This window comes from Arachis hypogaea, chromosome 7, assembly GCF_003086295.3.
Source record: "Arachis hypogaea cultivar Tifrunner chromosome 7, arahy.Tifrunner.gnm2.J5K5, whole genome shotgun sequence".
Classification (NCBI taxonomy): Eukaryota; Viridiplantae; Streptophyta; class Magnoliopsida; order Fabales; family Fabaceae; genus Arachis; species Arachis hypogaea.
In genome coordinates this window covers 30,553,163-30,625,251 of record NC_092042.1, presented here as the reverse complement: position 1 = coordinate 30,625,251, position 72,089 = coordinate 30,553,163, and the positions used below count along the sequence as shown (strand labels likewise).

The following is a 72,089-nucleotide window of genomic DNA, read 5'->3' as shown; positions in this document are numbered from 1 at the left end:
CAACTTTTATATAATAAGAATAGATAGATAGTGTTTTGTTTTAGAAAATTATATTAACTAATATCTACATATTCCTACACTTCATCAAATCTTGAAAATTGTAACATCTTGCATGAAATCGCGGGAAAAACTCGAGAATAATATCAAGCACCATGAAAATATACAACTTTCGTTGGATACTTTTTAGAAGGGTAACAGGATTAAGAGCACATTTTTGTAGTAAGAAATAAATAGTTAACAAGAAATCTGTAACGTTAGAGGTAATTCCATGTAGATATCAGGAAAACTCGAAAAATTCGAAGGCAATTTTGGAGTTTAACTCCCCTAGTAAACATACCGGTATTCATAAGAACAAAACACTTTCCCATATAAAAACACTTCCACGGAAGAGTCCAAAACCAACTGCTCAATCATTAAATTCTGAATATTCCTTAACCCAAAAAGGAAAAATCCAAATATTCCCTGTTGAGCCATCAATCACAATGATAAGAAAAAAATAACACGATTATTGGAAACCATCGTTTAAGCAAAATTCGTGAATAGTAAATAGTACTATGACAAACATCAATGTAATCTTAGATAAGATACACATCAATGCAGAGGTAAATAATTCCAAGTACAATAACCCAGAGACCAAAACAAGAATAGATAACAAAACCTAAAAAACTAAGAAAACAGTTTTTTAATGGGTAGGAACTCAACTAAGACCATAACATGTAATAGCAGGAAAATTTTAAAGCTTGTCCTCGTACTCAGAGAGGGGAGTCATTTGCTCCTTCAGACCTTTCCTCTTACGGATATCCATAACAAGCTGTGAAGCTTGTGATCCGGACTCCAATGGATCTGAAGACATCATGTCCCAGTGATCAAAGACACATTGTGGGAAAGCTTGACCGGAAGTTGCGGCTCTCAAGGTGCTGGAGAATCCGAAGGACTCGATGACAGGGAGGTAGGCCTTGATGTTGTAGAGGGGAGTTCCCGGCCTCTGCATTTCCTCAAACACATGTCCACGCTTCTGGTTCAGGACACTGTAAATACCACCAAGGGCCTGCTCAGGAGCTTGGATTTCGACCAGGTAGACAGGCTCGAGAAGTCTGGGCTTTGCTGTCAACTGGGAAGCATAGAAGACTCTCCTGGCAGTAGGGATAATCTGACCACCACCTCTGTGGATAGCATCAGCATGAAGGACAACATCACAGACTTCAAAGCAGATGGCTCTCATGTTTTCTTCAGCAAGAGCACCTTCCTTTGATGCCCATTGGAAACCGGCAACCACAGAGTCCTTGATTTCATTCAAGTATTGGACTCCCTTACACATATCAACAACCATGTTGGGTCCAGTGGTCTCAGGGCCAAAACACCAGATTTTCTTGGCAAGATCCTTGTCCCAACCATACTCTTCAGACAAGATCTTGGAACGGACTTTGGGGTCATCCCTCGGTCCAATCTTGCCATCATCAATGGCCTCTGCAAGACCATCCTCCATTGGCCTAGCTTCCATGTAGAGACGGTTGTGCTTGTTGGGTGACTTGCTCATCACAGTGCGGCATGACCTCTCGAGAACAGTCTCACGGAAAGACACAACAGGGTCAGATTTGATAATCTCAGCTCCTCCCATGAAATCTTCTTGCAAGTCCTTCAAGCAAATTTCCAAATGAAGCTCCCCTGCACCAGCAACAATGTGCTCTCCAGATTCCTCAATAGTACAGAGAACCATAGGATCAGATTTGGCCAACCTCTTGAGACCTTCAACAAGCTTAGGAAGATCAGATGCAACCTTGCACTGAACAGCAACACGGACGACAGGTGAGACAGAAAACTTCATGGCTCGAATGGGGTGGGCATCAACTTCCTTCTCATTTGTCAATGTGGCATTCTTGGTGATAAATTGATCCAACCCAACCATAGCAACTGTGTTACCACAAGGAACATCCTCCACTGTTTCTTGCCTCTTTCCCATCCAAATGACAGTCCTTTGCACACTTTTAACATACAGGTCTTTCTTCTCACCAGGAACATAATTTGGTCCCATAATTCTGACCTTCAGACCAGTGGACACTCTCCCAGAGAAAACACGACCAAAAGCAAAGAACCGACCCTTGTCAGAAGCAGGAATCATCTTAGAGACATAGAGCATAAGTGGACCCTCAGGATCACAGGCTCTAATAGCAGCAGCATATTGATCATCCAGGGGACCCTCATACAAGTTCTCAACACGATACTTTTGGGCCTTAGCTGGAGATGGAAGGTGAAATATCATCATTTCCAAGAGGGCAGTACTTGCTGGAAGCCACGTTTGCATGACACGTTTCATCAATGCTTTACCCATCAAGTCCTTTTCATCAGATTTCATGGTGACTCCTAACTTCTGCAACATAGGCCAGAGCTTATCCTTCTGATCATTCATACAAGTGTTGATAATCTGCTTGATGGGCTCATAACAGAACTGTACAAACCCACGCTTGCATGTGGTAGTACCGGTGTTCTTGCTGGTCCATTTCTTTGTAGCAGGATCAAAGAAGTTTTCACCCCAGAGCCTTTCCATCATCTTTGATTCATCAACACCGAATTTTGAGGCATACATTTTTGCGAAGTTCGTCAAGGTAAAGGCCCAGCCATGCAAACCAGCAGAGAAAGCAACTGTTCCTTTCTCTGGGTACACCTGGCAATCACCAAGCAATGGATCTTCATATGTAGCCATGATCACATTGGCATTCTCAATAACCCTTGAGAATGTCTGGTATGCCTCCTCTCCATCCACCTGGAGCTCTAGGAAGCATCTGTCCATCTTGTTGACAGTCAGAACAGGCCTAATCCTTTCTCCAAGGGCCTGTCGCAGAACAGTTTCGGTTTGCACACAGACACCTTCAATACAATCCACCACCACTAGTGCTCCATCAGTAATACGGAGTGCAGCAGTAACCTCGGATGAGAAATCGACGTGCCCGGGAGAATCAATGAGATTGATGAGATACTCATTTCCTTGGCGCTCTCCCTTGTAATTCTTGAGAGCCTCATCACTCATTTCATAGTAGAGAGAAATACCAGTAGACTTGATTGTAATACCACGCTCAGCTTCATCTGCCCGGGTATCAGTCATGCGGACATCCCCTGCCACTTCTTGTGCAATAATTCCGGCAGCAGCCACCAGAGAATCGGTGAGGGTTGATTTTCCTGCAATTTGTTTGGAAAACTATATATAAGTGTAGTTCATATAAACCAACCATAGAAACTATATAATATAACAAAACAATACAGTACAACTCTTATAAAAAGGAAAAAAAGTAGCAACGGATGTGACAAAAGCATTTGTTGATGTTGCATACACACCAAAAAACACACACAAGGAGTAGTAGAAAAAAACATGTTTTCTCTATCGTATATGCAAGTAAAAATGTTAAAAGTCGCTACATAAAGGCATTTTTGTGTTTGCAACAGTACGTTTTGGTTGAAAAATATATGCCTGATTTTTGTTTAAGAAAACATATTTTTGGTTTAAAAAAACCTAAACAAAGAAAGTGATGTAGTTTATATCACGTAAAAATTAACTTTGAAAAATAAAAAAGAACTTGGACAAATTTCATATATCATGAAAATAACATTTTAAACTTGATCAAACACAAAATACCAATACATATTAAATACGCATAGAGGGGGAACATCATGTAGATGCTGAAAGTGCACCACAGAGGAAGTAAACATAACAAAACAAGCTATCGAAAGAATTCATACCGTGATCGACATGAGCAATCACAGACATATTACGAATGTTGTGTTTGTAGTCCATAATACGACGGAGCTCTTCAGCTGTGAACTTCACCTGCAAATACATAAGCAAATCACAGTTAAGATATTAAGCAAACTCATCCTATAGAGATGAATAAATCGAATGTTAAAACCCATGTTAGTATTCAACTTACCATCTTGACTAGTCTTTATTTCCCACAGAAGAAATCCTTCAGAGCTGAAACACCAAGTCAAAAAATCATTAGCTAAACAGTAAGACATCACAGGCAAAATAAATTAAACGAAAATAAGCAATTTATGGTACACTTAAATATGACTCTGCTGCGGTCTAACAAAACTTAAAACACAGATGAAGGAACTATACGTAGTTTCAAAGATATTTTATGTGAAAAAGAGAATCATCACTTCCAAAGACGCAAGTAAAAATACTTTGTCAAAGGCTACATATCATATACGTATATCCAACCACAATCTATCACTCACAATGAAAAAAGGAAAAAAAAGTACTAACAATCAAAACAGTGAAATTACGATAACAGAAAAAAAAAACAGATCTTAAACTACAGAGAGCTTTTAAGAAATTCATGTAAGAACTGAATCTACAAAGACAATTCAATTTAAAACATAAGAATCGAATCGACACAAATAAACACATTCGGAAGAGGCAGGAAAAAAAAAACAAAATGAATCAGTATGAAAAGATGGAGAAAGTATCGAAGAGTAAGAGAAAAAAAATGGAGAAATTTTGTAGGGAACGAACCTGAAAGAGTGAAAGCAAAAATTGAGAGGAGAAGAAGAAGAAGTAGAAGACAATAGAGAGCGGCGGCCAAGGGTTACGGCTTGGCCTCTCTCTAAATTGCGTTGAGAACGAGAGAATAGTGTGAAGTGAGGTGTGTGAGGAGGCTATAATGTCTACCAAGAAAACGCAATCCACTACTTTTGGGCCTTGGGCTTTTTATTTTATTGGGCTTTTCTTTTGATCTGTCGATTCTTAATTTTTATTAGGACTACACTTTTATGCACAAATTACAAATATTTAGAACACTAATAAATTTAAGGGAAAAGACAGATAGGTCCTGACTTTTCAAACTTTTGACAAATACATCTCTGACAAAATTTAAATAAAAAAAGTTTCTGACTTTAACAAACGGAGGACAATTTAGTCCTTCCGTCTATTTGCCTCTCATACACCTAACGGAATGGCTGACGTGGCTGAAACGGTGTACAGGTGTCCGTTACGGTGCCACGTTGGAAGGGGAAAAAAGTTCGAAGGACAAATAAGTCCTTGACGTCATTTTACAAATAAAGTTCGAAGGATAAATAGGTCCTTGAGAATTTTTTTTTTCATTATACTTCTATTATGCTTCTATTATGAGAATTTAGTTTATAAAATTAGGCTAATTTTTTTTGTATGGAAAAAATTGGTGTTTTTGTTGAAAATGGAAGAATGTGATGTAATTATAGATGGGTGGATTTTTTTGTGGGAAGTCAATACGTGGGAGGCGTGGTGCAACACGTGGGGTCGTGGTGAACACGTGGCATCATTCTGACCAACACGTGGGGGGCGTGTTGAACACGTGGCAGCCAACTCGTGGGGGCGTGTTGAATAATTTTCACAATATTGTAATACACTTCAAATGTCAATATTCAACCAAAACACCAATTTTCTTTCCATATTAAAAATAATTTCTGATAAAATTATGCTTGTATTTTGAAATCTAGTTAACTTGTTTTATTCTACAATTTAAATTATTTGTATTAAAATTATAGAAATTGGGTTTGTTATGTTTCTACTCTTTTTCTTAAATTGCATTAGTTTAGTTTTAGCGCATTTGTGTATTATATTAGAATTTGTTAAATTGTATTAGTTCAGTTTTCATCATACCAGTGGCATTAGTTAGCATCAGTTCATTTATGCATCAAGTTAGCATTAGTTCATTTGTGCATCATTTATGTATTAAGTTAGCATTAGTACATTTGTGTATTATATTAGAACTAGTATTTTTATGCATAATAACATTACGAGAATATTTTTTTTAAATTATAGTTCACTTTGTTCTAACAGTATATAATTATGCATGACACAAAAGATTTATAAAATCAAACTACTTTTACAAAAAAGTCGTAAGTTGACAAAAGTTTCTGACTAAGAAGACCAAGATATCTGCAGATAAAAAATTAAATAATAAGATTTTTAGTTATTATTTTTATATGAAAAAGTCTAATTTTTTATTAGTAATTAATTTTAACATTCGTTATCTAAAATTTAAAATAATTTAATGTGTATAATTTTACATTTAAAATATTTTAATTGTAAAAAAATATCGAATGACATATTTTGATTTGTCAAATTACTAATATAAAATATAATTATATATAGAGTAAAAATAGTAGAGAGAAATATAAAAATGGAGAGAGGTAGATGAGAGAATTTAGGAAATGAGTTTATTAATTTTGAAAAAAAAAATTTTCAAAGACCTATTTGTCCTTCGAACTTTATTTGTAAAATAACGTCAAGGACTTATTTGTCCTTCGAACTTTTTTTCCCTTCCAACGTGGCACCGTAACGGACACCTGGACACCGTTTCAGCCACGTCAGCCAGTTTTGTTAGGTGCATGAGAGGCAAATAGACGGAAGGACTAAATTGTCCTCCATTTGTTAAAGTCAGGGACTTTTTTGTATTTAAATTTTGTCAGGAATGTATTTGTCAAAAGTTTAAAAAGTCAGAAACCTATTTGTCTTTTTCCCATAAATTTATGCATAAAAATACGAAACTATCTTTATACCCATAAATGATGAATTTTCGCCGATAAAATTATCCAAATACGTAATTACTCCATTTAACCTAACTTGCTCTGCCCCATCTTTAATCCTCCACTCACCAACACCATTATCCCTATTCCAATCCTCAACCTTTTATCATCACCACCACTAAATCTTCTTTCATCCAACTCTCATCCCATTTAACACTACTCACACGGCTGTTATTTGTCATTACCATTACCACCACCACTGCTTCCTTCTCTTTATTGCCACCATCACTAATTCTCTCTAAAAAAAATTTTTGCGAGTTGGATTATTTGTAGGATTGTACATAAAATAATCAAATTATAATCGGTTAAAAAATCATATCACATTTAATTAACCAATTTAATAAAATAATTTTAAAAATTATATCCATATTATTAAAAAATGGTTAATTAAAACTAAATTTTAAAATCCAATTTTTAACTAATTAATCAAAATCAAAACTAAATTTTATGCAATTTTTGTGATCAAATTGGTTAACCAATTTTTTTTATAAAAATCTATCTATTCTATCTATCTATCGATTTATTCTATTATATAAAAATTAAATTTCTGCATTTAATGATAGAGCTGACGTAACATACTTCTAAGAGTATTTCCCAATTTATTTATTTTAACTCGTTAAATATAAATTATTACGATAAACTAATTATATCAACTAATTGATTTGATTAGATATTTACATATTGTATAATTTATTATAATTTATACCAACTTGATTTAGTAGTATTTTCTAATTTATTTATTTAATATTCTATTAGTATTTTTAATTATTTCTTTTAATTTATTAAACTAAATTTATTGTGTGTACTAATTAATTAATTTGATTAATTTATTTATCAATAAAATAATAAATCTATGAATAAAATAAGCAATTGAGATATTTTCAACTAATAATCAAATCAAATTAAATCATATATATTGAGTTAAATTCAAATAGGTGAATTAAGGACTAAATTAAAATAAGATAATATCTTACTTATTCAAGTTGAGTGCAATAAATACAAATTAATTTTGTTAGATAATTATAGTTGTCTGGTCTACTATATATAGATGGCCACACAAAATTATAAAAATTGTAATTTGTATCGCTCTTGCTATTTCAACACTTCTTTTCTTCTTCTTTGTTTCTTTATGTATAATTTTTTTTATGTATAAATGTATCCAAAATAAAAAAAGTACGTATGAGTATGTTTGAATAAAATAGGTTCTCGAGATTTTTTCACTAATAATTAAATCAAATCAAATAATATATATTGAGCTAAATTTAAATCATGTGAATTAAGGACCAAACTAAAATAGGATGATTTTTTACTTATTCAAATTAAATGCAATAAATAAAATTAATTTTGGTAGACAATCATGGTCTTATGGTCTTCTTTAAATAGATAACCACACAAAATTATAAAAATCATCATTTTTATCACTTTTGCTATTTTAACTTTTTTTATTTATAAATGTACTCAAAATGAGAAGGTATGGATGAGTATTTCATTAAGTGTTTGTTTGATAATATTATAGTCTGAAGATGGCTCAATTTAGGCATTCTACCACTGTCGATGGAAGTTGAACCTGTAATAATTCAGGATGACCATGATATTTTTTATTATAGTATTACATAGAAAAATATTTTTTAAAATGAATATATCCATTATAATTAATTTTCTTTGCCAATTTGTTATCTTTGACCTAACAAACAATATTCATATTGAATATATTATTTTCATCAGAAGCCATACATAATTGATTGATAATTCTATATATAAAAATACTCATGTGGTAACTAAATACCATATTGTTATTTCGCTAAAGTTAATTCTCCTATGATTATGTGAATGTATAGCACTATCAGATGAAAATTGATTGGATTACATTTATTTCCAACGAGATAGGTGATCTTTTAGGCCTAATCACGGTCAGAGTTGAGAAAGATTTGAAAGATGCTAATAATACAAATACTTTTTTTTTAATATCCAATAATAAATATATAAATTAAAATTAATATTATTTCGTACAAAATCATAAAATGTATAGCATATGGTGCACGAAATTGTGATCTCAATGGCGCCAACAACTTGGTACGTACAATTGTAATATCACTCTTTTTCACAACTTCGCACAACTAACTAGCAAGTGCACTGGGTCGTCCAAGTAATAAACCTTACGTGAGTAAGGGTCGATCCCACGGAGATTGTTTGTATGAAGCAAGCTATGATCATCTTGTAAATCTCAGTCAGGCAGATTCTAATGGTTATAATGGTTTTCGAATATAAAAATAAATAAAGCATAAAATAGAGATAGATATTACTTATGTAATTCATTGGTGGAAATTCCAGATAAGCGCATGAAGATACTATGTTCCTTCTGAATCTCTACTTTCTTACTGCTTTCATCCAACCATTCTTTCCACTTTCCATGGCAAGCTGTATGTAGGGCGTCACCGTTGTCAATGGCTACTTCCCATCCTCTCAGTGAAAATGGTCCAAATGCGTTGTCACAGCAAGGCTAATCATCTGTCGGTTCTCGATCATGTCGGAATAGGATCCATTGATCCTTTTGCATCTGTCACTACGCCCAACACTCGTGAGTTTGAAGCTCGTCACAGTCATCCTATCTCAAATCCTACTCAGAATACCACAGACAAGGTTTAGACTTTCCGGATCTTAGAAATGGCCGTCAATAATTCTAGCTTATACCACGAAGACTCTGATCTCACGGAATGGGAGGCTCGGTTGTCAGGCGAGGCAACCATGCGTCGTGGGTCAGGAATCCAAGAGATACACACTCTAGCTTTCACAGGTAGAACGGAAGTGTTTGTCAGGCACGCGTTCATAAGTGAGAATAGTGATGAGTGTCACGGATCATCACATTCATTAGGTTGAAGTGCAAATGAATATCTTAGAATAAGAATAAGCGTGAATTGAATAGAAGACAGTAGTACATTGCATTAATACTTGAGGAACAGTAGAGCTCCACACCTTAATCTATGGTGTGTAGAAACTCCACCGTTGAAAATACATAAGAACAAGGTCTAGGAATGGCCAAATGGCCAGCCTCCCCAAATGGCATATGAAATTGAAAAATAGGGAAAAAGACCCGGTCAAAGACCTCTAGTACAATAGTAAAAAGTTCTATTTATACTAAACTAGTTACTATGGTTTACAGAAATAAGTCTAAGTGCTGAAATCCACTTCCGGGGCCCACTTTGGTGTGTGCTTGGGCTGAACTTGAGCTTTACACATGCAGCGGCTTCTCTTGGGGTTAAATGCTAAGTTGTAACGTGTTTTTGGTGTTTAACTCTGATTTGTGACGTGTTTCTGGCGTTTTACTCCAGAATGCAGCATGGAACTGGCGTTGAACGCCAGTTTGCATCGTCTAAACTCGAATAAAGGATGGACTATTATATAATGCTGGAAAGCCCTGGATGTTTACTTTCCAACGCAATTGAGAGTGCGCCATTTAGAGTTCTGTAGCTCCAGAAAATCCATCTCAAGTGTAGGGAGATCAAAATCCAACAACATCAGCAGTCCTTTTTCAGCCTCCTATCAGATTTTTGCTCAGATCCCTCAATTTCAGCCAAAAAACACTTGAAATCACAGAAAAACACACAAACTCATAGTAAAGTCCAGAAATATGAATTTTGCATAAAAACTAATAAAAACATCCTTAAAAGTAGCTAGATCCTACTAAAAACTACCTAAAAACAATGCCAAAAAGCGTATAAATTATCTGCTTATCACAACACCAAACTTAAATTGTTGCTTGCCCCCAAGTAACTGAAAATCAAATAGGATAAAAAGAAGAGAATATATTATAAATCCAAAAATATCAATGAATATTTGTTTTAATTAGATGAGTGGGACTTGTAGCTTTTTTCCTTTTGAACAGTTTTGGCATCTCACTTTTTCCTTTGAAGTTCAGAATGATTGGCATCTATAGGAACTTAGAGTTCAGATAGTGTTATTGATTCTCCTAGTTAAGTATGTTGATTCTTGAACACAGCTACTTTTATGAGTCTTGGCCGTGGCCCTAAGCACTTTGTTTTCTAGTATTACCACCAGATACATAAATGCCACAGACACCTGACTGGGTGAACCTTTTCAGATTGTGACTCATCTTTGCTAAAGTCCCCAGTCAGAGGTGTCTAGAGCTCTTAAGCACACTCTTTTTGCTTTGGATCATGACTTTAACCACTCAGTCTCAAGCTTTTCACTTGGACCTGCATGCCACAAGCACATGGTTAGGGACAGCTTGATTTAGCCGCTTAGGCCTAGATTTTATTTCCATGGGCCCTCCTATCCATTGATGCTCAAAGTCTTAGATCCTTTTTATCCTTGCCTTTTGGTTTTAAGGACTATTGGCTTTTTCTGCTTGCTTTTTCTTTTTCTTTCTCTCTTTTTTTTACAAGCTTCTTTTTCACTGCTTTTTCTTGCTTCAAGAATCAAGTTTATGATTTTTCAGATCATCAATAACATTTCTCTTTTTCATCATTCTTTCAAGAGCCAATAATTTTAACATTCATAAACAACAAGATAAAAAATATGCACTATTTAAGCATTCATTCAGAAAACAAAAAGTATTGTCACCATATCAATATAATTAAACTAATTTCAAGGATGAATTCGAAACTCATGTACTTCTTATTCTTTTGTATTAGAAACATTTTTCATTTAAGAAAGGTGAAGGATTCATGGAATTATTCATAGCCTTAAGACATAGACACTAGACACTAATGATCATGTAATAAAGACACAAACATAGACAAACATGAAGTTCAAAAACCGAAAAACAGAGAGATAAGAACAAGGAAGTTAAGGAATGAGTCCACCTTAGTGATGGCGGCGCCTTCTTCTTGAAGGACCAATGGTGTTCTTGAGCTCCTCTATGTCTCTTTCTTGCCTTTGTTGCTCCTCCCTCATAGCTCTTTGATCTTCTCTAATCTCATTGAGAATGATGGAGTGCTCTTGGTGTTCCACCCTTAATTAGTTCATGTCATGACTCAATCCTTCTAGAGAAGTGTTGAGTTGTTCCCAATAGTTATTTTGAGGAAAATGCATCCCTTGAGGCATCTCAGGGATTTCTTAATGATGAGCTTCCTCATGCGTCTCTTGAGATCCATGAATGGGCTCTCTTGTTTGATCCATCTTCTTCTTAGTGATGGGCTTGTCCCCTTCAAAGAGGATGTCTCCTTCTATGACAACTCCAGCTAAGTTGCATAGATGGCAAATGAGATGAGGAAAAGCTAGCCTTGCCAAAGTGGAGGGCTTTTCAGCTACTTTATAAAGTTCTAGAGGGATGACTTCATGAACTTCTACTTCCTCTCCAATCATGATGCTATGGATATTGATGACCCGATCCACAGTTACTTCCGATTGGTTGCTAGTGGGGATGATGGAGCGTTGGATGAACTCCAACCATCCTCTAGCCACAGGCTTAAGGTCCAGTCTTCTCAATTGAACCGGCTTGCCTTTTGAGACTCTTTTCCATTGAGCTCCTTCCACACATATGTCCATGAGGACTTGGTTCAACCTTTGATCAAAGTTGACCCTTCTAGTGTAAGGGCGTGCATCTTCTTGCATCATAGGCAAGTTGAACGCCAACCTTATGTTCTCTGGACTGAAATCTAAGCATTTCCACCGAACCATTGTAAGCCAATTCTTTGTGTTTGGGTTCATGCTTTGATCATGGTTCCTAGTGATCCATGCGTTTACATAGAACTCTTGAACCATTAAGATTCTGACTTGTTGAATGGGATTGGAGAGAACTTCCCATCTTCTTCTTCTAATCTCTTGTCGGATCTCCGGATATTCGCCCTTTTTGAGCTTAAAAGGGACTTCAGGGATCACCTTTTTCTTGGCCACAACTTCATAGAAGTGGTCTTGATGGACTTTTGAGATGAATCTCTCCATCTCCCATGACTCAGAGGTGGAAGCAATTGCCTTCCCTTTCCTCTTTCTTGAGGTTTTTCTGGCCTTAGGTGCCATCAATGGTTATGGAAAAACAAAAAAGCTATGCTTTTACCACACCAAACTTAGAATGTTGCTTGCCCTCAAGCAAAAGAAGAAAGAATAGAAGAAGAAGAATAAGAAGATATAGAGGAGAGGGAGAGAGGTGTGGGTTTCGGCCAAGGGGAGAAGAGAGGGTAGTGTTGTGTGAAAATGAAGAAGGATGGAGGGGTTTATATAGTGGAGGGAGAGGGGTTTGAGTTCGGTCATTTAGGGTGGGTTTGGGTGGGAAAGAGATTTTGAATTTGAAGGTAGGTGGGGTGTATGGGGAAGAGCGGATGGATGAGAGTGGTGAAGGGGTAATTGGGAAGAGAGATCGAGGTGATTGGTGAAGGATAAGTGGGGAAGAGTGTTGTTGGATTGTGTGAAGAAGAGAGAAGGTGAGTTGAGATAGGTGGGAATCCTGTGGGGTCCTGATGAGCGGATAATTTATACGCTTTTTGGCATTGTTTTCATATAGTTTTTAGTAAGTTTAAGCTACTTTTAGGGATGTTTTCATTAGTTTTTATGATAAATTCACATTTCTGGACTTTACTATGAGTTTGTGTGTTTTTCTGTGATTTCAGGTAAATTCTGACTGAAATTGAGGGATTTGAGCAAAACTCTGAAGAAGGTTGACAAAAGGACTGCTGATGCTGTTGGAATCTGACCTCCCTGCACTCGAAATGGATTTTCTGGAGCTACAGAACTCCAATTGGCGCGTTCTCAACGGCGTTGGAAAGTAGACATCCAGGGCTTTCCAGCAATATATAATAGTCCATATTTTATTCGAAGAATGACGACGTAACTTGGCGTTAAACGCCAAGTACACGCTGCTGTCTGGAGTTAAACGCCAGAAAAACGTCATTATCCGGAGTTGAACGCCCAAAACACGTCATAACTCAGAGTTCAACGCCAAGATATGCCTTAGCTCGTGGAATGATCAAGCTCAGCCCAAGCATACACCAAGTGGGCCCCGGAAGTGGATTTATGCATCAATTACTTACTCATGTAAACCCTAGTAGCTAGTCTAGTATATATAGGACATTTATCTATTGTATTAGACATCTTTTGACCACTTTAAGTCTTTCATTATTCGGTCACTTGATCATGGAGAGGGCTGGCCATTCGGCCATGCCTGAACTCTTTGCTTATGTATTTTCAACGGTAGAGTTTCTGCACACCATAGATTAAGGGTGTGGAGCTCTGCTGTACCTCAAGTATTAATGAAATTCTATCTTCTTTTATTCAAATCTCTCTTATTCTTATTCCAAGATATTCATTCGTACCCAAGAACATGATGAATGTGATGAGTCAGATTACCCTCATTATCATTCTCAATTATGAACACGCGTGATTGACAACCACTTACGTTCTACATGCAACAGAGCTTGAATGCGTATCTCTTAGATTCCCCAACAGAATCTTCGTGGTATAAGTTAGATAGTTGGCGGCATTCATCTGGATCCGGAAAGTCCAACCTTGTCTGTGGTGTTCCGAGTAGGATTCCGATCATGAATGACCGTGACGTGCTTCAAACTTTAACCTGCTGGGCGTTGGTGACAGACGCAAAAGAGGGATTCTATTCCAGTAGGAGCGGGAACCAACCGGTGATTAGCCGTACTGTGACAGAGTGCGTTAGCATAGTTTTCACTGCGAGGATGGGATGTAGCCATCAGCCATGGGTGATGCCTCCAGACTGGTTAGCTGTGCGAGTGACAGCCGCACAGGTTATTTCCCCGTGAGGAATGAAAGTAGCCACAGTTGATGGTGAACCCCTATACAAAGCTTGCCATGGAAAGGAGTAAGAAGGATTGAGTAGAAGGAGTAGGAGAGCAGGCGTCCAAGAGCTCTACAGCATCTCCATCCGCTTATCTGAAATTCCCACCAATGAATCTGCATAAGTGTTCTATCCCTTTTATTATTTATTTCTTTTTATTATTCCTATCCTCAAACCCATAAATAATGTTTAATTTGCCTGACTGAGATTTACAAGGTGACCATAGCTTGCTTCATACCAACAATCTCTGTGGATTCGACCCTTACTCACGTAAGGTTTATTACTTGGACGACCCAGTACACTTGCTGGTTAGTTGAACGGAGTTGTGAATTCAACCAGTGCCATAATAAAGCTTTCATTCAAAATCCAAAGAACGTAGATCACAATTTCGTCCACCAAGTTTTTGGCGCCGTTGCCGGGGATTGTTCGAGTATGGACAATTGACGGTTCATCTTGTTTCTCAGATTAGGTAATTTTCTTTTCAAATATCTTTTTCAAAAATTTTTCTTTTATTTTTCGTTTCTTTTTTTTCCAAAAATGTTTTTCGAAAAAATTAATAAAAATACAAAAAATTAGAAAATCATAAAAATCAAAAATATTTTGTGTTTCTTGTTTGAGTATTGTGTTAATTTTTAAGTTTGGTGTCAATTGCATGCTTTAAAAATTTTTCTTGCATTTTTTCGAAAATCTCATGCATTCATAGTGTTCTTCATGATCTTCAAGTTGTTCTTGACAAGTCTTCTTGTTTGATCTTGATGATTTCTTGTTTGGTGTCTTTAGTTGTTTTTCTTGTGCACTTTTGCATTCATATTTTCCATGCATTAAAAATTTCTAAGTTTGGTGTCTTGCATGTTTTCTTTGCATCAAAAATTTTTCAAAAATATGTTCTTGATGTTCATCATGATCTTCAAAGTGTTCTTGGTGTTCATCTTGACATTCATAGCATTCATGCATGCATCTTGTGTGTTGATCCAAAATTTTCATGTTTTGGGTCATTTTTGTGTTTTTCATTCAAAATTTGATTTCAAAAATATCTTTTCCTTATTTTCCTCCAAAATTTCGAAATTTTGGGTTGACTTGGTCAAAAATTTTTAAAATTAGTTGTTTCTTACAAGTCAAGTCAAAATTTCAATTTTAAAAATCTTATCTTTTCAAAAATCTTTTTCGAAAATCATATCTTTTTCATTTTTTTTATAATTTTCGAAAATTTCAAAAATTATTTTTCAAAATATTTTCAAAATCTTTTTCTTATCTTTTTATCTAATTTTCGAAAATTAACTAACAATTAATGTGATTGGTTCAAAAATTTTAAGTTTGTTACTTTCTTGTTAAGAAAGGTTCAATCTTTAAGTTCTAGAATCTTATCTTGTAGTTTCTTGTTAGTTAAGTAATTTTTAAAATTAAATCTTTTTCAAAATATCTTTTTCAAATATATCTTTTTATCTTTTATCTTATCTTTTTCAAAAATTTTATCTTTTTTCAAAATTTGATTTCAAAATATCTTATCTAACTTCTTATCTTCTTATCTTTTTCAAAATTTGATTTCAAAACTTTTTCAAATCAACTAACTAACTTTTTGTTTGTTTCTTATCTTTTTCAAAACCACCTAACTACTTTTCCCTCTCTTATTTTCGAAAATTCTCCCTCTCTTTTTCAAAAATTCTTTTTAATTGTTTTAAATTTTAATTTTAATTATCTATTAACTTTAATTTTCAAAAATCACTAACTCTTTTTCAAAAATTAATTTCAAATTTCTCTTCTCTTTTCTTCTTTTATTTAATTAATTAATTACTAACACTTCTCTTCACTTCTCTTCATCCAAATCCGAATCCATCCTTCTTCTTTCTTCTACCCCTTTCTTCTTCTACTAACATAAGGGAATCTCTATACTGTGACATAGAGGATTCCTTTTTCCTTTCTTGTTTTCTTCTCTTTCTTATGAGCAGGAACAAGGATAAAGGCACTCTTGTTGAAGCTGATCCAGAACCTGAAAGGACTCTGAAGAGAAAATTAAGAGAAGCTAAATTACAACAATCCAGAGGCAACCTTTTAGAAAATTTCGAACAAGAGGAAGAGATGGCCGAAAATAATAATAATAATGCAAGGAGAATGCTTGGTGACTTCACAAAGCCAACATCCAAGTTTGATGGAAGAAGCATCTCCATTCCTACCATTGGAGCCAATAACTTTGAGCTTAAGCCTCAACTAGTTGCATTAATGCAACAAAACTGCAAGTTTTATGGACTTCCATCTGAAGATCCTTATCAGTTTTTAACTGAATTCTTGCAAGTCTGTGATACTGTAAAGACAAATGGAGTTAATCCTGAAGTCTACAGACTCATGCTTTTCCCTTTTGCTGTAAGAGACAGAGCTAGAATATGGTTAGATTCACAACCTAAGGATAGCCTGGACTCCTGGGATAAGCTGGTTACTGCTTTCTTGGATAAATTCTTTCCTCCTCAAAAGCTGAGCAAGCTGAGAGTGGATGTTCAAACCTTCAAACAAAAGGATGGTGAATCCCTCTATGAAGCTTGGGAAAGATACAAGCAGCTGACCAAGAGATGTCCATCTGACATGTTTTCAGAATGGACCTTATTAGATATATTTTATTATGGTCTCTCTGAATTTTCGAAAATGTCACTGGATCATTCTGCAGGTGGATCTATTCACCTGAAGAAAACGCCTGAAGAGGCTCAAGAACTCATTGACATGGTTGCTAACAACCAGTTCATGTACACCTCTGAGAGGAATTCCGTGAATAATGGGGTCCCTCAGAAGAAAGGAGTTCTTGAAGTTGATGCTCTGAATGCCATATTGGCTCAGAACAAAATGTTGACTCAACAGGTCAACATAATCTCTCAAAATCTGAATGGATTGCAACATGCAGCCAACAGTACTAGAGAGGCAGCTTCTGAAGAAGCTTATGATCCTGAAAACCCTGCCATGGCAGAGGTTAATTATTTGGGTGAACCTTATGGAAACACCTACAACCCATCATGGAGAAATCATCCAAATTTCTCTTGGAAGGATCAACAAAAGCCTCAACAAGGCTTTAATAATGGTGGACGTAATAGGCTAAATAATAGGCCATATCCATCATCTTCTCAGCAACAGACAGAGAATGCTGAACAAAATAATTCTAATTTAGCTAATATAGTCTCTGATCTGTCAAAGGCCACTTTCAGTTTCATGAATGAAACCAGATCCTCCATTAGAAATTTGGAGGCACAAGTAGGCCAGCTGAGTAAGAAAGTTATTGAAACTCCTCCCAGTATTCTCCCAAGTAATACAGAAGAGAATCCAAAAGGAGAATGCAAGGCCATTGACTTAGTCAACATGGCCGAATGCATCAAAGAGGAGAAGGACGAAAATCCCAGTGAGAAAGACCTCCTGGGACGTTCATCAAGCAAGAAGGAGCTTCCTATTAAGGACCCTGAGGAATCTGAGGCTCAAACAGAGACCATAGAGATTCCACTAAATCTCCTTCTGCCATTCATGAGCTCTGACTATTATTCATCCTCTGAAGAGGATGAAGATGTAACTGGTGAGCAAGTTGCTCAATATCTAGGAGCTATCATGAAGCTGAATGCCAAGCTGTTTGGTAATGAGACTTTGGAAAGTAAACCTCCCTTGCTCATTAATGAATTAGAGACTTGGATTCAGGAAACTCTACCTCAAAAGAAACAAGATCCTGGCAAGTTCTTAATACCTTGCACCATTGGCACCATGAGCTTTGAAAAAGCTCTATGTGATCTTGGGTCAGGGATAAATCTGATGCCACTCTCTGTAATGGAGAAGCTAGGAATCATTGAGGTACAACCTGCTTTGTTCTCACTGCAATTGGCAGATAAGTCAGTGAGACAAGCTCATGGGATAGTAGAGGACGTGCTTATAAAAGTTGAAGACTTTTACATCCCTGCTGATTTCCTGATCCTAGATACTAGGAAGGAAGATGATGAATGCATCATCCTAGGAAGACCTTTCCTAGCCACAGCAGAAGCTGTGATAGATGTCAACAGAGGAGAGTTAGTCCTTCAATTGAATGGAGAATACCTTGTGTTTCAAGCACATGGCCATCCCTCTGTGACAAAAGAGAGAAAGCATGAAGAGCTTCTCTCAGTTCAAGGTCAAGAAGAGCCCACACAGTCAAACTCTAAGTTTGGTGTTGTGAAGCCACAACCAAACTCTAAGTTTGGTGTTCAAACCCCATATCCAAACTCTAAGTTTGGTGTTGGGACTAGACAACATTGACTTGATTGCTCTGTGGCTCCATGAGAGCCACTGTCAAGCTATTGACATTAAAGAAGCGCTTGTTGGGAGGCAACCCAATTTTATTTATCTAATTTTATTTTATTTTGTTTCTTTGTTATTTTTGTGTTTAATTAGGTACATGATCATGAGGAGTCACGAAAAAATCAAAAAAATTAAAAACAGAGTCAAAAACAGAAGAAAAAAATTTTTCACCCTGGAGGACGCACGGGCCGGCGTTCAGCGCCCAGAAGATGCATCTGGCCAGCGTTCAGCGCCAGAACAGAGCATCTTCCTGGCGCTGAACGCCCAAAACAAGCAACATCCTGGCGTTTAACGCCAGGATGCGCACGCAGAGGACAATCTGGCGCTGAACGCCAGAAACAAGCTTGAAACTGGCGTTCAACGCCAGAATCAAGCATCACATGGGCGTTTAACGCCCAGAACATGCACCAATGGGCGTTTGAACGCCAGAATGGTGCATGAAGGCAATCTACACGCCTATATGGTGAAGGAATGGTATTTCTTTTCACCTCAGGATCTGTGGACCCCACAGGATCTCCACCTCAGGATCTGTGGACCCCACAGGATCCCCACCTACCTTTTCTTTTTAATCCTATTCACACTCTCCTAATCCAAATCCCATTTTCAATGTCTCCCTTCCCAAAAACCTTCACCAATCACATCAATTCCTCTTCCCAATTACCCCATGCACCATTCACATCAACCTCCTCTTCCCCATAAACCCCACCTACCCCCACTACATTCAAATTCAATTTCCCACCCATTCCCAACCAAATTGGCCGAAACCTAACCCTCCCCCCTCCCTATAAATACCTCTCCTTTCTTCTTCATTTTCACACATCACTACCCATTCTTCTCTCATATAGCCGAACCCACTTCTCTCCCTCTCTTCCAAATTCTCTTCTTCTTCTTCTTCTACTCTTCTTTCCTTTTTGCTCGAGGACGAGCAAATTTTAAGTTTGGTGTGGTAAAAAGCCTAGCTTTTTATTTTTCATTCACCATCAATGGCACCTAAGACCGGAGTTTCCTCAAGAAAAGGAAAAGGGAAGGCAAAAGCTTCCACTTCCGAATCATGGGAAAAGGAGAGATTCATCTCCAAGAGCCACCAAGACCACTTCTATGATGTTGTGGCAAAGAAGAGGGTGATCCCTGAGGTCCCCTTCAAGCTCAAAAAGAATGAGTATCCGGAAATCCGACATGAGATCCAAAGAAGAGGGTGGGAAGTCATAACCAACCCCATTCAACAAGTTGGATTATTGATGGTTCAAGAGTTCTATGCTAATGCATGGATCACAAGGAACCATGATCAAAGTATGAACCCGAATCCAAAGAACTATCTCACAATGGTTCGGGGGAAATACTTAGATTTCAGTCCGGAAAATGTGAGGTTGGCGTTTCATCTAACCATGATGCAAGGTGATGAACGCCCCTACACAAGGAGGGTCAACTTCAACCAAAGGTTGAAACAAGTCCTAATGGACATTTGTGTGGAAGCCGCCCAATGGAGAGTAGACTCCAAAGGCAAACCGGTCCAACTAAGAAGACTGGACCTCAAGCCTGTAGCTAGAGGATGGTTGGAGTTCATCCAAAGATCCATCATCCCTACAAGCAACCGATCCGAAGTTACTGTGGATCGGGCCATCATGATTCATAGCATCATGATTGGAGAGGAAGTAGAGGTTCATGAAGTCATAGCCAATGAACTCTACAAAATAGCTGACAAGCCTTCATACATGGCACGACTAGCCTTCCCCCACCTCATATGCCATTTATGCTACTCAGCCGGAGTTATCATAGATGGAGATGTCTCCATTGAAGAAGACAAGCCCATCACCAAGAAAAGGATGGAGCAAACAAGGGAAGTTCCTCACGGCCCCCAAGGAGAACATGAGGAAGTTCATCAACAAATGCCTCATGAAATGCACTTTCCTCCCAACAACTATTGGGAGCAACTCAGTACCTCCTTAGAAGACTTGAGCCAAAACGTGGAACAACTAAGGGTGGAACACCATGAACACGCCCTCACTCTCCAAGAAATAAGAGAAGATCAAAGAGCTATGAGAGAGGAGCAACAAAGGCAAGGAAGGGACATAGAAGAGTTAAAGAACATCATTGGTCCTTCAAGAAGAAGACGCCACTAAGAGGTGGATTCATTCCTTGTTCTTTATTTTCTTTCTGTTTTCTGTTTTTAAGTATTATGTTTGTCTATGTTTTTGTGTTTCGACTTCATGATCATTAGAGTGTAACCATGCCTTAAAGCTATGAACAAAATCCATTAGTCTTTCACCTCTCTTAAAAGAAAAATGTTTTAATTCAAAAGAACAAGAAGTACATAATTTTCGAAATTATTAGTGAATTTAATTTAATTATATTGATGTGGTGGCAATAATTTTTATTTTCTGAATGAATGAATGAACAGTGCATGTTTTTGATCTTGTTGTTTATGAGTGTTAAAATTGTTGGCTCTTGAAAGAATGATGAACAAGGAGAAATGTTATTGATGATCTGAAAAACCTCATGAAATTGATTCTTAAAGCAAGAAAAAGCAGTGAAAAAAAAAAGTGGCGAAAATCTTAGCAAAGATCCAAGGCTTTGAGCATTAATGGATAGGAGGGCCCAAGGAAATTAAATCCAGGCCTAAGCGGCTAAATCAAGCTGTCCCTATTCATGTGCTTGTGTCATGAAGGTCCAAGTGAAAAGCTTGAGACTGAATGGTTAAAGTCGTGATCCAAAGCTAAAGAGTGTGCTTAAGAGCTCTGGACACCACTAACTGGGGACTTTAGCAAAGCTGAGTCACAATCTGAAAAGGTTCACCCAGTTATGTGTCTGTGGCATTTGTGTATCCGGTGGTAATACTGGAAGACAAAGTGCTTAGGGCCACAGCCAAGACTCATAAAGTAACTGTGTTCAAGAATCAACATGCCTAACTAGGAAAGTCAATAGCACTATCTGAAATTCTAAGTTCCTAGAGAAGCCAATCACTCTAAACTTCAAAGGAAAAAGTGAGATGCCAAAACTGTTCAGAAGCAAAAAGCTACAAGCCCCGCTCATCTAATTAAATTAATATTCATTGATATTTTGGATTTTATAGTATATTCTCTTCTTTTTTATCCTATTTGATTTTCAGTTGCTTGGGGACAAGCAACAATTTAAGTTTGGTGTTGTGATGAGCGGATAATTTATACGCTTTTTGGCATTGTTTTCATATAGTTTTTAGTAAGTTTAAGCTACTTTTAGGGATGTTTTCATTAGTTTTTATGATAAATTCACATTTCTGGACTTTACTATGAGTTTGTGTGTTTTTCTGTGATTTCAGGTAAATTCTGACTGAAATTGAGGGATTTGAGCAAAACTCTGAAGAAGGCTGACAAAAGGACTGCTGATGCTGTTGGAATCTGACCTCCCTGCACTCGAAATAAATTTTATGGAGCTACAGAACTCCAATTGGCGCTCTCTCAACGGCGTTGGAAAGTAGACATCCAGGGCTTTCCAGCAATATATAATAGTCCATACTTTATTCGAAGAATGACGACGTAACTTGGCGTTAAACGCCAAGTACACGCTGCTGTCTGGAGTTAAACGCCAGAAAAACGTCATTATCCGGAGTTGAACGCCCAAAACACGTCATAACTCAGAGTTCAACGCCAAGATATGCCTTAGCTCGTGGAATGATCAAGCTCAGCCCAAGCATACACCAAGTGGGCCCCGGAAGTGGATTTATGCATCAATTACTTACTCATGTAAACCCTAGTAGCTAGTCTAGTATATATAGGACATTTATCTATTGTATTAGACATCTTTTGACCACTTTAAGTCTTTCATTATTCGGTCACTTGATCATGGAGAGGGCTGGCCATTCGGCCATGCCTGAACTCTTTGCTTATGTATTTTCAACGGTAGAGTTTCTGCACACCATAGATTAAGGGTGTGGAGCTCTGCTGTACCTCAAGTATTAATGAAATTCTATCTTCTTTTATTCAAATCTCTCTTATTCTTATTCCAAGATATTCATTCGTACCCAAGAACATGATGAATGTGATGAGTCAGATTACCCTCATTATCATTCTCAATTATGAACGCGCGTGATTGACAACCACTTACGTTCTACATGCAACAGAGCTTGAATGCGTATCTCTTAGATTCCCCAACAGAATCTTCGTGGTATAAGTTAGATAGTTGGCGGCATTCATCTGGATCCGGAAAGTCCAACCTTGTCTGTGGTGTTCCGAGTAGGATCCTGGGAGTCCGGAAAGTCCAACCTTGTCTGTGGTGTTCCGAGTAGGATTCCGATCATGAATGACCGTGACGTGCTTCAAACTTTAACCTGCTGGGCGTTGGTGACAGACGCAAAAGAGGGATTCTATTCCAGTAGGAGCGGGAACCAACCGGTGATTAGCCGTACTGTGACAGAGTGCGTTAGCATAGTTTTCACTGCGAGGATGGGATGTAGCCATCAGCCATGGGTGATGCCTCCAGACTGGTTAGCTGTGCGAGTGACAGCCGCACAGGTTATTTCCCCGTGAGGAATGAAAGTAGCCACAGTTGATGGTGAACCCCTATACAAAGCTTGCCATGGAAAGGAGTAAGAAGGATTGAGTAGAAGGAGTAGGAGAGCAGGCGTCCAAGAGCTCTACAGCATCTCCATCCGCTTATCTGAAATTCCCACCAATGAATCTGCATAAGTGTTCTATCCCTTTTATTATTTATTTCTTTTTATTATTCCTATCCTCAAACCCATAAATAATGTTTAATTTGCCTGACTGAGATTTACAAGGTGACCATAGCTTGCTTCATACCAACAATCTCTGTGGATTCGACCCTTACTCACGTAAGGTTTATTACTTGGACGACCCAGTACACTTGCTGGTTAGTTGAACGGAGTTGTGAATTCAACCAGTGCCATAATAAAGCTTTCATTCAAAATCCAAAGAACGTAGATCACAATTTCGTCCACCAGGTCCACAGATCCTGAGGTGATCCTGTGAGATCCACAGATCCTGAGGTGTCAAAGATTTCTCATCCCTGCATCTTTTAGGCATGTAAACACCCTCTGTATGCAATCATGGCATTTAACTCCAGACTACAGCTTGTTTCTGGAATTAAACGCCCAAATGTAGCCTATTTCTGGTGTTTAACGCCAGCTTGATGCTTGTTTCTGGCGTTAAACGCTAGCTTGGTGCTTGTTTCTGGCGTTAAACGCCAGATAGATGCTTGTTTCTGGCGTTTAAACGCCAGACAGCTCTTCCTTCAGGGTGTGCTTTTTCTTTTGCTATTTTTTATTCTATTTTTAATTTTTGTAATTGTTTTATGACTCCACTTGATCATAAACCTAATAAAACATAAAAGAACAATAGAAATATAGATAAATAAAAATTGGGTTGCCTCACAATAAGCGCTTCTTTAATGTCAATAGCTTGACAGTGAGCTCTCATGGAGCTTCACAGATGTTCAGAGCATTGTTGGGACCTCCCAACACCAAACTTAGAGTTTGAATGTGGGGGTTCTACACCAAACTTAGAGTTTGGTTGTGGCCTCCCAATACCAAACTTAGAGTTTGATTGTGGAGGCTTTGTTTGACTCTGTATTGAGAGAAGCTTTTCATGCTTCCTCTCCATGGTTGCAGAGGAAGATCCTTGAGCTTTAAACACAAGGTAGTCCCCATTCAATTGAAGGACTAGCTCTCCTCTGTCAACATTGATCACAGCTCTTGCTATGGCTAGGAAAGGTCTTCCAATGATGATGCATTCATCTTTATCCTTCCCAGTGTCTATGATTATGAAATCAGCAGGGATGTAAAGGCCTTTAACCTTTACTAACACGTCCTCTACCAATCCATAAGCTTGTTTTATTGACTTGTCTACCATCTCTAATGAGATTCTTGCAGCTTATACCTCAAAGATCCCCAGTTTCTCTATTACAGAGAGTGGCATAAGATTTATACTTGACCCCATGTCACACAGAGCCTTCTCAAACGTCATGGTGCCTATGGTATAGGGTATTAAGAATTTACCAGGATCTTGTTTCTTTTGAGGTAAAGTTTGCTGAACCCATGTATTTAGTTCACTAATGAGCAAGGGAGGTTCATCTTCCCAAGTCTCATTACCAAACAACTTGGCATTCAGCTTCATGATGACTCCTAGATATTGAGCAACTTGCTCTTCAGTTACATCTTCATCCTCTTCAGAGGAAGAATAGTTCTCAGAGCTCATGAATGGCAGAAGGAAGTTTAATGGAATCTCTATGGTCTCTATATGAGCCTCAGATTCCTTTAGGTCCTTAATAGGGAACTCCTTTTTTGTCTGAGAGACATCCCAAGAGGTCTTCCTCATTAGGATTCACGTCCTCCCCTTCCTCTTTGGATTCGGCCATTTTGATTATATCAATGGCCTTGCACTCTCTTTTTGGATTCTCTTCTGTATTGTTTGGGAGAGTACTAGGAGGAGTTTCAGTGATTTTCTTACTCAGCTGACCCACTTGTGCCTCCAAATTTCTAATGGAGGACCTTATTTCATTCATGAAACTTAGAGTGGTCTTAGATAGATCAGAGACCATATTTGCTAAGCTAGAGGGACTCTGTTCAAAATTCTCTGTCTGTTGCTGAGAAGATGATGGAAAAGGCTTGCTATTGCTAAACATGTTTCTTCTACCATTATTAAAGCCTTGTTGAGGCTTCTGTTGATCCTTTCATGAGAAATTTCGATGATTTCTCCATGAGGGACTATAGGTGTTTCCATAGGCTTCACCCATGTAATTCACCTACGCTATTGCAGGGTTTTCAGGATCATAAGCTTCTTTTTCAGAAGATGCCTCTTTAGTACTGTTGGATGTATTTTGCAATCCATTCAGACTCTGAGAAATCATGTTGACTTGCTGGGTCAATATTTTATTCTGAGCCAATATGGCATTCAGAGCATCAATTTCAAGAACTCCCTTCCTCTGAGATGTCCCATTACTCACAGGATTCCTCTCAGAGGTGTACATGAATTGGTTATTTGCAACCATGTCAATGAGTTCTTGAGCTTCTGCAAGCGTTTCTTTAGGTGAATGGATCCACCTGCAGAATGGTCCAGTGACATCTTGGAGAACTCAGATAGACCATCATAGAATATATCCAATATGGTCCACTCTAAAAGCATGTCAGAAGGACACTTTTTGGTCAACTTCTTGTATCTTTCCCAAGCTTCATAGAGGGATTCACCATTTTTTTGCTTGAAGGTTTGAACATCCACTCTAAGCTTGCTCAGCTTTTGAGGAGGAAAGAACTTGGCCAAGAAGGCCGTGACCAGCTTATCCCAAAAGTCCAGGCTATCTTTAGGTTGTGAGTCTAACCATGTTCTAGCTCTGTCTCTCACAGCAAAAGGGAAAAGTATGAGCTTGTAGACTTCAGGATCTATTCCATTAGTCTTAACAGTATCCCAGATCTGCAAGAACTCAGTTAAAAACTGGTAGGGATCTTCTGATGGAAGTCCATGAAACTTGCAGTTTTGTTACATTAGAGCAACTAGTTGAGGCTTCAGCTCAAAATTATTTTCTCCAATGGCAGGGATTGAGATGCTTCTTTATAAAAATTGGAAGTAAGTATAGTATAATCACCAAGCATCCTCCTTGCATTATTGTTGTTGTTACTATTTTCGGCTGCCATCTCCTCTTCTTTTTCGAGAATTTCTATAAGGTTTTCTCTGGATTGTTGTATTTTAGCTTCTCTTAGTTTCTTCTTCAGAGTCATTTCAGGTTCAGGATCTGCTTCAACAAGAATGTTCTTGTCCTTGCTCCTGCTCATATGAAAAAGAAGGAAACAGAAAATAATAATAGGGATCCTCTTTGCCACAGTAGAGAGATTCCTTTATGTGAGTAGAAGAAAATAAGAAGAAAATCTGAACACAGAGAAGGGAGGGGTTCGAATTTTGAGAAGAGAAGTGTTAGTAAATGAATAAATAAATAAAAAGAGATTAGAGAGAGAGGGAATTTGAATATTAACTAAAAGAGAAGAAGAATATTTTTATTTTAATTTTAAGTTAGAATTCGAAAATTAAAAGAAGGAATAAAATTAAAATTAAAATTTAAAACAATTAGTTAATTAGAAAGAATTTTGAAAAAGGGTGAGAAATTTTCGAAAATTAGAGAGAGAAAAGTAGTTAGGTGGTTTTGAAAAATATAAGAAATAGTAAAACAAACAAAAAGTTGATTAGTTAGTTGAAAAAGATTTGAAAATCAATTTTGAAAAGATAAGAAGTTAGAAAAGATTTTGAAATTGATTTTGAAAAAGATATGATTTTAAAAAAGATATGATTGAAAAGACATGATTGAAAAGATATGATTGAAATTTGTTTTGAAAAAGATTTAATTTTTAAAATTAAAATTGATTACTTGACTAACAAGAAACTAAAAGATATGATTCTAGAATTTAAAGATTGAACCTTTCTTAACAAGAAAGTAACAAACTTCAAATTTTTGAATCAATCACATTAATTATTAGTAAAGTTTTCGAAAATTATGAAATAAAATTAAAAAAAGATTTTGAAAATCAATTTTAAAATTTTCAAAAAATGAGAAGAAAAATGAAAAAGATTTGATTTTTAAAAAAAAGATTTTGAAAAGATATGATTTTTGAAATTGAAATCTTGACTTGACTAACAAGAAACAAGTTATTTTAAAAAATTTTGACTAAGTCAATCCAAAGATTTCGAAATTTATGAGAGAAATAAGGGAAAGAAAAAAATTTTATTTTTATTTTTTTTAATTTTGAATGAGGAAAGAGAAAAACAGAAATATGACACAAAACATAAAAATTTTGGATCAAAACCAATGATGCATGCAAGAACACTATGAATGTCAAGATGAACTCCAAGAACACTTTGAAGATCATGATGAACATGAAGAACTTATTTTTGAAAAATTTTCAAGAAAAGAAAAACATGCAAGACACCAAACTTAAAGATTTTTCATGTTTAGACACTATGAATGCAAAAATGCATATGAAAAACAACAAAAGACACAAAACAAGAAAATATGAAGATCAAACAAGAAGACTTGTCAAGAACAACTTGAAGATCATGAAGAACACCATGCATGAAATTTTCGAAAAAAATGCACAAATTTTTAAAACATGCAATTGACACCAAACTTAGAAATTGGCACTAGACTCAAACAAAAAACACAAAATATTTTTGATTTTTATGATTTTATAAAAAAAAATTTTGGATTTTTTCAAAAATTAATTTTGGAAAAACGAAAAAGAAGAAAAATTTTGAAATATTTTTGAAAACTTTTTGAAAATAAAATAAAGGTTGAAACAACAAGAAAATTACCTAATCTGAGCAACAAGATGAACCGTCAGTTGTCCAAACTGAAACAATCCACGGCAACGGCGCCATAAACTTAGTGCACGAAATTGTGATCTCAATGGCGCCAACAACTTGGTATGCACAATTGTAATATCACTCTTTTTTTACAACTTCGCACAACTAACCAGCAAGTGCACTGGGTCGTCCAAGTAATAAACCTTACGTGAGTAAGGGTCAATCCCACGGAGATTGTTGGTATGAAGCAAGCTATGGTCATCTTGTAAATCTCAGTCAGGCAGATTCCAATGGTTATAATGGTTTTCGAATATAAAAATAAATAAAGCATAAAATAGGGATAGAGATACTTATGTAATTCATTAGTGGGAATTCCAGATAAGCGCATAAAGATACTATGTTCCTTCTGAATCTCTGCTTTTCTACTGCTTTCATCCAATCATTCTAACCCCTTTCCATGGCAAGCTGTATGTAAGGCGTCACTATTGTCAATGACTATTTCCCATCGTCTCAGTGAAAATGGTCCAGATGCGCTGTCATAGCACGGCTAATCATTTGTCGGTTCTCGATCATGTCGAAATAGGATCCATTAATGCTTTTGCGTCTGTCACTACGCCCAACACTCGCGAGTTTGAAGCTTGTCACAGTCATCCCATCTCAGATCCTACTCGGAATACCACAGACAAGGTTTAGACTTTCCGGATCTTAGGAATGGCCGCCAATAATTCTAGCTTATACCACGACGACTCTGATCTCACAGAATGGGAGGCTCGGTTGTCAGGTGAGGCAACCATGCGTCATGGGTCAGGAATCTAAGAGATACACACTCTAGCTTTCGCAGGTAGAACGGAAGTGTTTGTGAAGCACGCTGATGACAAGTCATCATATATCCATTTTTAAGCTAATTTCACTTGTTTCACTAGTCTTTATGCACTTTCTTGCATCTTAAGTAAGTAATTTGGAATGAAAATGCATGACTTCTTTAAATCAAACAACCACCATTAAATTGATACTAAATCATGAGGTTTGAACTAAAATTTATTGATTTTTAATAAATTATAAACCTTATAATTTTAGAGATACTTTGATTGGTTATTTTGGTTTCTTGTAGGTGAAGAAAGGAAGAAAACAAGAAAAACGTGGCTTAAGAAGTGTGGCCAAGAGATGAGAAGTGTGGTGCAACTTAGAAGGAAGAAGCAAACATTGCCCTCCACAAGAGCACATCGCCCTCCAGGAGAGCAGCATAATGAACCAAGCCTTAAAAGCACCACTGCCCTGCCCACAATAAGGGCGGAGCACAATTCTATGCCAAGGACCAAAGGAAGCAAAAACTCTGCCCTGCCCTCCTCAAGAGCAATATCGGGCTTTCATGAAAAATAATTCAAAGGAAATTGCTTCCTAGTGTTTCCTATGGGTTTCGAACCCAAGAACAAAGAGGAAAGGAGTAGCGCTCAAATACATGGAAAACAAGCAAAACTTAGCTTGTTTTCAATCTCCAAGAATCAAACACAGCACCATGAGGAAGCAAGGAACTAGGCGTTACTTTGGTGCCAAGAAAACCAAGGAAAAATGAGCAACGTGTGCCTCCACCAAGTTTCGAACTTGGGACTTCAACCATTGACAACATTGCCCTGCCCTCTGGTGGGCGAAATCGTGATTCATTCTTTTCACTTCAACAATCCAAGGTAATGGCTCCAAAGACTTGGTGCACAGAACCATGGTCCAAAATTAACTTCACAGTCTCGCTCAACTAACCAGCAAGTGCACTGGGTCGTCCAAGTAATACCTTACGTGAGTAAGGGTCGATCCCACGGAGATTGTTGGTATGAAGCAAGCTATGGTCTCCTTGTAAATCCCAGTCAGGTTAAATAACTAAATTAAGAGATTATAGGATTAAATTAAATAAACTGAAAATAAAGATAAAGTTACTCATGTAATCCAATGGTGGGAATTTCAGATAGGCGTATGGAGATGCTGTGTTCCTTCTGAATCTCTGCTTTCCTGCTGCTTTCATCCAATTCTTCTTACTCCTTTCCATGGCAAGCTGTATGTAGGACATCACTGTTGTCAATGGCTACATCCCATCCTCTCAGTGAAAACGTTCCTATGCTCTGTCACAGCACGGCTAATCATCTGTCGGTTCTCAATCAGGTTGGAATAGAATCCCTTGATTCTTTTGCGTTTGTCATCACGCCCAGCCTTCAGGAGTTTGAAGCTCGTCACAGTCATTCAATCCCAGAATCCTACTCGGAATACCACAGACAAGGTTTAGACTTTCCGGATCCTCATGAATGCCGCCATCTATCTAGCTTATACCACGAAGATTCTGTTGGGGAATCTAAGAGATATGCGCCCGGCCAAGAGTAGAACGGAAGTGGTTGTCAGTCACACGTGTTCATAGGTGAGAATGATGATGAGTGTCACGGATCATCACATTCATCAAGGTGAAGTGCAACGTATATCTTGGATTAAGAATAAAATTGATTTGGATAGAAAATAATAGTAATTGCATTGAAACTTTGAGGTACAGCAGAGCTCCACACCCTTAATCTATGGCGTGTAGAAACTCCACCGTTAAAAATACATAAGTGAGAGAGGTTCAGGCATGGCCGAATGGCCAGCCCCCAAAACGTGGTCACTGGATCAAAATACAATCCAGGGATCAGAACCAAGATGATAATATGATAGTAAAGAGTTCTATTTATAATAAACTAGCTACTAGGGTTTACAGAAGTAAGTAATTGATGCAAAAATCCACTTCCGGGGCCCACTTGGTGTATGTTTGGGCTGAGCTTGGTCTATCCACGAGCTGAGGCTTTTCTTGGAGTTGAACTCCAAGTTATAACGTGTTTTGGGCGTTCAACTCCGGATCATGACGTGTTTCTGGCGTTTAACTCCAGATAGCAGCATGTACTTGGCGTTCAACGCCAAGTTACGTCGTCAATTTCCGAATAAAGTATGGACTATTATATATTGCTGGAAAGCTCTGGATGTCTACTTTCCAACGCCGTTGAGAGCGCGCCATTTGGAGTTCCGTAGCTCCAGAAAATCCATTTTGAGTGTAGGGAGGTCAGATTCCAACAGCATCAGCAGTCCTTTTGTCAGCCCTTTTCAGAGTTTTGCTCAAGTCCCTCAATTTCAGCCAGAAATTACCTGAAATCACAGAAAAACACACAAACTCATAGTAAAGTCCAGAAATGTGAATTTAACATAAAAACTAATGAAAACATCCCTAAAAGTAGCTTGAACTTACTAAAAACTACCTAAAAACAATGCCAAAAAGCGTATAAATTATCTGCTCATCACAACACCAAACTTAAATTGTTGCTTGTCCCCAAGCAACTGAAAATCAAATAGGATAAAAAGAAGAGAATATACTATAAATTCCAGAATATCAATGAATATTAATTATAATTAGATGAGCGGGACTTGTAGCTTTTTGCTTCTGAACAGTTTTGGCATCTCACTTTTTCCTTTGAAGTTCAGAGTGATTGGCGTCTCTGGGAATTTAGAATTTTGGATAGTGTTATTGACTTTCCTAGTTAAGCATGTTGATTCTTGAACACAGCTACTTATGAGTCTTGGCCGTGGCCCTAAGCACTTTGTTTTCCAGTATTACCACCGGATACATAAATGCCACAGACACATAACTGGGTGAACCTTTTCAGATTGTGACTCAGCTTTGCTAGAGTCCCCAGTTAGTGGTGTCCATAGCTCTTAAGCACACTCTTTTGCTTTGGATCCTTTTTACCCTTGCCTTTTGGTTTTAAGGGCTATTGGCTTTTTCTGCTTGTTTTTTCTCTTTTTTTTTTCAAAATATTTTTTTTTCGTCAATTAATTTTTTTTAATTTTTTTCGTCATTCACTGCTTTTTCTTGCTTCAAGAATCAAATTCATGATTTTTCAGATTGTCAATAACATTTCTCCTTGTTCATCATTCTTTTAAGAGCCAACAATTTTAACATTCATAAACAACAAGATCAAAAATATGCACTGTTTAAGCATTCATTCAGAAAGCATGAAGTATTGTCACCACATCAATATAATTAAACTAAATTCAAGGATAAATTTGAAATTCATGTACTTCTTGTTCTTTTTGAATTAAAACAAATTTCATTTAAGAGAGGTGAAGGATTCATGGAATTATTCATAATCTTTAAGGCATAGTTACTACATACTAATGATCATGAAGTAGAGACACAAAATATAGATAAACATGAAGGATAAAAACCGAAAAAAACAGAGAAAATAAGAACAAAGAATGAGTCCACCTGAGTGAGAGTGGCGCCTTCTTGAAGGTCCAATGGTGCTTTTTGAGCTCCTTTATGTCTCTTCCTTGCTTCTGTTGCATGATCCCTAGTGATTTTGGTGTTCCTATCCTTAGTTGCTTCCAGTAATTATGTGGAGGAACATGTATCCCCTGAGGTATCTCAGGGATTTCTTGATTTGCAGTCAAATATTCTACCACTGAGCTATAGACCCTTTAGATGAGTCATTCCATCTCCCATGACTCGGAGGTGGAAGCTTTTTGTCTTTCCTTTTTGTCTTTTTTTTCTTCTTTTTTTTTTTGAGGTTTCTCTGAATTGTTGATTTTTAGTTTCTCTTGACTTCCTCTTCAGAGTCCTTTCAGGTTCATGATCTGCTTCAATAAGAATGTTTTTGTCCTTGCTCCTGCTCATATAGGGAAGAAGAGAACAAGAAAAGAAAGAGGAATCCTCTATGTCACAGTAAAGAGGTTCCTTATTGTTAGTAGAAGAAGAAAGGAATAAAAGTGGAGAATCCAATCACAATGGTGAGGATAGAGGCAGTGATTGGAGATGAAGAGAGGTGAAGAGAAGTGTTAGTAAATAAATAAAATAAATAGAAAGAAGAGGAGAGATAGAGGATTTCAAAAATAATTTTGAAAAATGGGTTAGTAATTTCGAAAATTAAAGGAAGAAATAAAATTAAAATTAAAATTTGAAACAATTAGTTAATTTAAAAGAATTTTGAAAAAGGGGTGAGATATTTTCGAAAATTGAAGAGGAAAAAGTAGTTAGGTGGTTTTGAAAAAGATAAGAAACAAACAAAAAGTTAATTAGTTAGTTGAAAAAAAAGATATTAAAATCAATTTTGAAAAGATAAGAAGATAAGAAGTTAGAAAAAATATTTTAAATTTTTTTTGAAAAAGATAAAATTTTGAAAAAAAAATATGATATAAAAGATATGGTTTTGAAAAGATAAGATTGAAATTAGTTTTGAAAAAGATTTGAATTTTAAAATCACAATTAATGACTTGACTCACAAGAAATCACAAGATATGTTTCTAGAACTTAAAATTTGAATCTTTCTTAACAAGAAAGTAACAAACTTGAAATTTTTGAATCAAAACATTAATTTTTGATGCAATTTTCGAAAATATGATGTAAAGATAAGAAAAATATTTTGAAAATATTTTGAAAAAGATTTTTGAAATTTTCGAAAATGATGAAAAGATGGAAAAGATATGATTTTTGAAAAAGATTTTAAAAAGATAAGATTTAAAAAGATAAGATATATATTTTTTTTATTTTTGAAATTTTTTTTTGATGAGAGAGAAAAATACTAAAAATACTCAATGCATGAAAATTTTGGATCAAAACACATGATGCATGCAAGAACACTATGAATGTCAAGATGAAACACCAAGAACACTTTGAAGATCATGATGAACATCAAGAACATATTTTTGAAAAATTTTCAACGTAAAGAAAACATGCAAGACACCAAACTTAGAAATTTTTCATGTTTAGACTCTATGAATGCAAGAATGCATATGAAAAACACCATACAACACAAAACAAGAAAATATGAAGATCAAACAAGAAAGTTCATCAAGAACAACTTGAAGATCATGATGAACATTATGAATGCATGAATTTTTCGAAAATTTTATGCAAGAAAAAGATGAACATGCAATTGACACCAAACTTATGACTTGACACAAGACTCAAATAAGAAACACAAAATATTTTTGATTTTTATGATTTTCTAATTTTTTTTTGTATTTTATTTGATTTTTTTTCGTAAAATATATAGGAAAAATAAAATAAGAAATTCAAAAATTTTTAATATGAATTCCAGGAATCTTCGCAATGTTAGTTTAAAGCTCCAGTCCAGGAATTAGACATGGCTTAATAGCCAGCCAAGCTTTTGTGAAAGCCCCGGTCCAAAACACTAGACATGGCCAATGGCCAGCCAAGCTTTAGCATACAGCTAATAATCAAATTAGCTTGCCTCTATGAAGATGGTTTTGAAGCCTCAGTCCAAAAGAATTTAGACATGGCTTTACAACCAGCCAGGCTTCAACATGCTTCATGAAACTCTAGAATGCATATTAAAAATTTTTTTGAATAATTTTCGAAAATAGGGAGAAGATTTTGAAAAGATTTTTGAATTTTTTTTTAATAAAATAAAAATTACCTAATCTGAGCGACAAGATGAACCGTCAGTTGTCCATACTCGAACAATCCCCGGCAACGGCGCCAAAAACTTGGTGTTGTTACCGGATCAACTTGGTGCTGTGGTTGCACGTAATTGTAATTCAAACATTCCCCGGCAATGGCGCCAAAAACTTAGTGGGCGAAATCGTGATTCATTCTTTTCACTTCAACAATCCAAGGTAATGGCTCCAAAGACTTGGTGCACAGAACCATGGTCCAAAATTAACTTCACAGTCTCGCTCAACTAACCAGCAAGTGCACTGGGTCGTCCAAGTAATACCTTACGTGAGTAAGGGTCGATCCCACGGAGATTGTTGGTATGAAGCAAGCTATGGTCTCCTTGTAAATCCCAGTCAGGTTAAATAACTAAATTAAGAGATTATAGGATTAAATTAAATAAACTGAAAATAAAGATAAAGTTACTCATGTAATCCAATGGTGGGAATTTCAGATAGGCGTATGGAGATGCTGTGTTCCTTCTGAATCTCTGCTTTCCTGCTGCTTTCATCCAATTCTTCTTACTCCTTTCCATGGCAAGCTGTATGTAGGACATCACTGTTGTCAATGGCTACATCCCATCCTCTCAGTGAAAACGTTCCTATGCTCTGTCACAGCACGGCTAATCATCTGTCGGTTCTCAATCAGGTTGGAATAGAATCCCTTGATTCTTTTGCGTTTGTCATCACGCCCAGCCTTCAGGAGTTTGAAGCTCGTCACAGTCATTCAATCCCAGAATCCTACTCGGAATACCACAGACAAGGTTTAGACTTTCCGGATCCTCATGAATGCCGCCATCTATCTAGCTTATACCACGAAGATTCTGTTGGGGAATCTAAGAGATATGCGCCCGGCCAAGAGTAGAACGGAAGTGGTTGTCAGTCACACGTGTTCATAGGTGAGAATGATGATGAGTGTCACGGATCATCACATTCATCAAGGTGAAGTGCAACGTATATCTTGGATTAAGAATAAAATTGATTTGGATAGAAAATAATAGTAATTGCATTGAAACTTTGAGGTACAGCAGAGCTCCACACCCTTAATCTATGGCGTGTAGAAACTCCACCGTTAAAAATACATAAGTGAGAGAGGTTCAGGCATGGCCGAATGGCCAGCCCCCAAAACGTGGTCACTGGATCAAAATACAATCCAGGGATCAGAACCAAGATGATAATATGATAGTAAAGAGTTCTATTTATAATAAACTAGCTACTAGGGTTTACAGAAGTAAGTAATTGATGCAAAAATCCACTTCCGGGGCCCACTTGGTGTATGTTTGGGCTGAGCTTGGTCTATCCACGAGCTGAGGCTTTTCTTGGAGTTGAACTCCAAGTTATAACGTGTTTTGGGCGTTCAACTCCGGATCATGACGTGTTTCTGGCGTTTAACTCCAGATAGCAGCATGTACTTGGCGTTCAACGCCAAGTTACGTCGTCAATTTCCGAATAAAGTATGAACTATTATATATTGCTGGAAAGCTCTGGATGTCTACTTTCCAACGCCGTTGAGAGCGCGCCATTTGGAGTTCCGTAGCTCCAGAAAATCCATTTTGAGTGTAAAGAGGTCAGATTCCAACAGCATCAGCAGTCCTTTTGTCAGCCCTTTTCAGAGTTTTGCTCAAGTCCCTCAATTTCAGCCAGAAATTACCTGAAATCACAGAAAAACACACAAACTCATAGTAAAGTCCAGAAATGTGAATTTAACATAAAAACTAATGAAAACATCCCTAAAAGTAGCTTGAACTTACTAAAAACTACCTAAAAACAATGCCAAAAAGCGTATAAATTATCCGCTCATCACCCTCCACAAGGGCAGGGCAGCATTTCTTGGTGCATGGCCGGCGCACAACATGGATGCACGGGCTTGAGCACTCGGCCAACAACATGCACGCACGGGCAGCAAGGCGCGCACCATGGCAACACTGCCCTGCCCTCCACAAGGGCAGGGCAGCATCCTAACGCAGCACGAGCACGCAATGAGGCTTCATCACACAATTTCCTGCTCTGCCCTCCACAAGGGCAGGGCAGCCTCCTGGAAGCTACTTTCTCATGGGCTGAAAATTGGATTAAAAATCCAATTTAATTCATTTCTTCACCAAATCAAAAGCCCATCTAAATTCCAAAATCCAAGAATAGAAAGTGTATAAATAGGAGATAGTTTGATGTCATTAAAGACCCTTCTTTTGATTTTTGAATTTTCACATCTTTAGACTTGATTTTTCATTGAGAGCTTGGAACTGAGATTTTAGAGAATTGGGAAGGAGAATTGATCTCTCTTCTTCCTCGTTCTTGCTTGAGCACTTTTTACTTTTCTTGTTTGAGTCTTGGGTGTGAAGAATTGAGGAATTTCTGTCTCAATCTCCATTCAAGATCTCTTTGATTTTCCTACTGCATAATTGAGTTGAATTCAATTTCCTTTACTGCTTCAATCTTCAATTTCTCTTTAATTGCTTTGTGAACTTGGATCTAGGAAGGCAATTGAGATCTAGACTTTTCTATCTAGTCTCTGGAGTCCTGAGACCCAATTTTCCTTTTGGTTCTTCTGTTGAACCACTGCTGCAATTTAATTTCTATTTTCTGTTTGATATCTGGTTGAATTCAAATCATCTCTTACTTTGATAATTGTTGCAATTTAATTTCCTTTACTTAAATTCTGAATTCCCAGTCCTCAAATCCCTTTTCCATTCAAGCAATTTATAATTCTTGCACTTTAAGTTACTGCAATTTACATTTCTTGCACTTTAAGTTTCAGTCATTTAATTTCTTGTTCTTTAAGATTCAGCACCTTTATTTTCAATTCTCTTTAATTTCTGCAATTCCTCCCTCTCCCTTTACATTCTCTACTATTTACTTACTGTTGGATACAAAATCACTCAACCAATACTTGATTCGCTTGACTAAATCAACCACTGAACTAAAATTGCTCAATCCTTCAATCCTTGTGGGATCGACCTCACTCCCGTGAGTTTTATTACTTGATGCGACCCGGTACACTTGCCGGTGAGTTTTGTGTTGGATCGTTTTCCACACATCAAGTTTTTGGCGCCGTTGCCGGGGATTGAAATAGATTGACAATGATTAAGTGAAGTGGAGATCTAGATCAAGCATTTTTTCTTTTCTGTTTCTTTAATTTTTGACTAACACACTAACTGTTTGAAAATTTACCTCTATCAACTCACTAACTGTTTGAGAGTTTGTCTCAACTAACTGCACTCAATCCTCAAGAGTGCTGCTGTTTGTTCCTTGTGATTGTTTGCATGCTACAGGAAAGAAGAGAAGTCAGAGGAAAGACTATCATTGGAAAAGAAGTCTCTGCAGACGAAGAATATCATGACATAAAGCCACCACTCATTACACTAATCAACAACAATTGTTCCTATGACGGAAATCCATTGGAGGATCCTCAACAGCACATATCCACTTTTTCTGAGGACTTGTAGTGCTGTCAAAACCGATGGTCTAGATCATGACACTTATAAGATCTTGTTGTTCCCCTTCTCACTAAGGGGTGAAGCTGCACAATGGTTCGAAACCTTTCCCCAAGGAAGTATTACTAGTTGGGACGATTTGGTTACCAAATTTCTGGCCAAATTTTCCTCATCCCAATAGATCATTAAGCTGAAAGAGGGGGAACATCCATTCACACAAGGAGAAGAAGAACCACTCTTCAAGGCATGGGAAAGATACAACAAAGCAACTGACAAAGTGGGTTTCTGAGCTTTCTATGAAGGATTAACCCCAGAAACAAGAAAAGCAGTGGACTACTTCTCAGATGGCCTACTCAAAGCGATAACAACTGCCCAAGGAACTGCAAATTTCAATGACAAAGGAGTCAACAACCAACACTCATTCGAGAAACCACTGAATGCAATTTCAGAAAAAGAAGTGGTGAATCTTGAAGGAGTAAATGCATTCATGAACCTGAACAAACAAGTGCACCATCAAACACAGCAACACATGGAGCTGAGAGATAGAAAAATCGATTGCCTGCAGTCTGCTGCAGTGAATGCACAATTTCCACCATGGAGGCCCCATTCTTATCTGAGAATGGGAGAGTCTCAACATCAGGAACAAAGAAGTTTCAACCAGGGCAAATCCATGACCACAAACAACCAACATCACTCATCCACTAATGCCAATCAAAGCCAATACTCACAAAACATACACTTTCAGACTCATTCCAACTGGAGAAGGACCGAGTACCAAAATCACGGACCAAGGGACTTCAATTACAACAACCCCAACTTCACAACCCAGCAAAAACACCATTATGCTAACAACAACCACTACACACCACCACAACACCCACCCTTCCAACCTTTAACATCCCACAACCAACCAATCTCACAAGACTCTCAGAGGATCACTAACTTGGAGATCTTAATAGAGAAAATGATGAAGCACCAAGATGAGATAACAAAGAACCAGGAAACTTCAATCAGAAGAATTGAGAGGCAGATAGAACAACTGGCTAAGCAATTTGCAGAAATGGGTGAGAAGAGGGCAAATACCTTCCCCAAAGCCACTGAAGACAAGCCAACTAACAACCAAAATGCTGCAAAGAGGGAAGGATGGAAAAGAATCATAGAGGAAAGTAAGAAAACCTTGGACAAAGAAAGTACTAGCCAAGAAAAACACAACAAGGAAGTCTTACAAGGAGAAACAGAGGATATAATTAAAGAAGATCAGAAGATCCCTATTGAGAAATTTTCACTAGGGGATAAAGTAATGATAAACATTCAAACCATGAAGGTGTCTCCACAGCTGACTGATCACTATACTGTGACTAAGATCCTTCCACAGGAACTCATAGAGGTCATCAAAGAGGAAACCGGAAGGAAGTTCACGGTAAAGAAAGACAAGCTAAGGCACTGTGATCTTCAATTTTCATGATCAACAGAATGGAGGATGTCAAGCTAATGACAATAAAGAAGCGCTTGTTGGGAGGCAACCCAACCTGAGGTAGTTTTCTTTTCATAGCTTTTTCAATAAAAATGTTGAATAATTGGTATGAATTGCAAGGAGCTAAGTTTGGTGTTGCACACCAAAATAATTTAAGGGAGAATGAAAGATTCTAAGTTTGGTGTTCCACCAAAAATCTCATTTAAAAACACATTCTCACCTCTTGCATAATGCTAGCTCCAAGCAATCAAACAAATTATCCAACTATTTAACTGCTTTCTAGCTTTAATTCCATAACCTTTAGCAAGAACACAAGGTTTCACATATGGTTAACTTGTTGCATCAGAGGCAGTGGCAAGCAATTAAGTTTGGTGTTCCCACACCAAAATAAATCCAAGAGCCACACTCAATTTATGCATACTAACCATGAACTTAAGGGCTTGAGAAGTAAGCAAGTTTTGAGAATTATGCAGGACATGAGTCAACAATTGAAGATATTATGCATCTTAACTCAAAGAGAACACAACAGAAGGAAGAATCAAAGGGCTGCAACTTCAAAGGTTGTATCTAAACTTAATCTTTGCTGCTGTGAAGTGTTTTGAATCTGGAAACCATTGTATGTCCTGCTAAAGTGTTTATCTAGTTGCAAGTGGAATTGTTTGTTAAGAATGCTTATTTGCATAAGTGCTTGTCATTCATCACTTAGCTTTAAATTTTGTTTTGTTTCCTATATGCTTGAATAAAAGAGAATGGTTTGAATTTGAAAGTAAATATCCAATGTTGCTGATGAGCGGATAATTTGTACGCTTTTTGGCATTGTTTTTAGTATGTTTTTAGTATGATTTAGTTAGTTTTTAGTATATTTTTATTAGTTTTTAGTTAAAATTCACTTTTCTGGACTTTACTATGAGTTTGTGTGTTTTTCTGTGATTTCAAGTATTTTCTGGCTGAAATTGAGGGACCTGAGCAAAAATCTGATTCAGAGACCAAAAAGGACTGCAGATGCTGTTGGATTCTGACCTCCCTGCACTCGAAGTGAATTTTCTGGAGCTACAGAAGCCAAATTGGCGCGCTCTCAACGGCGTTGGAAAGTAGACATCCTGGGCTTTCCAGCAATATATGATAGACCATACTTTGCCCAAGATTTGATGGCCCAAACCGGCGTTCAAAGTCACCCTCAGAAATCCCAGCGTTAAACGCCGGAACTGGCACCAAAATGGGAGTTAAACGCCCAAACTGGCATAAAAGCTGGCGTTTAACTCCAAGAAGAGTCTCTACACGAAAATGCTTCAATGCTCAGCCCAAGCACACACCAAGTGGACCCGGAAGTAGATTTTTATGTCATGTACTCATATCTGTAAACCTTAGGCTACTAGTTCTCTATATATAGGACCTTTTACTATTGTATCTTCAATCTTTGGATCTTTGGATCATTTCAGATCTTTTGATCATCTTTGGACATCTAGTTCTTAGATCATTGGGAGGCTGGCCATTCGGCCATGCCTAGACCTTGTTCTTATGTATTTTCAACGGTGGAGTTTCTACACACCATAGATTAAGGTGTGGAGCTCTGCTGTACCTCGAGTATTAATGCAATTACTATTGTTCTTCTATTCAATTCCGCTTGTTCTTGTTCTAAGATATCACTTGTTCTTCAACTTGATGAATGTGATGATCCGTGACACTCATCATCATTCTCACCTATGAACGTGTGACTGACAACCACCTCCGTTCTACCTTCGATTGGGTGAATATCTCTTGGATTCCTGATACACGATGCATGGTTGATCGCCTGACAACCGAGTGCTCGCCTGACAAACGAGCCAGCCATTTCGTGAGATCAGAGTCTTCGTGGTATAGGCTAGAACTGATGGCGGCATTCAAGAGAATCCGGAAGGTCTAACCTTGTCTGTGGTTTTCTGAGTAGGATTCAATGATTGAATGACTGTGACGTGCTTCAAACTCCTGAGGGTGGGGCGTTAGTGACAGACGCAAAAGAATCACTGGATTCTATTCTGGCCTGATCGAGAACCGACAGATGGATAGCCGTGCCGTGACAGGGTGCGTTGAACATTTCCACTGAGAGGATGGGAGGTAGCCACTGACAACGGTGAAACCCTTGCTTAAGCTTGCCATGGAAAGGAGGAAGAAGGATTGGATGAAGACAGTAGGAAAGCAGAGAGACGGAAGGGAAGGCATCTTCATACGCTTATCTGAAATTCCTACCAATGAATTACATAAGTATCTCTATCTTTATCTTTATGTTTTGTGCGTTTATCACCATACCCCTTTGAGTTTGCCTGACTAAGATTTACAAGGTGACCATAGCTTGCTTCATACCAACAATCTCTATGGGATCGACCCTTACTCGCGTAAGGTTTATTACTTGGACGACCCAGTACACTTGCTGGTTAGTTGTGCGAAGTTGTGTTTATGCCATGGTATTGAACACCAAGTTTTTGGATTCATTACCGGGGATTATTTGATTTGTGAAAAGTATTGATCACAATTTCGTGCACCAAGTTTTTTGGCGCCGTTGCCGGGGATTGTTGAGTTTGGACAACTGACGGTTCATCTTGTTGCTTAGATTAGGTATTTTTTCTTCGGAATTCTTAAAGATGAATTCTAGAGTTTCATGATGATTTGTTGAAATCTGGCTGGCTGTGAAGCCATGTCTAATTCCATTGGACCGAGGTTTCAACTTATCATCACAAGAGCTTATTGATTTCTATCAATCTTGCTTTTGGAGCAGTGATCTGCTAAGGCTTGGCTGGCCATTGGCCATGTCTAGTGTTTTGGACCGAAGCTTTCCTTGAAAGCTTGGCTGGCTGTGAAGCCATGTCTAATTCCTGGACCGGAGTCTTAGACTAGCATTGCACTGATTCCTGGAATTCTCATTAAGAATTTTGATACCTTTATTTTCTTTTTCCACTTAATTTTCGAAAAAGCACAAAAAAAAATTACGAAATCATAAAAAAACCAAAAATATTTTATGTTTTCTTGTTAAGACACTAGCCTCATGTTAAGTTTGGTGTCAATTGCATGCATTCATTCATGTGTCTTAAGGATCTTCAAATAATTCTTGATGATTTCTTACTCTGATCTTTGAATTCTCTTGACTTGAGTGTTTTATGTGTCTCATATGCATTTTCATTAGTGTTAATAGTATACAAACTGCTAAGTTTGGTGTGTTGCATGCATTGTTATTTGATGTTAGTTGCATTTTGATTATTAAAAATCCAAAAATATTTTTTATTTTTGTCTTCTCAAGTCAATAATACAGAGAATTGAAGATTCAGAACATACAGCAGAGGAATTGCACAGAAAAAGCTGGGCGTTCAAAACGCCCAGTGAAGAAGGACAGACTGGCGTTTAAACGCCAGCCAGGGTACCTGGTTGGGCGTTTAACGCCCAAAAGGGTATAGTTTTGGGCGTTAAACGCCAGAATGTGCACCATTCTGGGCGTTTAACGCCAGGATGGCACAAGAGGGAAGATTCTATTTTCAATGCAAATTTTTTTCAAGTTTTCAAAGTTTTTCAAAATCAAATCTTTTTCAAATCATATCTTTTCAATCATATGTTTTCAAAATCAATTTCTTTCTATTTTTAAAAATACTTGCTATCAATTAATGATTTGATTCAACATTTCAAATATGTTGCCTTTTCTGTTGAGAAATGTTTAATGTTTGAACCATATCTTTTCTTGTTAGCCAAGTTTTTAATTTTCAAAATCAAATCTTTTTTTTAAAATGTTTTTCAAATCATATCTTCTCAATCACATCTTTCTATTTATGGACCAACACTATTCCTTAATGCAAAATTCAAACTCCATCTTCTTTGATAAGTTCGAATTTTCTACTTCTGTCTTCTACTTTTCTTTTCCTCTGACACATAAAGGAATCTCTATACTGTGACATAGAGGATTCCACATTTTCTTGTTCCCTTCTCTTTCTTATGAGCAGGAGCAAGGACAAAAACATTCTTGTTGAGGCTGATCCTGAACCTGAAAGGACCTTGAAGAGAAAGCTAAGAGAAGCTAAGGCACAACTCTTTGTAGAGGACCTAACCGAATTCTTCAAGGAAGAAGAACCTATGGCAGCCAAAAACAACAACAATGCCAACAATGCAAGGAAGGTGCTGGGTGACTTTACTGCACCTACTCCCGACTTCTATGGGAGAAGCATCTCTATCCCTGCCATTGGAGCAAACAACTTTGAGCTTAAGCCTCAATTAGTTTCTCTAATGCAACAGAATTGCAAGTTCCATGGACTTCCATTGGAAGATCCTCATCAGTTTTTAGCTGAATTCTTGCAAATCTGTGACACAGTCAAGACTAATGGGGTTGACCCTGAGGTCTACAGACTTATGCTATTCCCTTTTGCTGTAAGTGACAGAACTAGGACATGGTTGGACTCTCAACCTAAAGAAAGCCTGGACTCTTGGGAAAAGCTAGTCAATGCCTTCTTGGCAAAGTTCTTTCCACCTCAAAAATTGAGTAAGCTTAGAGTGGAAGTCCAAACCTTCAGTCAGAAGGAAGGAGAATCCCTCTATGAAGCTTGGGAAAGATACAAACAATTAATCAGAAAGTGTCCTTCTGATATGCTTTCTGAATGGAGCATCATAGGTATTTTCTATGATGGTCTCTCTGAACTATCCAAGATGTCTTTGGATAGCTCTGCTGGAGGATCTCTTCATCTGAAGAAGACGCCTACAGAAGCTCAAGAGCTGATTGAAATGGTTGCAAATAACCAATTCATGTACACTTCTGAAAGGAATCCTGTGAACAATGGGACTAGTCAGAAGAAAGGAGTTCTTGAGATTGACACTCTGAATGCCATATTGGCACAGAACAAAATATTGACCCAACAAGTCAATATGATTTCTCAAAGTCTGTCTGGAATGCAAAATGCACCAAGCAGTACTAAGGAGGCTTCATCTGAGGAAGAAGCCTATGATCCTAAGAACCCTTTAATGGAAGAGGTGAATTACATGGGAGAATTCTAAGGAAACACCTATAATCCTTTATGGAGAAATCATCCAAATTTCTCATGGAAGGATCAACAGAGACCCCAACAAGGTTTCAACAACAATAATGGTGGGAGAAACAGGTTTAGCAATAGCAAGCCTTTTCCATCATCTTCTCAGCAACAGACAGAGAGTTCTAAGCAGAATAACTCTGACTTAGCAACCATGGTCTCTGATCTAATCAAAACCACTCAAAGTTTCATGACTGAAACAAGGTCCTCCATTAGAAACTTGGAGGCACAAGTGGGTCAGCTGAGCAAGAAAATTACTGAACTCCCTCCTAGTACTCTCCCAAGCAATACAGAAGAAAATCCAAAAGGAGAGTGCAAGGCCATCAACATGGCCGAATTTTGGGAGGAAGGAGAGGCAGTGAACGCCACTGAGGAAGACCTCAATGGACGTCCACTGGCCTCCAATGAGTTCCCCAATGAGGAACCATGGGAATCTGAGGCTCAAAATGAGACCATAGAGATTCCATTGGACTTACTTCTGCCATTCATGAGCTCTGATGAGTATTCTTCCTCTGAAGAGGATGAGTATGTCACTGAAGAGCAAGTTGCTAAATACCTTGGAGCAATCATGAAGCTGAATGACAAGTTATTTGGAAATGAGACTTGGGAGGATGAACCCCCATTGCTCACCAAGGAACTGGATGACTTGTCTAGGCAGAAACTGCCTCAAAAGAGACAGGATCCTGGGAAGTTTTCAATACCTTGTACCATAGGCACCATGACCTTCAAGAAGGCCTTGTGTGACTTAGGGTCAAGTGTAAACCTCATGCCTCTCTCTGTAATGGAGAAGTTAGGGATCTCTGAGGTGCAAGCTGCAAAAATCTCACTAGAGATGGCAGACAATTCAAGAAAACAAGCCTATGGACTTGTAGAGGATGTTCTGGTTAAAGTTGAAGATCATTACATCCCTACTGATTTCATAGTCCTAGAGACTGGGAAGTGCATGGATGAATCCATCATCCTTGGCAGACCCTTCCTAGCCACAGCAAGGGCTGTGATTGATGTTGATAGAGGAGAGTTGATCATTCAAATGAATGAAGAATCCTTGGTGTTTAAGGCTCAAGGATATCCCTCTGTCATCATGGAGAGGAAGCATGAAGAGCTTCTCTCAAAACAGAGCCAAACAGAGCCCCCACAGTCAAACTCTAAGTTTGGTGTTAGGAGGCCACAACCAACTTCTAAGTTTGGTGTTGAACCCCCACATTCAAACTCTAAGTTTGGTGTTGGGAGGTTCCAACATAGCTCTGAGCATTTCTGAGGCTCCATGAGAGTCATTTGTCAAGCTAATGACATTAAAGAAGCGCTTGTTGGGAGGTAACCCAATGTTTTATGATTAACTATTTTCTTTTGTTATTTTATATTTTTTGTAGGTTGATGATCATAAGAAGTCACAAAATCAATGAAAAAAGCAAAAACAGAATGAAAAACAGAAGGAAAAACAGCACACCCTGGAGGAAGAACCCACTGGCGTTCAAACGCCAGTGAGGCTAGCTGTTGGGCGTTTAACGCCCAGTCTGGCACCATTCTGGGCGTTTAACGCCAGAAAGGGGCACCAGACTGGCGTTAAATGCCAGAAAAGGGCAAGAAGCTGGCGTTAAACGCCAGAAATGGGCACCAGCTCGGCGTTTAACGCCAGAATTGGCACAAAACGAGATTTTGCTTGCCATTTGGTGCAGGGATGACTTTTCCTTGACACCTCTGGATCTGTGGATCCCACAGGATCCCCACCTACCCCACCACTCTCTCTCCTCTTCACCCATTCACCAATCACCTCAACACCTCTTCCCCAAAAACCCTTCACCTATCAAATCCCTTCTTTCTCTTCACCACTCACATCCATCCTTCATAAAACCCCACCTACCTCACCATTCAAATTCAAACCACTTTCCCACCCAAACCCACCCTCACTTGACCGAATCCTACCCTTCCCCCTCTCCTATATAAACCCTCCTTCACCCCTTCATTTTCACACAACATACACACCACTTCTCCCTTTTTTTGGCCGAACACAAAGCCATTCCCTTTTTCCTCATTTCTTCTTCTTCTACTCTCTTCTTTCTTCTTTTGCTCGAGGACGAGCAAACATTTTAAGTTTGGTGTGGTAAAAGCATTGCTTTTTGTTTTTCCATAACCATTTATGGCATCCAAGGCCGGAGAAACCTCTAGAAAGAGGAAAGGGAAGGCAAAAGCTTCCACCTCTGAGTCATGGGAGATGGAGAGATTCATCTCAAGGGTGCATCAAGACCACTTCTATGAAGTTGTGGCCTTGAAGAAGGTGATCCCCGAGGTCCCTTTTTCACTCAAAAAGAGTGAATATCCGGAGATCCGACATGAGATCCGAAGAAGAGGTTGGGAAGTTCTTACCAACCCCATTCAACAAGTCAGAATCTTGATGGTTCAAGAGTTCTATGCCAATGCATGGATCACCAAGAACCATGATCAAAGTGTGAACCCGGATCCAAAGAACTATCTTATTATGGTTCGGGGGAAATACTTGGATTTTAGTCCGGAAAGTGTAAGGTTGGCATTCAATTTGCCCATGATGCAAGGAGATGAACACCCTTACACTAGAAGGGTCAACTTTGATCAAAGGTTGGACCAAGTCCTCACAGTCATATGTGAAGAGGGCGCCCAATGGAAGAGAGATTCAAGAGGGAAGCCGGTTCAATTGAGAAGGCATGACCTCAAACCCGTGGCTAGAGGATGGTTGGAGTTTATCCAACGCTCAATCATTCCCACTAGCAACCGGTCCGAAGTTACCATAGACCGGGCTATCATGATTCATAGCATCATGATTGGAGAAGGAATAGAAGTTCATGAGGTTATAGCTCAAGAGCTTTATAAGGTGGCGGACAAGTCCTCTACCTTGGCAAGGTTAGCCTTCCCTCATCTCATTTGTCACCTCTGTTATTCAGTTGGAGTTGACATAGAGGGAGACACCCCTATTGATGAGGACAAGCCCATCACTAAGAAGAGGATGGAGCACACAAGAGACCCCACTCATCATGAGATCCCTGAGATACCTCAAGGGATGCACTTTCCTCCACAAAACTATTGGGAGCAACTAAACACCTCCCTAGGAGAATTGAGTTCCAACATGGGACAACTAAGGGTGGAGCATCAAGAACACTCCATCATCCTTCATGAAATTAGAGAAGATCAAAGAATCATGAGAGAGGAGCAACAAAGACAAGGAAGAGATATTGAGGAGCTCAAGCACTCCATAGGATCTTCAAGAGGAAGAAAGAGCCGCCATCACTAAGGTGGACCCGTTCACTCCATCATCCTCCATGAAATTAGAAAAGATCAAAGAATCATGAGAGAGGAGCAACAAAGACAAGGAAGAGATATTGAGGAGCTCAAGCACTCCATAGGATCTTCAAGAGGAAGAAAGAGCCGCCATCACTAAGGTGGACCCGTTCCTTAATTTCCTTGTTCTTTATTTTCCTGTTTTTCGAATTTTAATGCTTATGTTTGTCCATGTTTGTGTCTTGTGATCATTAGTGTCTTAGTGTCTATGCCTTAAAGTTATGAATGTCCTATGAATCCATCACCTCTCTTAAATAAAATACGTGCTTAATTGAAAAAGAAAAAGAATTGCATGAATTTTGAATTTTATAACAGTTTAATTATTTTGATGTGGTGGCAATATTACTGTTTTCTGAATGTATGCTTAAACAGTGCATATGTCTTTTGAATTTGTGGTTCATGAATGTTGGCTCTTGAAAGAATGATGAAAAAGGAGACATGTTACTGAGGATCTGAAAAATCATTAAAATGATTCTTGAAGCAAGAAAAAGTAAAAAAAAAAAAGAAAAAAGAAAATTTCGAAAAAAAAAGAAGAAAACGAAAAAAAAGGGGAGAAAAAGAAAGAAATAAAGTTGTGATCCAAGGCAAAAAGAGTGTGCTTAAGAACCCTGGACACCTCTAATTGGGGACTCTAGCAAAGCTGAGTCACAATCTGAAAAGGTTCACCCAATTATGTGTCTGTGGCATGTATGTATCTGGTGGTAATACTGGAAGACAGAGTGCTTTGGGCCACGGCCAAGACTCAATAAGTAGCTATGTTCAAGAATCATCATACTTTACTAGGAGAATCAATAACACTATCTGGATTCTGAGTTCCTAAAGAAGCCAATCATTCTGAATTTCAAAGGATAGAGTGAGATGCCAAAACTGTTCAGAGGCAAAAAGCTAAAAGCCCCGCTCATCTAATTAATACTGATCTTCATAGATGTTTTTGGAATTCATTGCATATTCTCTTCTTTTTATCTTATTTGATTTTCAGTTGCTTGAGGACAAGCAACAATTTAAGTTTGGTGTTGTGATGAGCGGATAATTTGTACGCTTTTTGGCATTGTTTTTAGTATGTTTTTAGTATGATTTAGTTAGTTTTTAGTATATTTTTATTAGTTTTTAGTTAAAATTCACTTTTCTGGACTTTACTATGAGTTTGTGTGTTTTTCTGTGATTTCAGGTATTTTTTGGCTGAAATTGAGGGACCTGAGCAAAAATCTGATTCAGAGACCAAAAAGGACTGCAGATGCTGTTGGATTCTGACCTCTCTGCACTCAAAGTGGATTTTCTGGAGCTACAGAAGTCCAATTGGCGCGCTCTCAACGGCGTTGGAAAGTAGACATCCTGGGCTTTCCAGCAATATATGATAGTTCATACTTTGCCCAAGATTTGATGGCCCAAACCGGCGTTCAAAGTCACCCTCAGAAATCCCAGCGTTAAATGCCGGAATTGGCACCAAAATGGGAGTTAAACGCCCAAATTGGCATAAAAGCTGGCGTTTAACTCCAAGAAGAGTCTCTACACGAAAATGCTTCAATGCTCAGCCCAAGCACACACCAAGTGGACCCGGAAGTGGATTTTTATGTCATTTACTCATATCTGTAAACCTTAGGCTACTAGTTCTCTATATATAGGACCTTTTACTATTGTATCTTCAATCTTTGGATCTTTGGATCATTTCAGATCTTTTGATCATCTTTGGACATCTAGTTCTTAGATCATTGGGAGGCTGGCCATTCGGCCATGCCTAGACCTTGTTCTTATGTATTTTCAACGGTGGAGTTTCTACACACCATAGATTAAGGTGTGGAGCTCTGCTGTACCTCGAGTATTAATGCAATTACTATTGTTCTTCTATTCAATTCCGCTTGTTCTTGTTCTAAGATATCACTTGTTCTTCAACTTGATGAATGTGATGATCCGTGACACTCATCATCATTCTCACCTATGAACGTGTGACTGACAACCACCTCCGTTCTACCTTCGATTGGGTGAATATCTCTTGGATTCCTGATACACGATGCATGGTTGATCGCCTGACAACCGAGTGCTCGCCTGACAAATGAGCCAGCCATTCCGTGAGATCAGAGTCTTCGTGGTATAGGCTAGAACTGATGGCGGCATTCAAGAGAATCCGGAAGGTCTAACCTTGTCTGTGGTATTCTGAGTAGGATTCAATGATTGAATGACTGTGACGTGCTTCAAACTCCTGAGGGCGGGGCGTTAGTGACAGACGCAAAAGAATCACTGGATTCTATTCCGGCCTGATCGAGAACCGACAGATGGATAGCCGTGCCGTGACAGGGTGCGTTGAACATTTCCACTGAGAGGATTGGAGGTAGCCACTGACAACGGTGAAACCCTTGCTTAAGCTTGCCATGGAAAGGAGTAAGAAGGATTGGATGAAGACAGTAGGAAAGCAGATAGACGGAAGGGAAGGCATCTTCATACGCTTATCTGAAGTTCCTACCAATGAATTACATAAGTATCTCTATCTTTATCTTTATGTTTTGTGCGTTTATCACCATACCCATTTGAGTTTGCCTGACTAAGATTTACAAGGTGACCATAGCTTGCTTCATACCAACAATCTCTGTGGGATCGACCCTTACCCGCGTAAGGTTTATTACTTGGACGACCCAGTACACTTGCTGGTTAGTTGTGCGAAGTTGTGTTTATGCCATGGTATTGAACACCAAGTTTTTGGATTCATTACCGGGGATTATTTGATTTGTGAAAAGTATTGATCACAATTTCGTGCCCCAGTTGCATAAGTTAGAATGGAAGTTAATGGTGGTATATGTGTTTGATTAAATGCATAACTCATGAAATAATTGCTGCATAATATAATTTTCATTGAAGTGTGAGCTAGCTTGCTGTCATAAAAGTTCCTATCAGTAAAGAAAAATCCCTTGAGAACAAAAATAAAACAGAAAGAAAAGGAAGTAGAAAAAGCCAATGTGGCAAGAAAAACAAAGAATAAAGGCTGGACACCAATAGCTTGGACCCTAGGACACATGCCTGTGGTGTTCTTGTACTAGGATATGCTTGGACAAGTAAATTCTGAGGGGTATTTCAAAACCCGGTCACTTAGATCAACTGATTTGGGATGGCCAATTGAAAGTCCACAATAAAGAGCAACCTAGATACAGAATATTTAGTTATCCAAAGAGATGCTGGGCATCAATGATCCTAGGAGGAAATAGTGAGCCATGTGTCTGTGGTGGAAAGAAGTTGAGTAAAAATAAAGCCAAAGGGTACTACTGCAACATTTGACACCAAGCCTTCAAAGAATAATAAGCTTGTTAAGCAAAATGAGAAAAGAAAAGTTAGCAAGGGAGCAAGTAAAGAGTAAACCTTATAACAGCAAGTTTAGTAAGCCTTTGAGGAAAAGTGTATATTATGTAATAGCAAACAATAACTGAGTTATCATTGTCTGCATAAAAACTCCATGAATCAAGTTCTGCTATATGCCTAATAAGGATATGTATGCTTTTCTTTTTTCATTTCATTTCCTCTTAATTTTGATGCTTGCTTGGGGACAAGCAAGATTTAAGTTTGGTGTTGTGATGACAAGTCATCATATACCCATTTTTCAAGCTAATTTCACTTGTTTCACTAGTCTTTATGCACTTTCTTGCATCCTAAGTAAGTAATTTAGAATGAAAATGCATGACTTCTTTAAATCAAACAACCACCATTAAATTGATACTAAATCATGAGGTTTGAACTAAAATTTATTGATTTTTAATAAATTATAAACCTTATAAGTTTAGAGATACTTTGATTGGTTGTTTTGGTTTCTTGTAGGTGAAGAAAGGAAGAAAAGAAGAAAAACGTGGCTTAAGAAGTGTGGCCAAGAGATGAGAAGTGTGGTGCAACTTAGAAGGAAGAAGCAAACATTGCCCTCCACAACAGCACATTGCCCTCCACGAGAGCAACATAATGAACCAAGCCTTAAAAGCACCACTGCCCTGCCCACAATAAGGGCGGAGCACAATTCTATGCTAAGGACCAAAGGAAGCAAAAACTCTGCCCTGCCCTCCTCAAGAGCAATATCGGGCTTTCATGAAAAATAATTCAAAGGAAATTGCTTCCTAGTGTTTCCTATGGGTTTCGAACCCAAGAACAAGGAGGAAAGGAGTAGCGCTCAAATACAAGGAAAACAAGCAAAACTTAGCTTGTTTTCAATCTCTAAGAATCGAACACAGCACCATGAGGAAGCAAGGAACTAGGCGTTACTTTGGTGCCAAGAAAACCAAGGAAAAATGAGCAGCGTGTGCCTCCACCAAGTTTCGAACGGGCAGCAAGGCGCGCACCATGGCAACACTGCCCTGCCCTCCACAAGGGCAGGGCAGCATCCTGACATAGCACGAGCACGCAATGAGGCTTCATCACACAATTTCCTGCTCTGCCCTCCACAAGGGTAAGGCAGCCTCCTGGAAGCTACTTTCTCATGGGCTGAAAATTGGATTAAAAATCCAATTTAATTCATTTCTTCACCAAATCAAAAGCCTATCCAAATTCCAAAATCCAAGAATAGAAAGTGTATAAATAGGAGATAGTTTGATGTAATTAAAGACCCTTATTTTGATTTTTGAATTTTCACATCTTTAGACTTGATTTTTCGTTGAGAGCTTGGAATTGAGATTTTAGAGAATTGGGAAGGAGAATTGATCTCTCTTCTTCCTCGTTCTTGCTTGAGCACTTTTTACTTTTCTTGTTTGAGTCTTGGGTGTGAAGAATTGAGGAATTTCTGTCTCAATCTCCATTCAAGATCTCTTTGATTTTCCTACTGCATAATTGAGTTGAATTCAATTTCCTTTACTGCTTCAATCTTCAATTTCTCTTTAATTGCTTTGTGAACTTGAATCTGGGAAGGCAATTGAGATATAGACTTTGCTATCTAGTCTCTGGAGTCCTGAGACCTAATTTTCCTTTTGGTTCTTCTGTTGAACCACTGCTGCAATTTAATTTCTATTTTCTGTTTGATATCTAGTTGAATTCAAATCATCTCTTACTTTGATAATTGTTGCAATTTAATTTCCTTTACTTAAATTCTGAATTCCCAGTCCTCAAATCCCTTTTCCATTCAAGCAATTTATAATTCTTACACTTTAAGTTACCGCAATTTACATTTCTTGCACTTTAAGTTTCAGTCATTTAATTTCTTGTTCTTTAAGATTCAGCACCTTTATTTTCAATTCTCTTTAATTTCTGCAATTCCTCCCTCTCCCTTTACATTCTCTGCTATTTACTTACTGTTGGATACAAAATCACTCAACCAATACTTGATTCGCTTGACTAAATCAACCACTGAACTAAAATTGCTCAATCCTTCAATCCCTGTCGGATCGACTCACTCCCGTGAGTTTTATTACTTGATGCGATCCGGTACACTTGCCGGTGAGTTTTGTGTTGGATCATTTTCCACACATCACACGCGTTCATAAGTGAGAATAGTAATGAGTGTCACGGATGATCACATTCATTAGGTTAAAGTGCGAATGAATATCTTAGAATAAGAATAAGCGTGAATTGAATAGAAGACAGTAGTACTTTGCATTAATACTTAAGGAACAGTAGAGCTCCACACCTTAATCTATGATGTGTAGAAACTCCACCGTTGAAAATATATAAGAACAAGGTCTAGGCATGGAATATGAAATTGAAAAATTGGGAAAAAAACCAGTCAAAGACTACTAGTACAATAGTAAAAAGTTCTATTTATACTAAACTAGTTACTAGGGTTTATAGAAATAAGTCTAAGTGCAGAAATCCACTTCCGGGGTTCACTTTGGTGTGTGCTTGGTCTGAGCCTGAGCTTTACGCGTGCAGAGGCTTCTCTTGGGGTTAAACGCCAAGTTGTAACGTGTTTTTGGCGTTTAACTCTAGTTTGTGACGTGTTTCTGGCCTTTTACTCCAGAATGCAGCATGGAACTGGCGTTGAACGCCAGTTTGCGTCATCTAAACTCGAATAAAGTATAGACTATTATATATTGCTGGAAAGTCCTGGATGTCCACTTTCCAACGCAATTGAGAGCGTGCCATTTGGAGTTCTGTAGCTCCAGAAAATCCATCTCGAGTGCAGGGAGGTCAGAATCCAACAGCATCAGCTGTCCTTTTTCAGCCTCTTATCAGATTTTTGCTCAGGTCCCTCAATTTCAGCCAGAAATTACCTGAAATCACAAAAAAATACAAAAACTCTTAGTAAAGTCCATAAATGTGAATTTTGCATAAAAACTAATAAAAACATCCCTAAAAGTAGCTAGATGCTACTAAAAACTATCTAAAAACAATGCCAAAAAGCGTATAAATTATCTGCTAATCAGCATACTCAAAACATATCCAATCCGTATTAACTCTCATCATTTATCAATTATATTATGACAAATCTAATTATTAAAAAAGATTAAAATTAACTTAAATATACACAATATTATTTCATATTTTTTATTTTTATTTTATCATAAAAAGTTAGACATATTATAAGAGAACCTCATCTTATTATCAACGGTTCTTCCACTCAGTGGTTTCTATAAAGAAAAAAGGCATAATAATATTGTATTTGATAAGAATATATAGGATTTTGAAAGGTTGAAGCATAAATTTAGTCCTTAACATATTCGTAGATGAAGTGTAGAGTAGATAAAAAGGTAGCCAATAAAAGAATAAATGGTTAAAGCTTTCTCAATACTAACAGTTGTAGTGTATAATAGGTGTTCTATAACTTTTTTGGATTTAATTATTTCTTTATTATTATATGTTCTGTTTAATTTATAAAAGTTGTAGGTATTATATTTACTTTATATGCTCTTAAATCTCATGTCCTTGATTGATATTTGTGACTGAGTAATTATTAAAAGAAATTATTTTATATCTATTTCATATTCTATTTAAATTATAATAGTTAGTAAATATTTTTGTTCAAAATAAATAATGCAATTTTTTCATAAAAACAACGTTTAAATAATTGTGAAATTAGATTATACTACAGATGATGATAAATATCTTGATATTAGATCTGCTGTAAAACAAATTTTAAGAAATCTTATGTTGTATTATATAATTTAGTTATATTTTTCTAATCTTCAATCTATATTATTTAGATTGTAATATTTCTAAAAAGGGTTATTCAATTTTTTTAAATGATTAAATCAAATCAATTACAAACTAATTAATTAGGTTGATTAAATATCTAAATATCCTATAATTTAATATAATTTAATTTATATAGATACATGACTTTTACAGTTTTATTATTTATTGTAATAAATTTTAGAGATAATTTTTGCAAGTTATAGTTTATTTTTTTATCTGCATATTCAACTTTTAAGAATAATTTTTTTAATTTTGAATTTATAAGTAAATTATTTTCTACTTTAATATATAAATTTTTTTATGAATTTTTTATTGCAAAATTCACTTTAACAAAAATAAATTAATTTATGAAAATTTAAACTTGAGCGCTTGCTCTGGTTAAACTCAAATTTTAATTTATTTTGTCATATTATTATATAAATATTAAATTATTTGATTAAACACTTATTTGATTATGAAATGATATTATATGTTACTTTTATATTGGAAATTAAATTTCAGTTACTACACAAATATTATATTTTAGGTAATTGTATTTTTTTGTTTTTTTGAAAATTATTATATAATTTTAAGATTATTTAATTATGTTTTTTTTAAACATTGTCATTATTAGAGAGTAACTAATGTTTGTGATTAGTCTAAAATTAAGAAATAAAAATACAAAATATTAATATACTGAATTTCTGAAGTATAAATCTTGAGTAAATATATGTGATTATAATTAATGATCATAATTAAAAGTCTTTATTTTATTTCAATTTGTTCAGGACATGTTTATCTTAAATTTTATTTCTTTATTAATTAGTATCATTAATTTATATAAATTAAAATGTATAACTTAAAAGAATAGATACGTGTCTAAAAAATGAAAAAAAAAAGATACAATTTTTTATTAGTAAAAAATTTATGTCACTTTAACTTTTTTCGGTATCATATCTTACATTTTTACTATAATTAAAAGTTAGAAGTAAATTATTAAATATAAATTAATAATAGAATAGATTCTTATAGAAATAGCAAACGGGCCGACACCCGTCAGGTTGGCCCGCATAATCAGCCAAAAAAGGCGGCTTGGGTTGGAAATTTGAAACCACCAAACTTAAAAAACTCGCCTACCCTACACGCCTAATCAATGAGCTTTGGCGGGGCGGGGCAGACTTCCCCGTTCGGCCAAACTTTTATTTTGTCAGGGCAATTTTTTTTATAAATTTCTATGATGTTATTGATCTACAAGAGGATACAGATGATAATTGAAGATGTTCTAAGTTATATTTTGGATTATGTTTTATGGTTGATTGATTATAAACTTGAAGATGTTTAATTATATATTTTGGACAATATTTGTTTTGTTTTAGACAATATTGATTTTATTATTTTGTTTCAAAAATTTGGTTTATAATTATGTTTATTACATATTTATAATTATAAAGACTTTAATGTGTGTGAATTTAAAAATTATAATTTTTTAATGTTTTTAGAAATTATAAATTTATTGAAATTATTGTGAAATTATATATATTATTTAATATTTAATGGTTTATAAAAAAAGGAGAATCCGCCAACCCGTTAGCCTACCATTAGGGGGAGCGGGAGAGAAATTCAAGATCGTCTTACTAGGTGGGGCGGGGCGGGCCAACCTACCAGATGGTGGGTTTTTGGTAAGATAGGGTGGACTTTTTCGTTTGCCACCTCTAATGGAGACACAGACATAAGTATCCGCCCCTTGAAACCTATTAAATATACGCGAATATAAAATTATTAATTTATCCTAATTTATATATACATAAATCTATTTCTTAAATTTAGTAAACCTAATTTCTGCCTTCAATTCGAATTATTCCTTTTTCTTTCAAACTCACTCTCAGCCTCGATCCTCTCTCTCTAACTCACTTACTCTGCCTCTCATGTCTGTCACTACGTCACTCAGTATCGTCCTAAAAAATTATGATATGTTGTTATGTTGGAATATGTTTTTATGTTTTCTCCTTTTGAAATATTATTTTTCATAACGAATATTTTATAAATTATGTTAAATTATATTGCTGAATTGATTATTTTATGATTATTATATTATATCTTTTTGTGTTAATTTTTTTTTTAAATTTTCAAAGAATATTTGTAGATATCCGAGGAGATCTGCGTTTCCTAAGCGGTAATTAAACAGGAACTTGCAATGACAGAGAAGGAATGAGAATTTTTTTTTAAATAGGAGTAAGGGATGGGAAGGGGGTTTCTCACTCTCCCCTGAATACTCTTTACCATATCTAATTAACAACGGAGATCCAATCTGAGCCGATTTAAGAGGGGACGCATGGATTTCATCTGCATTCGGCCTTTAAGGTAATGAAACTAAGTCGGATTATGCACCTTAACAATGAATTTTAGTTGATCTTGCTTGCATTGAGGTCTTACTAGGCCCAAATATATTTTAGATTAATATTTTGAGTCATTGTTATAGCAAATACTATACTATTTAATATTATAACACTTAATATATGTAAAAGTTGGATATATTATAAGACAATTTTTAATTCAAATTAAAAAATTAATTATCCTTTTTTAGTTTTAAATATTATTTTCTAATGTAACGAAAAAGTGAAAATAACAATAATTACTCACATTATTAAAATAGATAATCTTAATATATATATATATATATATATATATTATATATAAAGGATTATTATATATGATATATATTTTTTCTTTTCTGTAATGATTATTTATATAATTTATTGAACAATTTTTTCATCTTAATATTTAATAAATTTAACATACAAAATATAATTTAACATACAAAATAAATAACTTAAGTCATCATTTAGGACAATAAATATAATAGTACAAATACTTATTTATTTATTAGTAGTGAAAAAAATATATAAATAGTATAAATTGATATTTTTTAATATAAAACCAATAATAAAGGTTATTAATTAAGTTAATTATATAATAAAAAAATTATAAAGAATTTTTTAAATAATAATAAAAAATAAGATCACTATTTTTACATATTACAAAGTTTATAAAAAAATTTTGGATAATAAATCAATTCTCAATACATTATACATTAATTTTGTCAAAAAAAATCAATACATTGGATATTAAGTTTATAATTAATTTTAACCCAGTTTTTTATAATTAAAATTTAAATAATTGAAATTATTAAATGATGAATATTTTGTATCTAACTAATTAATTTTTTTATTGAAATTAAAAAAAGATGAGTTGTTAATCAAATTTAAATTTAAATTTAAATTTGAGTAAGAAAATAAAAAATACTTTAAATTTGATCTCACTAACTAAAATTAATTTCAAGATAAGAAATTACTTTGTATATCATATATATTGTAGGATAGTATGGTCATTTGCTATTTTTTTAATGGTAAATATTGTCAAATAAAATGATATAAGAAATTAGATCGAGAAAAATATTGTCCTTCTATTGGAGAAGAGAAAATTACTTTGAGTTCTTATTTACTGTTTGTGACGCAAAAACTGATGTGGAGTTACTTTTTATAGGAACTGGGATGAGTTCCCTACTGGAGATAGTCTAACTCACCCACATCTACTTGGGCCACGTGAAGAAGCACATCTAGTAACTTGTGTTGGAGCTCGATAATCGATGGAGATAAATTACTACTGGTGTGTTTGGCAAACCCGCTTGAAAGGATAAAAGTGCGTTGAAGTTCTTTGAATGTAAAAGTGATTTTGCAGCTTAAAAGTGCGTTTACTGGAAGCAAAAAATTGTTGCTTCTGCGTTCACTTCAACGTGAGTTTACCTTTGATGATCTTTATTGTTTTTTCCAAAAGAAATTTCATATTTGTTTCAAGTCATTTCAAATATTTTAAATTTTTTTCAATTTTTGGTACTTTTTTATATTTTGATTCTTTTATTAAATTTGTTATTATAATTCTATTATAATATGAATTATTGATCTTAATAAAAATGATAAAGTAAATAAAAAACTAATCATACATAGCCGTAATAAAATTTTACGGTCCAAAATAATACTAAATAAAAGAATACCGAGAGTACTAAAAAAATTACACAATATTTTTTGTTTGACATTGTAAAATTTATTATTATAATTCTTGTTCATTATTTATTATTCTAATTTGTTATAATATGTATTATTGTTCATATTGAAAATGATAAATTAAATAAAAGATTAATCATAAATAATAATAAAAACATAATTAGTATAAAGTTAGAGTCCAAAATAGTAAACAAAAAAAGATTATTGAGAGTACTCATACATGTTAGAAGTTTATTGTAATTTAAACTTCTGTTGTGGCCTAATTGTAGTTATCTATAAACTATTAATGATTTAATCTCATCCGTTAATTCTAATGTTTGATGAACGCATTAGATTTAAATATAATAACACACTAAAAAGGTGGTCCTCTCTCTGCCTCTACACACACGACGTTTTACAGTTTCCACTCACTGAAAAATATTGAGAAACTACCATCTAGATGAATGTCTGAAAGAAAGGAAAGAGAGAGAAACTAGTGTTGAAGTTTAACTCTACTGTAACTAAAACTCTGCAAAATCAATTTTAAAGTTCAACACTGTAATCATGACTTGTTATGGCAACCAATCCAAGTATGAAAATAATGCTTCTGCTAAGTTAAGTTTACTATAAAAAGTACTAAAATATATTATTTTATATGTTATTTTAAATTTAATAAATAAATATTAATTTTTATTAAAAAAATTATAACAACCTAAAATAGAATTTCATAAAAAATATTATAAAGAAAATATACTAACAAAATAATAAAAAAGGATTAAATATACTAAAAAATAATATTATAATTTGCTATTATATTTTTTAGTAATTAACTAATTATCTATCTAAAAGTGATTTTAACTAATATTATCCAAACAATTTCAAACAATTTCATTTTATCAAAATCAATTTTAGTATAGAATTACCAAACATAAATAATGTTGGCACGAACTCACTTCTACCCAAAATCAATTTTACAAAATTACTTTCATTCAAACTCCAGTTTGACCAACTCTAATCCAAACACACACTACATTTACTCTAGTCGCTTCCTCAATCAGCCGAACGCCGTGTGACCCACTACTACGGGTGTGACGTATCACTTGGCGAGTTGGATGTGGAACTTTTATTAAACCCCCCACGAGTGACACCAAATCACCCCCTATCAGAACGTTTTGGCAAACAATAATCACATGGCAGAAGTATAGGAACGGCTGCTGGATCCCTAACAACCTTCATCATTACACAAGATGGAACCTTTCTCCGAATTCCGCGACGGTTGGCCCTTAGAGGCATCAGTGCCCGGAACAGATACTGTGGTAGGCGAATGGAGCGTCGGTGATGGGCTGGTCGACGATGACCTCGAAGAGGTTGATATAGGTACGCTCTCTGCCTATCCACCATAGTTTTCGACCTTTGGTTTCCTTAAACGGCCTTCCCCGTCCTTGATTTTTTCCTTCCAACGTCATCTTTTTCTGTCGTTGTAGATTTTGCCCCCGGTTGGGACCCCAGCGAGTTCGTTATTGTGGATGATCTGGAGAAGAAACTAAAGGCGGCATGCGCCAAGGTCGGGGTGGGACCGCCTGATTTTTTCCCCTTGTCCCCAGCTCGTGTGGGTTGGAATATGCACCACGGCTACGGAGTCCGCGTGTTTAGCACCCCGAACGGTGTAAACTTTGCCACATTCGGGGGGGTATCGACTGACGAATATGTCGCAAGGCAAGACACGTCATTCGTTGCCTTGGAGGTACTGCTGATTGAGACGGGAACGAAAGTTTGGGATTTTAGTTTTCAGGTCGCCCAGCGGTATAAGGAACGTGTAGATGAGTTATAGAGGGAGGTAAGGTTGTGCCTTTCGGAGCATCTGTTCCAGATGGAGGAGGAGATTGCATTCCTGAAAGACCGGTTGCGCGATCAGAAAGCCTGGTACGAATCGGCCAAGATGCCTGGACCGGCGGCATCCACCAGAGTTTATTTCTGCACATATAATATGTTGTGATGCCACATATTTGTCCGCACCATGTGAATAATTGGCTTTCTTCGTACTTTTGCTATCAGTTTTTTTTGGTTTATTCACACCCGTTTATTAGACAAACTGGCAGTAAATTTGTCAGATTTTTTTATATTATTTTTCTTCTGCGATTTTATGTGCAACCGACCACATCTGGAGTGATAAAAAATTTTTTACGCGACCATAGACTGTGTATAGAAATGATTATGTGAATGCTACTTTTATTTGCAGGTCAAAAATAGCTAGTTAAAATATATGGTTATGATTTTTTAAAAATAATTTATTTTTATATCATTTAAATTAAATATTGATTTTTAACCTTTTTTAGTAAATAAAAACTACTCTTTAGACACCATAGCATTCACCAAAAAAATATAAACCGACGTCACTATTCATTGTAATTCGACTTTGATATATATATATATATATGTGTGTATGTGTATATGACGTCTCTGGTGAATGAAAGAGAATGCATGGCTAAGGTGGCTAAAGTGAAACATTCAACCTGTGAATGACACATAGTCTAAAAGGGTAGAAGACTAAATCCATTGACACAATAAATTCGCCAAGTCTTCAGTTACCAGCTGTATTTATTATCAAAATATTTTTTGAAGCAATAGATTTCAGCTAAAATAAATTAAAAAAAAAACAAAAATCAAGGCTCCAACTCATACGTTGTTTATTTGGCTACGAATAAAAAACGTTTTAACAAAGGTTGATTAATAATAAAAATGTTAGTTATGAATAAAATCGACTCAATAAGTAAATTATCCAAATTAATAAATTATAAATAAATGCTTTTAACTAATATTAATTTAAATAACATTAAATTTCTTAAATCGATACAAAATGATTTTTTTTCAAAATTTTCATTTCCTGTCAGGTTTTATACAAAAAAATCATAAGTTTATAAATTTTTCTTGGACTACGAATAAAATAGTTAGCAATAGAAATTAATAAATTAAAATATAAATCTTTAGAAAAAATAATTAAAACAAAAGGAAAAAATTATATATATATATAATTTCTCTCATTCTGTTTATTAATCATTGGTATAATGGTGCACGAAATTGCAATCACACTTTTGTAACCCCGCGCAACTAACCAGCAAGTGCACTGGGTCGTCCAAGTAATACCTTACGTGAGTAAGGGTCGATCCCACGGAGATTGTCGGCTTGAAGCAAGCTATGGTTATCTTGTAAATCTTAGTCAGGATATCAATAATTATCAGGGTTGATTATGAAAAGTAAAAGAACATGAAATAAGTACTTGTTTTGCAGTAATGGAGAACAGGTTGAGGTTTTGGAGATGCTCCATCTTCTGAATCTCTGCTTTCCTACTGTCTTCTTCTTCAAGCACGCAAGGCTCCTTCCATGGCAAGCTGTATGCAAGGGTTTCACCGTTGTCAGTGGCTACCTCCCATCCTCTCAGTGGAAATGTTCAACGCACCCTGTCACGGCACGGCTATCCATCTGTCGGTTCTTAATCAGGTTGGAATAGAATCCAGTGATTCTTTTGCGTCTGTCACTAACGCCCAGCCCTCAGGAGTTTGAAGCTCGTCACAGTCATTCAATCATTGAATCCTACTCAGAATACCACAGACAAGGTTTAGACCTTCCGGATTCTCTTGAATGCCGCCATCAATTCTAGCTTATACCACGAAGATTCTGATTAAGGAATCCAAGAGATATCTACTCAATCTAAGGTAGAACGGAGGTGGTTGTCAGGCACACGTTCATAGTTGAGAATGATAATGAGTGTCACGGATCATCACATTCATCAGGTTTAAGAACAAGTGATATCTTAGAATGGAAGCAAGCATGATTGAATGAAAAACAGTAGTAATTGCATTAATCCATCAAGACACAGCAGAGCTCCTCACCCCCAAACATGGGGTTTAGAGACTCATGCCGTAGAAGGTACACAAAGAAACGTGTAAAGTGTCATGAGGTACAGATACAATGTCAAAAGATCCTATTAATAGTGAACTAGTAACCTAGGGTATACAGAAATGAGTAAATGACGTAAAAATCCACGTCTGGGTCCACTTAGTGTGTGCTTGGGCTGAGCATTGAAGCTTTCATGTGTAGAGACTTTTTCTGGAGTTAAACGCCAGCTTTTATGCCAGTTTGGGCGTTTAACTCCAATTTTTATGCCAGTTCCAGCGTTAAACGCTGGGAATTCTGAGGCTGATTTGCAACGCCAGTTTGGGCCATCAAATCTCGGGCAAAGTATGGATTATTATACATTGCTGGAAAGCCCAGGATGTCCACTTTCCAACGCCGTTGAGAGCGCGCCAATTGGGCTTCTGTAGATCTAGAAAATCCACTTCGAGTGCAGGGAGGTCAGAATCCAACAGCATCTGCAGTCCTTTTCAGCCTCTAAATCAGATTTTTGCTCAGGACCCTCAATTCCAGCCAGAAAATACCTGAAATCATAGAAAAACACACAAACTCATAGTAAAGTTCAGAAAAGTGAATTTTAACTAAAAACTAATAAAAGTATACTAAAAACTAACTAAAATATACTAAAAACATACTAAAAATAATGCCAAAAAGCGTATAAATTATCCGCTCATCACAACACCAAACTTAAATTGTTGCTTGTCCCCAAGCAACTGAAAATCAAAATAGAATAAAAAGAAGAGAATATACTATAGACTCCAAAATATCAAGGAAACTTAGCTCCAATTAGATGAGCGGGACTAGCAGCTTTTTGCTTCTGAACAGTTTTGGCATCTCACTTTATCCTTTGAAGTCTAGAATGATTGGCATCCATAGGAACTCAGAACTCAGATAGTGTTATTGATTCTCCTAGTTAAGTATGATGATTCTTGAACATAGCTACTTTATGAGTCTTGGCTGTGGCCCAAAGCACTCTGTCTTCCAGTATTACCACCGGATACATACATGCCACAGACACATGATTGGGTGAACCTTTTCAGATTGTGACTCAGCTTTACTAGATTCCCCAATTAGAGGTGTCCAGGGTTCTTAAGCACACTCTTTTTGCCTTGGATCACAACTTTATTTCTTTCTTTTTTCATTTTTTTTAGCTTTTCATTGCTTTTTCTTGCTTCAAGAACCATTTTTATGATTTTTCAGATCCTCAATAACATTTCTCCTTTTCATTCTTTCAAGAGCCAACAATTTTAACATTCTTAAAATAACAAATTCAAAAGACATATGCACTGTTCAAGCATTCATTCAGAAAACAAAAAGTATTGTCACCACATCAAACTAATTCAACTAGTTTCAAAGATGAATTCAAAATCCTGTACTTCTTGTTCTTTTGTGATTAAAGCATTTTTCATTTAAGAGAGGTGATGGATTCATAGGACATTCATAGCTTTAAGGCATAAACACTCAGATACTAATGATCATGTAATAAGACACAAACATAGATAAACATAAGCATAAAAATTCGAAAAATAGTAAATAAAGAACAAGGAGATTAAAGAACGGGTCCACCTTAGTGATGGCGGCTTGTTCTTCCTCTTGAAGATCTTATGGAGTGCTTGAGCTCCTCAATGTCTCTTCCTTGCCTTTGTTGCTCCTCTCTCATGATTCTATGATCTTCTTTAATTTCAAGGAGGAGGATGGAATGTTCTTGGTGCTCCACCCTTAGTTGTCCCATGTTGGAACTCAATTCTCCTAGGGAGGTGTTGATTTGCTCCCAATAGTTTTGTGGAGGAAAGTGCATCCCTTGAGATGAATCTCTCCATCTCTTAGAGGTTTCTCCGGTCTTAGGTGCCATAAATGATTATGGAGAAACAAAAAGCAACACTTTTACCACACCAAACTTAGAAGGTTTGCTCGTCCTCGAGCAAAAGAAGAAAGAAGAGAGAGAGTGGTGGGGTAGGTGGGGATCCTGTGGGGTCCACAGATCCTGAGGTGGCAAGGATAATTCATCCCTGCACCAAGTGGCGAGCAAAAATGCTCCCTCTACCAATCCTGGCGTTAAACGCCGGGCTGGTGCCCATTTCTGGCGTTTAACGCCAGCTTGGTGCCCATTTCTGGCGTTTAACGCCAGTCTGGTGCCCCTTTCTGGCGTTAAACGCCCAGAATGGTGCCAAACTGGGCGTTAAACGCCCATTTGCTGCCCTTACTGGCGTTTAAACGCCAGCAAGTTTTCCTCCAGGGTGTGCTATTTTTCTGTCTATTTTTCATTCTGTTTCTGCTTTTTTAATTGATTTTGTGAGTTCCCATGATCATCAACCTACAGAAAACATAAAATAACAAAGGAAAAATAATAAATATAACATTGGGTTGCCTCCCAACAAGCGCTTCTTTAATGTCAGTAGCTTGACAGTGGGCTCTCATGGAGCCTCACAGATACTCAGAGCCATGTTGGAACCTCCCAACACCAAACTTAGAGTTTGAATGTGGGGGTTCAACACCAAACTTAGAAGTTGGTTGTGGCCTCCCAACACCAAACTTAGAGTTTGACTGTGGGGGCTCTGTTTGACTCTGTTTTGAGAGAAGCTCTTCATGCTTCCTTTCCATGGTTACAGAAGGGGGACCTTGAGTCTTATAGTTTGCACTGTCTGTAAGCCACGGAGCTTCCTGAATAGCAATTAATTGCTCATCCGGAAAGGTTTCAGAGATCTCAGTGGGAGGAAGGGATGCTCCTGCTACTGGTTCTATCCGGGACAGGTGATCAGCTACTTGATTCTCTGTCCCTTTTCTGTCTCTTATTTCTATATCAAACTCTTGCAGAAGCAACACCCATCTTATGAGCCTGGGTTTTGAATCCTGCGTTGTGAGTAGATATTTAAGAGCAGCATGGTCAGTGTACACAATCACTTTGGATCCTACTAAATAAGATCTGAACTTGTCAATGGCATAAACCACTGCAAGTAACTCCTTTTCTGTGGTTGTGTAGTTCTTCTGTGCATCATTTAGAATACGACTGCCATAATAAATGACGTGCAGAAGCTTACCATGCCTCTGTCCCAATACTGCACCAATGGCATGGTCACTAGCATCACACATTAGTTCAAATGGTAATGTCCAGTCTGGTGCAGAGATGACTGGTGCTGTGACCAGCTTAGCTTTCAGGGTCTCAAACGCCTGCAGACACTCCTTATCAAAGATAAATGGCGTGTCAGCAGCCAGCAGATTACTCAGAGGTTTGGCAATTTTTGAAAAATCCTTTATAAACCTTCTGTAGAATCCTGCATGCCCCAGAAAGCTTCTGATTGCCTTAACATTGGTAGGTGGTGGTAATTTTTCAATTACTTCAACTTTAGCTTGATCCACCTCTATTCCCTTGTTTGAAATTTTATGCGCAAGGACAATCCCTTCAGTCACCATAAAGTGACATCTTTCCCAGTTTAAAACTAGGTTGGTCTCTTGGCATCTTTTCAGAACAAGTGCTAGATGGTTAAGGCAGGAGCTGAATGAGTCTCCAAATACTGAAAAGTCATCCATGAAGACTTCCAGAAATTTCTCTACCATATCTGAGAAGATAGAGAGCATGCACGTTTGAAAGGTTACAGGTGCATTGAATAGACCAAAAGGCATCCTTCTGTAGGCAAATACTCTAGAAGGACATGTAAATGCTGTTTTCTCTTGGTCCTGAGGATCTACTGCAATTTGGTTGTAACCTGAGTAGCCGTCCAAAAAGCAGTAGTATTCATGACCTGCTAGTCTCTCTAGCACCTGGTCTATGAATGGTAAAGGAAAATGATCCTTTCTGGTGACTGTATTGAGCCTTCTGTAGTCAATACACATGCGCCACCCTGTAACTGTTCTTGTAGGAACTAGTTCATTCTTTTCATTATGAACCACTGTCATGCCTCCCTTCTTAGGGACAACGTGGACAGGGCTCACCCAGGGACTATCAGAAATAGGATAAATAATCCCAGCCTCTAGTAACTTAGTGACCTCTTTCTGCACCACCTCCTTCATGGCTGGATTTAGCCGCCTTTGTGGTTGAACCACTGGCTTAGCATCATCCTCCAATAGGATCTTGTGCATGCATCTTACTGGACTATTGCCCTTAAGATCACTTATGGACCACCCAAGAGCTGTCTTGTGTGTCCTTAGCACTTGAATTAGTGCTTCCTCTTCCTGTGGATTTAAAGCAGAGCTTATGATCACTGGAAAAGTGTCACCTTCTCCCAGAAATGCATATTTTAGGGATGGTGGTAGTGGCTTGAGCTCTGGTTTAGGAGGCTTATCTTCTTCCTGAGGAATTTTCAGAATTTCTTTTATTTCCTTTAGTTCCTCCAGATCAAGCTGAACATCTTTAAAGATGTCATCTAGCTCTGATTCAAGACTTTTAGTCATATTGACCTCCTCCACCAAAGAATCAATAATATCAGTGCTCATGCAGTCATTTGATGTGTCTGGATGCTGCATAGCTTTGACAACATTCAACTTGAACTCATCCTCATTGACTCTCAGGGTTAATTCCCCTTTTTGGACATCAATGAGGGTCCGTCCAGTTGCTAGGAAAGGTCTTCCTAGAATGAGAGTTGCACTCTTGTGCTCCTCCATTTCCAGCACTACAAAGTCAGTGGGAAAGGCAAATGGCCCAACCTTGACAATCATGTCCTCAATTATGCCTGATGGGTATTTAATGGAGCCATCAGCAAGTTGGAGACATATCCTGGTTGGTTTGACTTCTTCAGTCAAGCTAAGCTTTCTGATAGTGGATGCAGGTATTAGGTTGATACTTGCCCCAAGAACACATAGAGCTTTCTTGGTACAAGTACCCTCTAATGTGCATGGTATCATAAAGCTTCCAGGATCTTTAAGCTTCTCTGGTAAGCTCTTTAATATGACTGCACTGCATTCTTCAGTGAGAAAAACTTTTTCAGTTTCTCTCCAATCCTTCTTATGACTTAAGATCTCTTTCATGAACTTAGCATAAGAAGGTATTTGCTCAAGTGCCTGTGCAAACGGAATCTTTATTTCAAGAGTCCTTAGATAGTCTGCAAAGCGGGCAAATTGCTTATCCTGTTCCGCTTGGCGGAGTTTCTGAGGATAAGGCATCTTGGCTTTATATTCTTCAACCTTAATTGCTGCAGGTTTATTCCTTACAGAAGTGGTTGGAGAAGTATTTTTAGAGGGGTTACTATCAACACTCTCAGGTGTCTGGTTCCCCTTTTGCATTTGAACGCCAGGATTGGGTGGAAAATGGGCGTTTAACGCCAACATTTCCCCCTTTTCTGGCGTTTGAACGCCAGAACTGGGCAGTGAATGGGCGTTTAATGTCAGCTTTCCCTCCTTTTCTGGCGTTTGAACGCCAATAGCATTCCTCTCTGGGCTCTTACTGTCCTCAGAGGGATTTTGGATAGTGGTTTGGCTATCCTCTGTCAATTGTTCCTTTACTGACTTTTTGCTACTTTGAGCAGTGTTATTCAGTGTCTTCCCACTCCTCAGTTGAACTGCTTGGCATTCTTCTGTTATCTATTTAGATAGCTACTGTTTTGCCTGATTCAACTGTGATTCCATGTTCTTGTTAGCAATTTTAGTCTCTTGAAGCATCTCTTTAAATTCTTCTAACTGTTTTATCATCAGGTGTAATTGCTGATTAAGCTCAACCATCTGTTCTTGAGGATTAGGATCAGTGGCTACTGCCATAACTTCTTCTTTTGTAGAGAACTCATTGCTAGAGTACAAATGTTGATTTCTAGCAACAGTATCTATAAGCTCTTGAGCCTCCTCAATCGTCTTCCTCATATGTATAGATCCACCAGCTGAGTGGTCTAGAGACATCTGAGCTTTTTCTGTAAGCCCATAGTAGAAGATGTCTAACTATACCCACTCTGAAAACATTTCAGAGGGGCATTTTCTTAGCATATCTCTATACCTCTCCCAGGCATTATAAAGGGATTCATTATCCTCTTGTTTAAAGCCTTGGATGTCCAGCCTTAGCTGTGTCATCCTCTTTGGAGGGTAAAAGTGATTCAGGAATTTGTCTGATAACTGTTTCCATGTCTTTATGCTTGCTGTAGGTTGGTTATTCAACCACCTCTTAGCTTGATCTTTTACAGCAAATGGAAACAGTAATAGTCTGTAGACATCCTGATCCACCTCTTTATCACGTACTGTGTCAGCAATTTGTAAGAATTGCGCCAGAAACTCAGTAGGTTCTTCTTGTGGAAGACCGGAATACTGGCAGTTTTGCTGCACTATGATAATGAGTTGAGGATTTAGCTCAAAGCTGCTTGCTTTGATGGGAGGTGTACAGATGCTACTCCCATATGCAGCTGTAATGGGGTTAGCATATGACCCCAGAGTCCTTCTGGACTGTTCAATTCCACTTATGTCCATGATGGATAAGGGAAATAATATGGATTGCAAATAGATAAAAATATATTTTTTAAATTGACCGAAAAATGAAATAAAAACAAAAGGAAAATAAAAAAATCGAAAATTAAAAGGGAATAAGATCAAAGCAAATTGAAAACTGAATCAATTAGTTAATTAAAAAGATTTTGAGATTAGCAATTAGAAAGATATGATTGAAAAGTTTTTATGAAAAAGATTTGATTTTTGAAAAGAGGAAAGAGAAAAACAACAAAATGACACCTAACTTAAAATTTTTAGAAAATCAAACACTAATTTTCGAAAATTTTTAAGGGAAAAACACAAAGAGGACACCAAACTTAGAATTTTTATGGATCAAAAAGGGACTAAGGACATGCAAAATCGAAAATTAAAAGAAAAGCAAAAGCATGCAATTGACACCAAACTTAAAATATGAAACTAGACTCAACTAAAGGACTCTAAACCAACAAAAACAAAGCAGTCCTAATCTAAGCAACAAGATAAGCCGTCAGTTGTCCAAACTCGAACAATCCCCGGCAACGGTGCCAAAAACATGGTGCACGAAATTGCAATCACACTTTTGCAACCCCGCACAACTAACCAGCAAGTGCACTGGGTCGTCTTACGTGAGTAAGGGTCGATCCCACGGAGATTGTCGGCTTGAAGCAAGCTATGGTTATCTTGTAAATCTTAGTCAGGATATCAATAATTATCAGGGTTGATTATGAAAAGTAAAAGAACATGAAATAAGTACTTGTTTTGCAGTAATGGAGAACAGGTTGAGGTTTTGGAGATGCTCCATCTTCTGAATCTCTGCTTTCCTACTGTCTTCTTCTTCAAGCACGCAAGGCTCCTTCCATGGCAAGCTGTATGCAAGGGTTTCACCGTTGTCAGTGGCAACCTCCCATCCTCTCAGTGGAAATGTTCAACGCACCCTGTCACGGCACGGCTATCCATCTGTCGGTTCTCAATCAGGTTGGAATAGAATCCAGTGATTCTTTTGCGTCTGTCACTAACGCCCAGCCCTCAGGAGTTTGAAGCTCGTCACAGTCATCCAATCATTGAATCCTACTCAGAATACCACAGACAAGGTTTAGACCTTCCGGATTCTCTTGAATGCCGCCATCAATTCTAGCTTATACCACGAAGATTCTGATTAAGGAATCCAAGAGATATCTACTCAATCTAAGGTAGAACGGAGGTGGTTGTCAGGCACACGTTCATAGTTGAGAATGATAATGAGTGTCACGGATCATCACATTCATCAGGTTTAAGAACAAGTGATATCTTAGAATGGAAGCAAGCATGATTGAATGAAAAATAGTAGTAATTGCATTAATCCATCAAGACACAGCAGAGCTCCTCACCCCCAACCATGGGGTTTAGAGACTCATGCCGTAGAAGGTACACAAAGAAACGTGTAAAGTGTCATGAGGTACAGATACAATGTCAAAAGATCCTATTAATAGTGAACTAGTAACCTAGGGTATACAGAAATGAGTAAATGACGTAAAAATCCACTTCTGGGTCCACTTAGTGTGTGCTTGGGTTGAGCATTGAAGCTTTCATGTGTAGAGACTTTTTCTGGAGTTAAACGCCAGCTTTTATGCTAGTTTGGGCATTTAACTCCAATTTTTATGCCAGTTCCAGCGTTAAACGCTGGGAATTCTGAGGCTGATTTGCAACGCCAGTTTGGGCCATCAAATCTCGGGCAAAGTATGGACTATTATACATTGCTGGAAAGCCCAGGATGTCTACTTTCCAACGCCGTTAAGAGCGCGCCAATTGTGTTTCTGTAGATCTAGAAAATCTACTTCGAGTGCAGGGAGGTCAGAATCCAACAGCATCTGCAGTCCTTTTCAGCCTCTGAATCAGATTTTTGCTCAGGACCCTCAATTCCAGCCAGAAAATACCTGAAATCACAGAAAAACACACAAACTCATAGTAAAGTCCAGAAAAGTGAATTTTAACTAAAAACTAATAAAAGTATACTAAAAACTAACTAAAATATACTAAAAACATACTAAAAATAATGCCAAAAAGCGTATAAATTATCCGCTCATCATATAACTTCATGTTTAAAGATGGAAAAAATAATAGCATTTTTTGCTTCGCTTGTTTTTTTTTGTTTTTTCGACCACATAAGCCGAAGGCAGTTACAGCAACAGTTTGACTTACCATAACATAATAGGTTTTACATCCATTTGGATAAGACGCGGGTCCACCAACGCGGTTGTGGTGTTCCATTGGGGTTTCGAGGCAACGATACATGTTTCTCTATAAAAGAGGGTGTGTTCTTGCCAAGACAACGTTGTATCAAGTGTCACACGATGGGTTTGGGAACAGAACCGCCTACTGGTGCATCATCAACAGGCTCAGGGGGTGAACAAGATGCGGTGAAAGGCACCGGGGGTTTCGACTCCAACGTCATCCCGGCGGACAGCGAGCGTGGCGGCATAGGTAGGCTGAGTACCTACTCCTTGTTGGGTTGGGTGTTTACTGCCTGTATTCTGTTTAAGTCTAGTAAACTTGGTGACTTGTTGCCTTGTTTGTCTAATTGCAGATGTCATCTCCGAATGGGAACCATCAGAGTTTGTTGTGGTGGATGACTTAGTGGAGAAGCTTAACGTGGCCTGCATGAAACTTGGTGTGGGTCCTCCCAAAATTTCTCCCTCATGGTCGTTCGTGCCGGTGAAAAGGATTATTTCGCCTATGGAGTCCACCTGCGTAGCAGACCAGAGGGGATGAATTTCTTGGTCAACGGCCGCTACTTGGCGGACCAGTGGTTGGCCCGGCAAGATGCCGCATTCATCACGTTGGAGCGATTGATGGAAGAGCGTGGGAAGAAGCTTTGGGGCTTTAATTACATGATTGCTGGTCGTTTCAGGGATCAGGCTGAGGAGTTGCGGCGCCTACGGACGGTGCCCTTGGCGGACTGTATGTCTCAACTGAAGGAGGAGCTCGCTCGCCTTAAAGATCAGTTGGCCCATTACACCAACAGCACTAATAACACTTAGGTTATGGATAGTGGGTCATCTTTTGTACTAATGTTTAGATGGTCGGGTGGGTTATGGCTACTCATGTTGCGATACAT

General features: G+C 37.2%; 1 protein-coding gene and 2 non-coding genes across 4 annotated transcripts; 1 reads left to right on the top strand and 2 right to left on the bottom strand.

The window, feature by feature from the left end:
* Positions 1–521: 521 nt before the first annotated feature.
* LOC112702907 (elongation factor 2) lies at positions 522–4,733 on the bottom strand. Of its 2 annotated transcripts, XM_025754136.3 has the most exons (4): positions 4,508–4,733; positions 3,921–3,964; positions 3,733–3,820; positions 522–3,174 (listed from the first exon to the last, which is right to left on the bottom strand). In XM_025754136.3, exons 2-4 carry the CDS (start codon positions 3,921–3,923, stop codon positions 734–736), a joined length of 2,532 nt encoding a protein of 843 aa, XP_025609921.1. In that variant the 5' UTR covers positions 3,924–3,964; positions 4,508–4,733; the 3' UTR covers positions 522–733. The 2 variants fall into 2 exon arrangements, with proteins under 2 accessions (XP_025609921.1, XP_025609920.1); XM_025754135.2 differs by lacking the exons at positions 3,921–3,964; positions 4,508–4,733 and having other exon boundaries at positions 3,733–3,832.
* A 20,989-nt stretch (positions 4,734–25,722) lies between these two features.
* Positions 25,723–25,830, top strand: LOC112704378 (small nucleolar RNA R71). The gene has a single exon (XR_003155004.1). It is a non-coding gene; the product is annotated as a small nucleolar RNA R71 (small nucleolar RNA).
* A 17,919-nt stretch (positions 25,831–43,749) lies between these two features.
* Positions 43,750–43,857, bottom strand: LOC112704727 (small nucleolar RNA R71). The gene has a single exon (XR_003155337.1). It is a non-coding gene; the product is annotated as a small nucleolar RNA R71 (small nucleolar RNA).
* Between the last annotated feature and the right edge of the window lie 28,232 nt (positions 43,858–72,089).

What these genes read in the sequence shown, in the direction of transcription:
- LOC112702907 (XM_025754135.2), bottom strand. Translation starts at nt 3,832, where the DNA reads ATGTATTTGCAGGTGAAGTTCACAGCTGAAGAGCTCCGTCGTATTATG. An exon ending in GATTGCTCATGTCGATCACG is followed by an intron (nt 3,175 to 3,732) that starts GTATGAATTCTT and finishes AACAAATTGCAG; the next exon opens with GAAAATCAACCCTCACCGAT.